Below are 63,658 nucleotides of genomic sequence, written 5' to 3'. Positions count from 1 at the left end.
CCGTCCGTGAAAGCAGCTTTTTATCTTTCAGTGTCAAAATGTTTTTAGGAACCAAAACCCTTCAGAAAGGTAGAGCAGGAGGTGACCGAGATGATGCTTCAAGCTTAGCAGTGGTAATAAAAAGGCATCGGAGGCGGACGGCTGAATTTTAATTTTAAGCCGGAATATTACGATACGTTAAGCGACGCAGGGGTGTTTCGCGGCCCGTCCGAACAAGTTGTGGCCGGGCATGAGAAGCCGAGGTGGGCTACCGGGCGCTCCCGGTCTCCAGACTCGGTGCCGCCACAAGCAACGGCTGCGCCGAGAAGGGCTCTGCTGGCCTCCGGGACACCGGGCAGACAATGCTTAAAGTTATTCTGTACCTCACGTACATAACTGGCTTGCAATTAAGGGTAAAGTGATAATTAATTTCGCGTTTCCTGGCTTGGTGGCTGGATTATTTTTTAATGAAAGTAAAACTAGTGTTTTGGGCTGTTTCTTCTTTTTTTTTTTTTTTTTTTTTTTTTTTTTTTGCTTACAGTAGCGTTGCAGTGTGGAAGTGTAGTTTGTAATTTAGAGATGTAAATGTACCTGGTCTTCATATCTGTGCTATAGTGGTTTTCTGTTGCTCTTTATTTCTGCCTAGGTATTTTTGTGTGTATATGTTTTGGTTTTGTTTTTTTTTTTTACAATAACTGCTGAAAGTGATTTGTAATGAGAGAAATACGTAATCGCTCCTCCCTGGTTAAACACAGTCTTGTGAATGGGATCTTGTATAAAATCTTCCTGAGCTGTGATTTAGTGTATGCAAAGTGGAGACTAAATATAAATATTTAGATCTGATATTTAGATAAATGTTTAGCTATATCTAAATATAAATATTTAGATATAACTGATGTGTTCTGTGATGAGACTGCTGAAAAAAATCTAAACAACGCTGATGCAAAACCCCAAATGGGAGGAAAGTAACAGTTTCATCTGTTTTACTTTTCAGTATCATACTGGGAAAAGTCTATTATGGCATCTGCACAGGGAAATAACGCTCAATACACATGACAATGTAAATTTACGTTCAGCAGTGGTATAGGAACAGAATCTGTTGTATGTATATTGAACAATGGAAGAGAAAAACGTATCAGTGTTTATAGTTTTTGTACATCTTTCTCAAAGAGATGTTATGCCCAAATTAAGAATTATATTCACATATTTTTGAAAAAATGGTGAATCTGAGTTATTCTTACCAGCGCTGATATTTGCTCTTGTATAGTGCTTGATATCTGGCAAGATATCACTCAGTTGTCAGAAACAAATTAAGACATACTTAGGGCTTACCTCATTGGTTGACATCATGCTCAAGCTTTCTTGTGACATTATTCTTCTGTTTGCCTTTCACTGCAGTCTTGATTCTTCTTTTAGTCCCACAAATAAGTTTTAAATATGTTGTTGAAAGACTTTCCCTTTCAATTTGTAAAAGGAGGTGCCATTGGTATCTGCAATTTGAAGACTCAATCTTATCTGAAAATCACTGAGCTCAAGAACTGTCATTTTAGTCTTCCAAATGGACAAGGATGTCTTCATTTCTCAGTAAAATGAGAGAGAATTTTCCACTTTTGTGTATTATCTTCTCAGAAATGGAAAATGTGTATGGAGTGCATTTTAAAATGAAAATTTAAAAGATCTAATTAAAGGCTTTGCATGTAATTTGTCTTTTGTGGGACTAGAAATTCTCTAATTTACTGTGCTTTGTTTAATCTACCTTAAGTTTTGTTGATAGCAATCAAGTTGTGCCATAAATGTGAAACTGTTTTACGCTTTGTTCTCTCAGTTATTTCAGTATAATATAAACCCCTTAAACCCTCAGTTAAGTTTATAGTTTGCCTAAACTTAAAAAGGCCCGACATGCCGTAGTAAGATAGTAGCAAAAATTTGCATGTAGAAGTTGATAATTGGTCATGTAATTATTCAGGAGCTTACTATGCACACAAAATTAAACATATTTAAAGAGGTATCATCTTGAAAGCTAATCAGCATTTTAAAAAGGACTTAATATCAGTTATTGCCTTTGTCCTTGAGGGCTGAGGGCTTGTTTTGCTTTATTTTAAATTCAGCATTTCGGTTTTATAGCTTACATTCCTCTCTTGTTTTGCCAGGGAAAAATGTGCAACTTTAAATAAGTAGAACTGAAAAAGTTGCTTTTTCGTTCAACTTTTCAGTTGATAGTGAGAGTGTAAGTGTGATAGGTGCAAAATACTACAAGTACTGCTGCCAAAATTGTATCCAAAAAAATATTTCTTGGAGGGGCAGAAGAAGCCCAGGCGGAAATAAATTTGCAAGTGTTTTCTTGCTCTCCTTTCCCAAGACTTCTCAGAGCTATATCCCATCCTCTGTGTCTCAGAGGTGTGTGGTTTCCAGCAGTGAAAACAACTCCTCCTGGATCTTGACAGACCAGCACTTGAATGTGTCACTGCTCACAGCTCCTTTAAAAAAAAAAAAAAAAAAAAAAAAAGGTCTTCAGAACTGTAATGGATTAAAATCCCATGAAAATGTAAGAAATGTCATCAGTCACCAGCTCTGCAGAAGTTAAAAGTAATATTGATAAAGTTTTGATGGAAAATTCTGCTTTGTGTGTTTAGTTTTGGGGGTTTTTTTGTTTGGTTGTGTTTTTTTTTTTAAATAATTCTTATCAGCTATTTAGTTCTTCAAGTTATTTCTTTGAGACTGAGTGACAGGATTTCTCCTGTTCTTTTCTTTCTGGAATACTTTTTGACGTTCTTATGTCAACAGAACTTTTGCCTCTGTTACAGATATGAACAATGACCATAGTTAACAAGCCAAAATCTTCAAAGTCTAAAAAGTCATCATCAAGGCGGTCTGACAAATCTAAGAAACCCCGTACTAAAAAAATGACATCACGCACTGCCAATTTGGGACGGGTACCACCTGCAGAAGATCCAAACAAAGTCTCTGTGGACAAAGGAGCTGGAGATGCCATTTATTGTAGATCATCTCAAAAATCTAAGCCTTTTGCCCAAAGAGATCTAGGTAAGTGTGTCTTTTCTCCTCCCCCTTCTTTTGACAGAAGGCGAAGATGCAGTTCTTAACTTGTTGCACTGCTATAAAATGGGACTATGACGAATAAAGGCTTCAGCAGTAGACTTCAATTTTGTGAATCCCCGAAGGCAACTGAAGGGACTAGTGTTGCAAAACTTAGTTTTATCTATTTGCAATCTATTTGTAACTTAGTTTTGATCTATTTACCATCAATTATGGGGAGCTTTTTATAATACACGGACTTACCTGGGTCTTTTCTGTTATGCAGAGAAAAGTACATTTTACTGTTGCTATTCATGGCTTCCATTATTCAAAGGTCTTTGAATGATAACACCTGCTCAGGAAGAGATCTGATATCTATAGGGTTACCTTCTGTGCTAGTTGCTTGGGGTTTTTTTCTGTCTTGATTGTTACATTTATTACCATATAATTACAAGTGTAAGTTTGTGGTTTAAGTTACAATAAAGAAAAAAAACTAACTGAATTAATAATCAGATTAAAGACGATAGATGGAAAGAAACCTGTCAAAAGTTACTAAAGTCAGAGTGGTAGTTTGTCTTGCTGTAGAAGAATTAAAACAAATTGATAAACTACTATCCAAAACAGTGTGTTCACCAGCAAATTCATTAAAACTCTGCGTCATAGGTTTTTGTGTTTTGGAGTATAGCTGGTTCTTCTGGGTACTCCTGCAGAATGCTACTTTTTAAATTTCCTTTTTAAAACAAAACCAATACATCTCTTTTTAAACATAATTTTCTTGCAGTTGTTAATGATGGAATTGCCCCGCCACAAAGGATTCTTTTTCCACCTGAGAAAATTTGTATGGATTGGCAACAAACACAAAGTGTTGGGGTTGGACTGCAGAATCTCGGCAACACATGTTTCCTTAATTCTACTCTACAATGTTTGACCTACACGCCTCCTCTTGCCAATTACATGCTTTCTCTTGAACACACTCAGTCATGTGAGTAGTTTCTAACATTATTATAAATCTGTTGGACAGCTCTGAATGTGAAACAACAACAGTGATTCTGTGAAAACGAGTCTTAGTTGTCCTATTTTATCTGTAGCAGCTGGCTTTGAACATGATCTTAAAGATCTTTTCCAACCTAAATGATTCTATGGTTCTATGATTATATCAAGGGGAGGCTCAGAATAGCATATAAAGTGTATTTGTTCATTTAATGCACCATGGTAAAACTTCAAAAAAAAAGATAATTTCTTGCTTTGTGTGAATAATGAAGTGCATTGTAAAGTAAGGCATTTGATGAATGTTTGGGTTTCCTGCTGGTGGAAAGGTGATAAAATTTAGGATGTTGGTGTCATAGATTCTTAGTCTTTGCAGCCTACATACTGTAATGCACTAATACTGCAATAAATGGTACGTTTAAAGAAGTTCACGTTCACTGTTGACCCATTAAAAGAAAAAAAACCCAAACCAAACACCCTAGAAAGCACTACGAGCTAATCTCTTACAAACTCAAATAGAAATTAGTATTAAAACTTAGATTGATTTTATTCTAAATAAAAGTTTGTATTTTTTAAACCCTTGAGTTTGTTTTAATTTTGTTTTTATACTTGAATTTATTTAAGCTTAGGAGCCTCTTTTTGTATTCATATATGTGTACATTTACAAAGGCACCTGTATGCTTTTTAGTCTGGTGTCATAGTATTTATTCCTAGAAATCTAACTGTGTTTTCTTACCATATATAAAAATGATTCAGTTAAGAATCCTGTCGAAAAAAGGAGGGCAGAAATACCAATACATACATGACTTTGATCTTTCCTTTGTCCCAGAGGATTCTTAGCTCTGTGTCATGTAGCTCACCTAACAGCAGCGTGCTGAAGATAACGCACGTTCTCTCTCCCTGCTGTATCATCAATGTCAATAGTGTTTCCTCACATTCTGCAGTCTGCGGAGTTCACGTTCCTGTCAGCCCTCAAAAAAATGATGTTGCAATAGTTACTTAGACTTCTCATCATAAAATGCACTTTGATACAGGCTTAATTGACATTTTTGTTCCATATAGTTCTGCATGATAAAATGTCACAAAACTGTTGGGATATTGACACCTTGGGAGAAGAGAATGTAGCATGGAGAGTGGACATTATACCTGTAGCTTAAAGATTATTATTTTTTTAGGGTTTTTTTGTAGCAATGTGTATTTGACTAGACTGGGATGCTTTCTTCTTTCACTCTTCAGGTCATGAAGAAGGATTCTGTATGATGTGCACAATGGAAACTCATATTAACCAGGTCCTATGTTGCTCTAATAATGCCATCAAACCTACATCTGTTATCAATGGCCTTAAAAGTAAGTAATTTCAGATAGTTTTATTTTTTTATATTTTTTAATTTTTCAAAGAATTATTTGATGCATATAAATGATTCTGATACTTTAAAGAAGAGAGATTTTAGAAATACCAAGTTTTCTTTCATTTTATATGAAATAAATATAATACCCTTCTTATTTATTAGGAATAGGAAAACATTTCCATTTTGGCAGTCAAGAGGATGCACATGAATTCTTATGCTTCACTGTTGATGCTTTGCAGAAAGCCTGCTTGAATGGAAGCACCAAGTAAGCATAAACAAATTAACTTTTAAATGTTCTCTAGCCTCTTTTACTCCTTTATTTACTACCAAAAATTAAAATCTATGTCTTTGGTTTTCATAAAAAGTAAAATTGTTTGAAGAGTTAACTCTGTGCCTTAAGTCACCTGAAGTCTGCTTATAATTAATTTCCAGATTGGACAGATCTTCTCAAGCAACAACACTTATTTATCAAATATTTGGAGGATATCTAAGATCCCGAGGTACTTTTGAAAAATCTTACTGTCCTTTGAGCTGGTCTGTGTCTTTTTATCGGTCTGTAGTAAAGGAGTTTGTAGTTTGACTAAAGTAATGTGTATTAAAAATTTAAATTTGCACAGTTAGTCTCCCTTGCGTATTGTTAAGTAATTGTATTTTGATTCCAGTAAAGTGCTTGAACTGCAAAGCGGTTTCGGATACGTATGAGCCATTCCTTGATATTACATTGGATATAAAGGTAAGATGTTTTGTGAATATGGGTTGAGATATGTAAAGACTTGTAGTACTTGCTAAAATGAAGTCATTTTACTTTAAAAACATATACTGTTAAAACGAAAGAGCTTGGTGGTAGACGGGAGTGGATTGGACTTTATTCTTCTGTGAAAGCTATGTAAATGGTCTCTGTGTTTGCATTGGATTTAAGCTGCAAAAATAATAATTATGTCTACGCAAGTGATGCTGTCATACTTCTTGATTATTCTGCTTCAATATACATCTATTATTAGACTCATGGGTTTGATTGTTCTCATTATTGATGCCAAAGCATACCACAGATGCCGTCGATGGCATTGCAAAATTTATTTATTTCGGAGTAGAATCATTTTCAAACGAGGTAAATGCTCAGCATACTCTGTTTCTGCCTCCTCCTTCACAGTGTTTGCTAGTTCGCATCAGGTCACTTAAGTATGAACTAGCAAAGTTCTACTGTAAAGTACTAGTAAGTGTTTGAAATTTTGCAATTCCAGTGACTTAGCGCTCTACTTTCTTACCCCTCCAGGCAGTTACATCTGTCACCAGAGCTCTCGAACAATTTGTGAAACCGGAACAACTGGACGGTGAAAATAGCTATAAGTGTAGCAAGTAAGATTATTGCTAATTACATCTTAATAGGAGATACGCGTTTAATGTATTGCATGACTTGGAGCATAAGTTATCTTTTGACTTCATTTAGAAATAAGGCAATGAGACACAGCTCTGTTGTTGTTTCATTTCATTTTGTTTATACAACTAATACGCTGAAATAGTTCAAAGTTTGGAAAATAACATGTTTGTTTCTCAGTGAGTAATTTTTGTGTTTCTGTTTGAATATTTGGAAATATATTAAAAGAGTTGTGGCCATTGGCTCACATTAGAATTTTATTCCTAGTACTGTCTACACTGGGGCTTGTCAGCCTTTGTAAGTGTGAAGTTGCACACTGAAATATTCATTTGGCCAGAAGTTAAAAGGCGTGTCCGATAAGTAGTGGTGAGCTGAAGCACAGAGCTATGGACAACGGTTTGGGGTGGGAGGCAACATCAGCTTCCTGAAGGTCCTAGCGTTCACTGTGAAACGAAGTGAGATTGAATCTCAGTGAATGGGGACACACCCAGTGATAATTAACATTAGCAACCTCTGCTGGCTCATCGAACAATGTCTTGCACAGTTCTTGAATTGTAAAACCTGTGGACTACTGTTGCCTGAAATGAGCCACCCTAAACCTAACCTGTGCTTAATGAAAGCATATGGAGTTGAGATGTCCTATATGCTGATCAATATGTAAAGTATTTCTGTGTATGTAAGAGCATTGAACACTTGTATAAGATATTTTAGCAAAATAAGTTGTTATTCAAATATAAAAGAAAAGCCAAGACCACGAGGCTCAGTTCTGTAACGTTTCTGTCTGATCCTTCTAAATGAAAAATGCAATACCTGCTTTTTGTTTTTGGAAAACTCTTAATTAGTGCATTTGAATGCAGATGTTGAATAAAGAGCATCTAATAGGCTATTAGAACAATTTCATCCCAGGTTCATTTTAGTCCATGGATCCTAGCAAGCAACATGTAATGTATGAAGAATTCTCATAGTTTACAGATTATGGCTGAGGAAGAGTAAGATAACTGAAATAAGCACCTCACATCTGAATTGCATGATCCTTCATTAGTGTGGGGTGTGATCAGTTTAGTCACACGTAAAACCAGAAGTTTCCATCTTTTTGTGAGTTTAAAAAGAAAGGTTTAGCGTATGTACTGTATCTTTTCCATTGCTAGTAAACTATTCTATTACTTTTAATTTTTTGTTGATTGACATTTTCCTTTTCTTTCCTGCTGTGAATTTTTCTAATAAAGATTACTGTCTCAAAACTTTGTATCTAATTATAAGTTTCATAGAATTTTATAAAACACTATTTTTTCCCTTTATTCTAGTCAGGTCTTGTTTTGTTTTGTTTTGTTCATTGGCATTCTCCATCAGTTTGGAAATCTCTGTCTTGTATTTTGACATCAGAATTTGAAAAGAGGCTATTTAACTCTTTCTATTTGTTAACTATCAATAGTATTTTTCTTGATGATGTAGACTGACATGTTTCAGTCTTTCTCTGTGCTAGTCGTTGAATTTCAGGGCTTACTCTGTAGGTCCTACCTCTGAGTGTGCAATGCAGCAAACTTACAATGAACAATTTTGTTTCCAAGGACTGCAGATGATTTCAGTGTCTTTCCGGGCAACCTCAGAACACGAAGACTTATTACTGTCCAGTGTCTTCCTCCTGCAGAATGACTGTTGCCTTTCAATGAATTTTTTATGTTGATATATGATCCATTTTGGAAATTATTTGCGGTTTCCAGTTCTGAGGACCGAGACCCTCTTGTTGCTCTTTGAATATTGGCATTCTTGCAGGAAGTTGGAAGACTGTATCCAGGACATGTTCAAAATAGCCACTATGGTGTAACAAGAAATGATACCTTGCCTTACATTCTGGTGATGTGCTCTAGTGAGAGATTCCTGGTCCTGCTTTGTGCCGAGTTATTGGGAAGCCTGACCTTTTTGGCATAACAAAGATACATGTTCAGACATTTGTTTGGCTATCAAAAGATAATGTTCTAAATACTTTATTCTTTGTTCTGTAGAGCTGTCCTCTTATATCCTGCTATCTTCTCTCTATTAACAAACCTGAAATGCAGTGTATGGATTTATGAAAAGAAAAAAACATATTATACAAGTAAATATCATTCAAATAGCATAAGCATGTGTGAGAGATGAAAACTTGTTTGACTTTTGGGAGAGAAAAGAATATGCTGTTAAAACATTTGTCTGTGCTTGTTTTTAAGGTGTAAAAAGATGGTTCCTGCGTCAAAGAGGTATACGATACATCGCTCTTCCAATGTTCTCACAATATCACTGAAAAGATTTGCAAATTTCACAGGTGGAAAGATCAACAAGGTATATTTACAACTGTAATGCAACTTTATCTCCATGGAATGGGAAATTTCCCAAAGATGAATACTCATTTAAAAGTTGTTAACGTTTGCAGACAATAACTGTAGACTAATAGCTATAGTCTAAGAAAAGTAAATACAACAACTATGGCTTCTTCTTTCTTTTTTAATAACAATAAAGTTCTTATGTGACCATAAGAATATACCTTACTCTTGAAGAGCTAATTCTGTGGAAAACAGTTCGCTGCAACTTAAATTTTTAAGTGTTGTTTATAACAACAGGTATCTTTTTAAATGAATCAAAAATATATTCATATAATCTTAGTCTGTGTTTTTAGAAGTGTTTTTCTCAGGCTATTCCATGAAGTATTTCAGGATAACTTTTGAATCTTCTTGGTCTGTGTTTAGGATGTAAAATATCCTGAATATTTGGATCTTCGAGCGTATATGTCCCAATCAATTGGAGAACCACTCATCTATGCTTTATATGCAGTTCTTGTACATAGTGGTTTCAACTGTAACGCAGGACACTATCTCTGCTTCATAAAGGTAGATATCAGCTTCATTTCTAACAGGGTAAAATCTGTACTGACAATTTAAAATATTACTGGTAACCACTATTTTTTGGGGAAAAGGTTGCATTATATATTTTGGTTGGTTTGTTTCAATATGTTTTGTTCTATAGTGTTCTATCTGTGATATCATTTGAAAAACATGCAGTTCATCTAGAGGTATCATTGTGTTTATTTGCAGGCCGGTAATGGACTTTGGTATCGAATGAATGATGCCTCAGTAGAGCTTTCTGATATCAAAACAGTTCTCAATCAGCAAGCTTATGTGCTTTTTTATATCAGGTAAAAAAAAAAAAAATGCATTCAGAATATGTTTACTTTCCTGTTATTGGTATTTTTCTTCTTTTCAAGTGTTTTTCTTTCTGTCCTAGGACAAGATTACTATTTGTATAATTCTGTTCTGTCTAACCTGAAATTACCCACATCATTTATTATCTTTCATTGCTTGACCTTAAACTGCACTTGTGTATGTTGCTATATATCTGCTCTCTGTAGCTGGCTAATTCAGAAAAGAGGAGAAATTAAGGCCATGGATGGTGTAAGGAAGTTACTGCTCTGAAAAGGATAGCCATTGTAGGAACACCATTATCTAATTTTCAGTTTGTAGTCTTGGTTAAGTCTTCCTTATATATCTTCTGTGTCGTATAAACTGTTCCTATAAAATTATAGGGTGGGGTTTAATTCAAGCACAGGCTGAAAGAAAAACTCTAAACTGAGATCACCACTCTTTTCCCAAGGCGCTATGATTTGACACTTGGAGAACGTGCTTTTTATTTACCAGCACCGTCGTATCCTCGTTCATTCCTTGGTCAGCGGGGGGCTAATAATAAGCAAGCTGGATTTATGGGACCACGACTTCCTCCTCATATGATTAAGGTAATTTGAGAGGGGCAGATAATGGCACCAAACTGATAGTGATTTTGAGTTTGGGGGGGGGGGGTGGTTGTTGTTGTTTTTTAGCATCTGAGTTTTATTTTCCCTCCCACATTGCAGCTCTCTTCACAGCCGTCATGGTACAGCCAGAGTTATTCAAACAGTGGCTAATCCCAAATTATGCAGCCATGCTATTTCATTACTTTATACTTCCAATTTAGCTTTCTAAAGCACTGAGAGCTATGCTCTTGAGACAATTTGTCTATTAATGCTTAAATAATTAAAAAAATATATATATTTTCACACCCCCCCAATCAGCGTCACTTTAGCTAAGACAGTGAGAACAAATTGTCTTGTTCCTTAGTACCAGAACAATTATTCCAGTGTTTTCAGGGAATGTTTAAAGGGGAAAAGAAATATATTTGGGAATAGCTCAATGTTAAGTTGTTTAGGTGGTTTTCAAAAGTGTTGCTTATTTGATACCAATATACAGTAAATCGAAAGCAGGAATTAAACACACTTGTTGCACTTACATTTGTATTTGAAGGGCGGTGTCTTTTCTTCTTAGCTGAGGCAAGTAGTAGAAATATTTATTAGGAGAATTTCATGTATTAAAAATTTAAATGCTGTGTGTTTGCACGTATCCATCTTGCAATGTCTTCCTTTTAAATACAGAATTCAAGTCATTTAAATGGAAATGGACCCCTGAAAGAGGATCCACATACTGTTGGTGGCGCCCTAAAAAGGCCGTCTTCAGCTCCGCCAACAGCTTGCATTCAAAACTGGTCAATTACCAGGCCTTCAAATACGGATCCATCAAAAAACCAGAAGATCACTATCAGTATTCGTAACAAATTGCCTACACATCAGACTATGTCACAACCTGACTGTCGTAGCAGTGCTGTGGAGGATGAGGATCTAAGCAAGCCTGTTCCTTCGTCCACGATTACAAATTCTTCTGCAGCAGAGTCTACCTCAAATGCATCTACAATGTCAGTTGCTACTAATATTTCCAAACAGGAAGTTCCTGATGAAATTTTTGTTGAGCCAGCAGTGAATGGAAATCCTAAACTCAGCTCTGATAATGCAGTCCCTTACGGTGCAGAATCTTCAGGAAAATCTGAGGAGTCGAAGGGCTTGTTTAAAAGGAGTTGCAACATAATATCTTCTAATGGAATTTTGATTGGAAAGGTGGTCCGTACATTGCAGAATTCCCATTCTTCCTGTCAGAATGCTGAAGAAGAAAGATCCCAGCATGAGCTGCCAAAAAATGATTCACTAAATGGTGCTATTAGTTTAGATAATGAATCTAAAGAAAATGGACTGAAACTTGATGATTCCACTTGCCAAGTCCAACCTGTTAAACCTTCTGAGATTTTCTTTTCTAAAACAAACGGATTGCTTGAAACAGTGAGTTACATTTGTTCCATCTAGAATTTCTCACCTATGATATATTTGGTATTCAGGAGCATTATAATGTTCCTAATTCATGTGAAATACAGAGGAAATAGCACAGATTTCGTCACAACTCTTTGTGCTATTATCCCTTTAGAATTTGCAGAGCTGAGCTGACATATGACAACATGTCAACTTAAGAGCACTTCAGCTGAGATAATACTTCATAAGTTTCGTAAACATGTTGGGGGGGGGGAGTGGGGTGATGTGTAAAATGGGGATAGTACATATAATTCGAAGTGATCTTGATTAACATCTAACGTAGAAATTTTACAAACAGTAGTTTTCTACTAAAGATAGTATGTTTTCTGTCTGTTAACTTCTGTGTTTTAATTGTAGATGCCTATAGCTTTGTCGCCGCTTCCTCAAGAAATAATCTTAGAATCTTTCACATACGGCCAGTTGAACAGCTTGTCAGAGGAAATAAGGTAAAATCAGTACATTCTGATTAAAACAAGAGTTCATACAAGTTTATAATTGTTTTACCTGTCTACTAATACTATTTAATAGAAAGATTTAAATCAGTACAGAGAATTTTACACTGTACATCTAGCGTTGCAAACATCAGCACTGAGCATATGTTATCCTGATATTAAATACAGATGGATTGGAAAACTTTCATTTCTTCATAGAATGTTTTCCCATTTTTTTCCATTGTCTGGAATACTTTTTCTATTCCTCTCTCCCTTTTTTTCCATCCTAGGATGTATGAATGTAAATTCCCACCATCTGCTGTCCCTTTTGGGAGAGAGAGGGAAATCCATGTGTTTACTTTTTTTCCAGCTGGAGGGAGAGCATATATAGTGGTATTGACTATTGATGTGATTCAGAGCAGCAAGTGAAGGGAGACAGATGTGTTGGGTGTGGGTTTTTTAATGCCGTACTTACAGGATCAGGAGGAGACAACCTCCTTCTCTGGGAGCTGAGGAAAGTGTAAGAATAGGTTTCTAAAGGGAATGTCTTTCAGAGTTTTCCAGTAGCCACCAATTTTTTTACTTAAGGGTATTTTACTCCTAACGTTCATCTTTTTCAAGTGAGAAACATGTTTTTATTTTGTGCAGTGTCCCTGGACCTCAGAAATCTTCTGAGAATGATGCTCTTATGGAGAATGTAGTGATGGAAGCACTGTTTGCCTATGAAGAATCCAGGAAGGTTCCTTCCAACTTTAGCTGTGAGGTTGAGAATCTTTTTACTCAGTCAGATTCTGAAACCATTTCTACCAAAGAAGAAGTTACTGAAAGTGTTATAACAAAAGCTGATAATGCACATCCCAATATCAATGGTCAGCACAAGGTCAGGAAAAAATCCTTGGACGCTGAAGATGAATTCCTTGGGCAGTGTGAGTCTGAAGATAGTAGAGACAAAGACAAACTAAGAACATCAAAAGAACCTGAACTTATTTCAAAAGAAAATCCTTTGTACATCAGAGGATCTCCTGAGAGCGAAGAGAAAGTAGGGCAAACTTCCTCTGTAAAGTCTGACATTGAATGTAGTTCTAAAAAACTTGCATCTCTAGATGTTACAGATAAATGCCAAGATACAAAGGACATTTCTAATAACTATGTAGAGGTACCACCTGTTAATGACTCTTCTATTACAAAGCTGGATAAAGTTTTGGAGAGTCAATTTTCTAGAGAAAATGAGGGACTGAGTAATAAAAAATGTGAAGAAGATAAACATAGGAAAAAATATAAGAAAAAACCATACGAGACTAAAAAAACTGACCAAGAGCACTACCGAAAGAAGAGAGAAAACTCAGACACTGAAGAGAAGGAGAAGCAAACCAGAAGCAAACCAGATGATCATTCCCACAAGAGAAGGTGCTCTCGCAGCATGGAAACAAATAGGCAAAATCGTCATAAGCAGGAGTATTGCAATGAAAGCAAATACAGATCTTCCCATAATGAAAGAAACAGTCCAAATAATGGCAAAAGCTCAGGAAAATATTCTCGTTATAGATCCCGAAGCAGAGAAAGAACAGAACAAGACAGGAATAGGTATTATCATTCCAAAGGAGAGAGAACTTGGAGCAGAGAAAGATACTATCAAGATGAACCACGGAGATGGGAAAAATGCAGATACTACAGTGATTATTATTCCTCTCATGGAACAAGAGATGGTAGAGAGAGAAAGTCCTTTCATTGTGATAAAGACTTTGACAAATCAAGTCAAGCTTACAACAACAGGTCACATAAGGATTATCATTGCAAAAGCAGATGGCCTCACAGCGCACTCTCCAGAGAGGAAGATGTACATCACTTTAGCAGCCACAGAGCAAACTTACATCATTGCTCAGTACCTCAGCGGCAATCTGAAAAATATTCTCGTGAAAGGCATGCACTTCCACCTGTGTCAGCCCATTCAAATTCTGAGGACTCTTCCCGGGAAAATGAAAAAGAAAGACTAAGAAATGACAAAACAAAATATAGCCACACAGAAGGAAGCGGAAGTGAAATAGAAAAGAAATGCCGAAAGATAGATGACCAAAGAATGAAAAAATATAAGAAGGTCAAGAAGAAAAAGAAGTCCAAAGATAAACATCGAGAGAAGGATTACAAGTAAGCAAGGATTCCAGCATAATCAGCAGTTTTTTCCTGATTCTTTTCTGGGTGTCATGTCTACCTTTTTTTAATTGTTTCTAAGCTATTTATATAGCATAATCTGGCTGGGGATCATGTCATTAGGTTGGTCAAGTGAAGATAGGAAAGATATTGCTGAATTGTGTTAAAACACTAGATCTGGACCACATAGTTAGAATCACATCTGCACGCCGTTCTTGATTAGGTTACAACAATATTATTTTTTTTTTAATTCTACATATTCCACAACTAGCCCCTGTTAATGATTTCTGTATAAACCAGGACCTATTGTCCTTCAGTCAGAGGGTTTGCTGCATCTAAATTAGGTTAGATGTGCAGAAATTATCACAAAATAGCTGACATGCTGCAAGTCATCACCTGTGGTAAAATAAATAACGTTTCATATATGCATCAAGTGCCACATCTGTTTTTCTATTTTTAACTTGCATGTTTCCTTCAGACTTTATGATTTGGATTTCTCTGTGCTCCGCTTTGACAATGACAATCGCAAACGTAAGAAAAAGAAGAAAAAGAAGAAACACATCAGGAAACTGAAAGGCTTCTTGGAATATTTAGATTCTCGTTTCCAGAAGAAAACACAGGAGAAGAAGGAAGAATCCTCTCCTCCAGCTGGCTATTTATGTGAGCAATACAGAAACCAGGGCAGTAAACAACCCTACAAGGAAGGGAAGCCTTCTGGTGCAGGTGAATGCAAGAAATACAGCTCCATCGCATCCAATGAGTATGTTAAAGGTAAGGGGCCACAGGATGTTTGCAGGATTCCTTTTTATTCACATAGACACTTTTACTTAAAACAATTTTTAAATGCTTGTGTGGCAAAATCTCTGCTTTATATCATGGCTTTTGAACAGTCTGCATTAATATAAAACCAAGTTGATCGGCTTCCCCCCCATTTTTAAATGACTGCTAGGAAAGAAAGTCTGAAATAAAACTGTGGAAGTGTTGAAGGGCAAGGAACTTTAATTTGATAGTTAAGTGGCAAACAAGTGGGAGAGATGCAAGATGCCTTATTAAATTCAGTCCAAGTAACTAGGGGAAAAAACCTTGGGCAGCTATATCTTGAAAAATATCTAGTAGGTAGACAGGAGGTTCAGTAGTCAAGATGGAAGTTGATGACATGAGACTTCCCAGCTAGTAATACTGTAGTGAAATACCATCCTTGTAAAAAAGACTGCCAGAGTAATTGATTTAAATAAAATACTATGTTCAGCTATTCCATAACATAGAAACAGTGCTGACTGCTTATTCAGAGTAACACAAGTTGGTGATAATACTGAAATATTGTTTCAGATGTAGATCTGCCTTCTCCTAAGCACAGTTGTTAACTCCAGAGGATGCTTCACAATTTAACACCTGGAGAGTATGTTAAATTCCTGCTATTGTTTTATTTACTTCTGGGTTTTTTCTGTTAGTGTAGGCTTAAAAATACAGAGAAGTGGGTTGATGAAACAGCTCTTTCCCAATTTTTAATATTAAAAAAAGCCAGTTTGGTGCTTCTTATAAAAAACAAAAAAAATAAATGCAAACTTGAGTGCCTGACTGAATTTACACTGAACTCTGCTGTTGCTTGTCATAATCCTGACTTGGGCTCTCAGTAGATAATACAGTTTAAATTAATTAGCTCTAGAATTATGCAAACAAGAAGATAGCACACTGCAACAAATTCAACATCTAAAATCAAATTTGACAACATTTCCCATGGAATTTTTCTGAACAACAGAAGTGTTTATTATAAAAAGAAAACTTTCTTAAATGCCCATTATCTGACATAAAGCCAGTCCCAGTTACTCCGATATTTTAAAAACCAACCCCCCCAACCATCTATTTTACTTTTACTGACAACTGAAGTAATCCCTGAAGAAGACAGCTCACTAGCCAAAAGCAAGTTTTATTTTAAAATTTTCTACATTTTATACTTACTTACAGTTTAAGAATTGGGTTAATAGTCAGTGACAATCCTGTTCATTAATAGACCAGTCTTGAAAATGTCATTCAGCATAGAAAACAGAAGAATTAATCTTCTTGCATTACAGCTGAATGCATTTCACCATTTCGAGAAGCTTAATCTTGGAAGAGATTTTAATTTTCCAAAATTTCACGTGGCTTCCACATGGAGGTAAATTGCCACAGTCAGTAGGTTCTTGCACTGAAAAGTTTGCTTAAGCCAAAGAGGAAGCGCATTTGTGGAAAAACAATGATTGTATTTTAGGACATAGACAACCAAAAGTTTTATTCTGAAAACGCAGTGTGGAGGGAAAGCTGATTGTTCACACATTCTTCTGAAAAATTTAATATATTTATCTCTTTAACAAGGAAAATTTAAGAAGGAGGACTGAATTGAGGTCTTTCAAATACTGTTGTTGTAAGAATAGACTTTTTAATGATACGAAGTCCAAATAATCCTTATTGCACTAAAAAGGTCTGTGTTCTAGCTGACAAATCAGGAACAAAACAGAAGAAAATGCGTCTGCTCTAATACTGTTTTGGCTTTAGTGAATTTTCTGGCCAGCAGATGGCAAACTCGTTTTTTTCTACAGCAGTCAAAAGGGTAGTAAGAAAGTAAATGTCTTGCATCTTATTACACAAGTCAGGGGCATTAAGATTACTGGGCCGTGTAGGTGAAAGAGATTATTTGTTGATAAATATGACATCAGTACCCCAATTTGATACACTGCTTGCAACACAAGTGGGATATGAGGGCTGTGAAAACCAATTTTTTTAAGTCATGAGAATCTCAGTATTTCTCAAGTAGGATTTTTTCTGAATGATGGAATCTAATCTCAAAAAAGGCCACTTTGGCAGTGTGTTCTTAGAGAGCATTAAACCTCTCAAACAAGCTAGGGACAGGTTAGGAACAACTGAGAAGGAATTGTTAGGTTGTGCCTTTTCACCAGGACTCATGTTACTTTGAATAAATTAATAAGGATGAAAATGGCTAGTGATAACTTGTGATTTTAAGAAAAATCCAGGTAGGATGGGAGGAGTAGCTTTAAAGTTAATTTCCTACATTTCTACATGTTCTCTCCAGTAAGTTTCCAAAGGCTTCTATTTTTGTGGGTAAGATTTGGTCAGCTTGACCACACTATAATTAGTAAAACAAGGATGCTGTCTAGGCAAAACTACTAAATTTAATTTACGTAAGGTCTACCATTTGCTATTAAAGCAGGTAGCTTTGTCCTAATACTCTGGACAGTTCACCAGTCTTAGCACAGAACTGAAATGCAGTCAGTGTAAATGTGAGGAAGCCACCTTGTCGAGTCAATTGGATCCAGTAGTGTCAGAGCAGATGGAGCTGTGTGCAGGTTTGAGACTTCTCTTGCAGAAATCAAACCACTGAGACATAGTTTTATGTTGATTGTCACAACAAGAAGTGACTGTTGCTTCCTTTTGTCTTTCAGGTGCGGAGCTTACTGATGGAAGCCTTCAACACTCAAACTAAACCTACCATCAAAACCAACAACTTTTTACCATCAAACCTGACATTACCAATATTGACCATCAAAACTTAAAATTTATTATCAGAACAATTACCATCAAGACAAAATTCAGTCATAAGTGGTGCTTAACATTTCTGTACAGAATTTTACCATGAAAGAACTTTTTTTTAGTTTTTAACTTGAGACTTTCTTTTTTAAAATATACTTCTAATCCAAAAGGGTGGAAACTTTTTACAACTGCTGAACATTGTAAATTACCACATAAATATCTCACTGATGTGAGATAATGCCCTGGAATAGACCATCTCAAATGCTGCTTAATTACAGACTCAGGTTGACTTTATGTTATTCATGTAATGTTACTCCAAGTTAGACATCTGGTGCAAGAGCGACCAGGAATTATAAAAATTGCAACTGACGGTCTGTATATTTAATTTAAAGACTTATTTAAAATTTCACAAGCTCTCAAATAACTAGAGTTTTGCAAGAGCTTCATCTTTTTTCTGTGATGTCTGACACTAGAAACTAATTTACTTCACATTTGAGTTATATTCAAGATCTGAAGAAAATCTTCTGGTTTTCAACATTGTGAAACAACGAATATGCAGTTCTGAATGTATCTCTCAAGACTATTTGTATACTCTTCCATATGTTTTTATTACATTTTCTTAATATACTGTCACTTGTCTTAAGTCTCAGTTGTCTGTTTTGTCTCTTTAAAGTGTCTAGTTACAGACAAATTCATACTGTGATTTTTATTTTTATTATTAAATGCTATCAAACTGTGATGCACTTATTATTCACTGGTCCTGCATCAGGAGATGAGTGGGGAACCTGTATTAAATACAGTTCATCTGAATAATCTGTCTGGTTTATACAAGCTGTGTTGTTCAGAGATGTCTAAAGTTTGATCTTTGTTTTTTTAAAGATAAAAAGCACTTGCCCCACTGTAAATATATAGCATGTAAAATTTATATAGTATATAAATACAGCAAAGTTAAAATGGATTTTTACTTGAGTTTTACTTGAGTTATTTAACATGCAATATGTCATGTGAATTGACAGCTTTCAGAGTGTGTTTGATACTCAAGAATTCAAATCTTCCTTTCATGGGTAAGTGAGAAGATGCTGTTGGTGTGACCCAGAGAAGATAAGTAACTTGGGACTTCAGCTGCCTAGACAAGAATGCAGAAGGCTTTCTCCTTTGAAGTTAAAAGCTTCCAAAACCAGCCAACAGGTTGGAAGCTCAGTAGTAGCCTTTTACTGATGTGTGACACTAAAAAAAAAAGGAGCAAAGTGTAATATTTTGGTACATGGAGAACACCATAAAGCCAAACCATAAGTGTACCCTGCATAATGTTCCTATGGCAACAGTTATGTGAAGTTACATAAAGTAACATGACAAAGAAACCACATACCTTTCCTGTATCTGGCTTTTTTTTACTCTTTTGTCCTCTGGCTCCAAGATTTGGTGTCTTGTCTTTTGTCTGATGAATAACTCCAGTATAAATGTAGAAAAGGAGTTTAAATGTTGGCTGCTGTACCTCACTTAAGGGCTCCAGATGCAACAACTGCCTGAACTAGCTAATAAGCAGTAAATGGAGGGAGGGCAGTCCGTGACAGCTTCAGCTAGAGCTAGGGAGAAGCAGGCTGTGCATCTGCAGCAGCATTGGCCGTTTCTCGTTGGGGGAGGTCTAATGAATCTCCTTGAGGAGCAGAGATCTGATTCCTGGCCCCCCACGTTACATTTGATTGCAGCTCATGGAAGGGAACTGGCAAAATACCTCCTTAATTTAGGGTGGCTCTTGAAGGAAACATGCTCTTAATGGAATAATCCTCATAGTTGTGGTATACTTTACTGAAACAATTATTTTGCAGTTGAAGGTTTTTCTCTCTGAAAATTTAAACCTGATAATTTAGATTAGTGTGCCTAAAGGTAGAGAAAAGAGGCCTTTTACTTACAAAAGCAGTTATAACACATGCTGTAAAGTTGAACCTTAACCTCTCAAAAAAGAAAAAAAAAAAAAGGCAATTGCCTCCCGTGTATTCTTGGCAAATGAGGAGCTATACAGTAGTATAGTTTCACACTTTATTTTTGAGAAAAATCTCCAGATTTAAGCAACAGGTCTTAGTGATAAATGAAGACATTAATATTGCAGTGGATTTACATAGAACATCACATTTTTAACAATGGTTGATACAGAGTATTTGTCATGCAAATCACTTGTGTACAACAAGTAATACTTATATCAATACATATCTGTACAGTATTTACATTTTATATTTAAACTCTAGCTAGAAACATTTTCCAAGAAAATATAGAAATGAAACTGGTAAGCCACAAGTCTTAATTTGTAGCATTTGGTCTACAACAGACCTAGCTTTTCCAGCAAGCATATCTACATAGATATGTAATAAATCTTAAAAATATGCATTGTTTTTATATATGAAGCATTATAAATGCTGCTCAGTTTACAAAGGTTCAGTTTTGTACCAGTTTAAAACAGTTCAAAATGTTAAGTGACATAGAGCTTACTTTTTGTCAGAATATTGTAAAATTTAAGTCAGTCCAGCTGAGCTTAAGTATTATATACAGTTCTCTCCCTAGATTGCACCGGCAATGTGGCTGATGTTAGTGGCGAAATGGTTTAGACGAGTGAAGCCACGCGCCTGGCAGAAGCAGTAGTGGCTCTTGCTGGCCCCTGTAGTTGTAAAGGGCAATGATAAAAACAAAGAGCTGATGAATTATGCAAATTTCAGTGCAACAGGAAGGGAGATGTCTGTTGTCCCCAGAGGACTTTTCCTCAGCATGGCCAAACCATAACAGATACTGCTTTAGGCCACCGAGCAGCTAGTCTTAGTAGCCACCCCTGGACTTGAAGCCCAATAAAAAAGGGAAAGGTTGAGAGATTTTTCTTCACCCTCGTGGATAGTACCTGATTTGGCCAAAATTTTCACAAGCCACTTTGTTTTACTGGCCTCGTGGCCAGTAGAAATTTTGGGCCAGTTTCACTCCCTGTTAATACTGTTACAAAGAACAATTGAAATCAAATATTATCACACACAAGAATGCTATTCCGTTAGCTTTGGTAAATTAAATAGATATATTGAGCACCACAAATAGCTTGTTTAAGATGTCGCATTTTAATGCTAAGAAATAATATATTCCTGCTATAATATCCTCAGTTACATGTTACTCTAAATAATTATTTCTGCTGGATATAAGAACTTCAAACTAAATACAGCAAATGAACTCTCAAGGCATTTCCTTCATGCTTATAGGCAGAGATCCTCACCTGCTTAAATAAATAGATTTTCTTAAGGGTGATATTTCAGAAGGTAAGAATCAACAAAGAAGTGCTTCATGGCTTATTAATGCTCTTGTAATCTCACATTTCTCCAGAAATACTTTATTTGCTGCTTTTCACCTTTACACTCATTAGTACCACTGATTCCGGCTTATCACTATTTGCATTACAAATCTACTTGTCCAAAGCTAAAACTGATGTATGTATTGCTTGAAAACAAAACTTGAAGGTGTAGAACAGAAGACTCAGAACAAGTGATGTTAGCAGCTCTATAATCATGCTGCTTTGCAAACATAAGACATACAACTTAATTCGTTTCTATAAAGAGTTTAAATGTGTTCCATTAAGCAACGATGTCCCCACACTGATACTTATTCAAGGATTCTACCTTCTGAGGTTGTTTCACTCCCTTGAAAGTACTTGGATTCATCCAAGCAGACGGCAGTTCCACACACTCTGGGTAAAATCTAAGGTGTAAAAAAAGTTTACTTTGTTCTTTTTCTCTCAGCCTTTCTTGTAAACATGCAATAAAGCAAAACATTCCTGGGCTGACACCCCATGCCAAACAAGGCAAATTATTAAGACAGGAACAATGAAACAGACTCTCCCTTACAGTTAAAAGGAGATTTGAAACCGATCAACTCAGTAAGTCTGTGGTTTTGTCAGTGCAGCACATTCCCCTCTCTCTCTGTATCCAGAGATGCTTCTGTAACTCCAACAAGCAAAACTGCTGTGACAAAGTATTGGGTCTCCAAAGCATCCATTGGCACAGTAGGCATGGCTCAGGTTCAACAAGTTTGTGAAAAACTGAGTACTAACATAAGCAGTAAGGTCCAAAAAAAACACTTCTTGCCCCCATTGTGGAATTAGGGGCTTTACCTTAAGAATGATATCTGCGCTATGAATAGAAAAGCATTGTAGTAAATCTGCCATAGCAGTTTACATGTTACTGAAAGACTATCAGTAGGAGCACAGAAAAATCTTCCATAAGTTTCAAAAATAAAGACATGTGCTTCTGGGGGAGTTTAGTTGCACTAGGTAATCGATGTGTAAGATTTTTATTTTTTTTTTAAGTAAAAATAAGGATGTCTATTCATTTTTTCAATTTCAACTGTTGAAGCACAGGTCTGGAAGATTGCCTTTAAGAACGCAATAAAAATATCAAACTTTTCTGTACATCCAAAGTTTGTTATCAAGCAAAGGAATGAATCTTGCTTGCTTAACCATCTAGGGCTGTATCTTACAGAAAGACTTCACCTTCCTGGTTTTTCCCTTTAAAAACATTAAATGCATGTGAAATTATTTGGGGGTCTTTTCACATGCAGAGCCTAAACTCATGCAAACCCTGTCATTTTACTCCTTTAGTAGCAATTTAGTGTTAATTAAACTACAACATATCTAAAACCTAAGAAGGATGTCACTATATAAAAAGCAGATTAAACCAGTCATTAACTCTTACTGCTTACTTTGAGTGTATAGGCAGACAGGAATGAGTTTTGGCCTACTGGCAAGTATCAAACCGCATCTGTACTTAGTGTCATGTCTACAGACTCAAACCTTTGCTGTTGGGACCTGCATATATTTCAGGGCATATCAACCAAACCCTTTGGCACAACTCGTTAACTATGCAGCTGCCAGTCTACCGCTGAGTTGCATTTCTGAAGAAGAGCAGCTATTTCCATAAAGGTAGGAGAGCGAATCCTAATTGAAAGCTGCATGCAGCTGTTCATTTACTGCAAAACACACAAGAGTTGAAAACAGATACGGAGATTGTGGGTTTTCTGCTTACAGAAAAATTAAGTGCTAGATCATGCTGTACTCCACTTTCGCTGCTGCATTTTAGTGAGAGATTAAAGTCTTATAATCACTCTTCCTTGTATGGGAAATGAGCTCAAATAATGGGTATAGGACATTTTACAGTTAGCCTCAAATTCCTTCCCTCCCAACCCAAGTAAACTGGAGTTTAATTATTTACAACTGGAGTTGTAAATAATGTAAGTGAAAACAAGGCTTCCATGTTTTCAGTTGAATTAAGTTCCAATATAATCATCTTCTGGGATTTGAAGCTTACTCCAAATTATATGCCAGTAACTATTTACCCTGAAAGGTTTTGCCAAGTTTTAATGTCATAGTAAAGTGTATATATAAAATTTACAGTTATTGTCTTCATTTAGTTTGTCCAATTTTTATATTATCACTCCTACTGTATGCTCATTTATAGGCTGATGCAGGTATACAAATTGCTGATCATGTTCTATTTCTTATTTGCAATTCTTCGTTTCCTTGTTGCCAGCATATCATAAAAGGGATCCCTGCTGATACTTGCTCTAGAAGAGAAAAAAAAGGAATCATCAGTTTGGTTAACAAATACCTGTTTTTGAAAACTAAAACTGTTCTGTTCTCTCTTCCCTATGATTGACTCCATGCTCTTATTAAGATAATGGATGGCTGACTTCTAAGCATCACCAATATTTCTTTAGAAAAAGATGTTCTTCAGCTGTAATTTGTTAAGAGTTCATCCCTTCATCTGTTTATTTCTTTAAGTGCAGGTATGCTTTATAAACCTTCCAAGATAAAGTCAAGCTGTGCGAGTTTAAAGCTACACTGCGAACATGCTTAAGATACACGTCACTAAAGTTAATTATGAGGTGAAGTAAGAATCTAATAAAATTAGGGCTAAAGACGATTCACACAAGGCTTTATATTTGCTTAAGAAAAAAAAAAATTGCACATTTTCCTCATTTGAGTGAGTAACACCATCTCCTTAGGATCAGACAGTAACAGGAGACTTGTATCTTGATCCATCAACCTCACGTAGCTTGCTATTACTCCTAGAGGACATTGCGACATCAGAATTCTTCAAAGAAGTTACAATACAAATTCTCTTAGTATCTTACTCCAAAAACAGCTTACATTTCATTTCTGAAAGACATTTAAGACTTTAAACTCACTTGATAGATTTAATCCACTCTTCCTTTTCTTCTGGGGTGGGAGCAGATATTCTATACACTACATGGTTGCCTTCCACCACTCTACCATCAGCTTCAGTTTTACAGGCTTTAATTACTTGACCTTTATGACTGGGGTTATAGAGCTCAAAGCAGTTCTGGAGGGTAGAAATGAAGAAATAAATTTAAAAAACAAAACAAAACTGACAAACATCATCATTTAACACTACACCTAAGTTCTATATGGTTTATTTATCTTCATTTTTAAAAAAAATTATGAAAATATCTTACTGGTTTTCTAGGGTCTTCAACTTCTCTTATGCTAAGATTTTCTAACGGAATAATTCCTCTAGGTTCTTTGTCCTAAAAAATTAGGAAAATATCGCATTATTAGCCACTTAAATATCTTGCTTACAAATAAAGCTCCTTGTAATATATACTCACTGTTGTGTACTCAAAGTAATACAGGCAATTATCAGTCAGAATAAACCATCTCCGTTTCCACGTTTTTACTCTTCCCCCTACAATCAAAATGTATTGCTGAATTAAACGTGTGTTGCTGTCAAGGCTTCAACAATGGATAAAAAAGTAATGTAGTTTTACTTGGTTTTCAAAATATGGCTTAATTACTTAATCGTAAATGGATCAGGCACAGATGAGCTGAGGTTAAAGGAAACTGTTACTGTAACTCTTGTAGTAAGATCAAACTCCTGAGACAGCATTAACTATGGTGTTGCTGACCAGCCACAAAAACTGTATGCTCTGAAGTTGCAAATGTCTCCTCTCTTACAGAGGATGAATGCAATAGTTTACCAGTCAGACCTGCTCCCTCTGTCCATGCCATCACACAGTTGTTTACTGCATCAAAAATGTTAATACTATACAGCCCTCAGAAATGCAGCCAGTGCTGCTACAGCAAAGGGAAGCCAATCACCAGCAAAACCAGTAACTGGGCTCTGGCAACAGGACCAAGCCTCTCCACAGCCTGTCTTGTACAAGGAAAGGGTCCCATCAATAAAATTAAGGGCATTTTACCACCTTCCTTTCACTTCGCTCGTGAGCATACATGTGATTAAGAACCTATTTCTACTTTCAGATTTAACATCAAGTGCATAAGATGCTTATAAACATTATTAGCAAAACAAATCCTATGCCAAAATGTACCATTTTTAGTCACTTTTCAACTTTTAGTATTTTAAATACACGTTCTCTTTACGGGTTAATATATCATTGAGTACACCTGACAGAAGAAATAGCTACTGCTCCAAAAATGCCAATTTTTCCTGCATTAATAGTTTAGACAACAGCAACCACAGATCTCCTCTTTCTTATACCTGCTAATGTCACACTGTAGGGAACACTTCCTTTTTAGAAACACACTTTATTGTCTTGGCCCCTTTCAGCTCATTTTCTCCCATCAGCTGCTTCAGAACATGTCTAGCATTCCACAAGTACATCATTTTTAAAACTCATTTCCAGGAAAGACAATTGTAGATAAAGCATTCACGTGTTATTAATATACAGGCTTAGTTCCACCATAGTTAACTGACTTCAGGATTATATCACCACCTGTGCATCATCCATTCAGCAGTGATTTAATCTCATTAACCCAACATTTCAAAACAGTTGATCTTGCTACTGAACACCCATGCATAAAAGAGTACCATTAATACACACAAGACTCCCAATTTAATCCAAGTCATATATCTAAGACATTAGCATAATTTTTTAATCTTTTTGTTCTACGTGAGATAGCTGGGGTTTTGTTTAATATAGAAATCCAAATCATATTAAATTAAAGAACAATTCTAGGAGTATCATGAAATTTCTTGATACCAGCCTATTACATGCTTGCATTGCAGACACCGTATATTGCATGTCATATCTTCCTTTTGCTTGGTTTCATGATCTATACGATAACGCAGTGCTAACACACTGCAATGTTCAACGTACTCAATAAACCTTATGTTTCCACTACACACACACACATATCTTAAGAAAAATTTAATCTGCAAGCAGGTGCGGTGAAATAAGAGAAGGCAAAATAGTGCAAGATGCAGAAGCCGTGACAGAATGAATGGTTGAGTGAACTGGAAACAGTGAGGGAAGAACTGGTGGCATTTTAGTACAACCACTGTGACAGATCCTTAAATAAAGCACTGTAGAAACATTCAAACCGGCACATAAGTCACAAGAAAGATTCTCATCACCTTGACTGAGAGCTGGTTCAAGTATCAGAAGTATTTGGGGTAGGAATGGAAAGCCGACAAACTTTACCTTGACTCACTTCCAGATCAATGAAAAAGCAGCAGCCGAGTCAAGACAACTGCCAGGGCAGTCCTTGCTATTGCCACAACATGGCGTTTTTTCATATAACCCAATGTTCATTACCGTGACTTTAAGTCATGTTCTGCTCTCTGAGGTTAACATCATTTAACATTTTTAGGGCACAAAAACGTCACCGTGTTTTTCAGGCTAACAGGTAACATCAGCTAGCATCAAATGTCATGGCTTGCCCGTTCTAGTAGAAAAACATGAGAGGATGAAACAGGTAAATGGGTTACTATCACAGAGGCAGCTTAAACTGAACAAAGGTGTTTCCCATAAACTGTGATACCATGTCAAAACACAATTAAGAAAATAATCATGTAATAACCACGTATTTAAAAGAAGGCCTGCTTATAATTTAAGGCAGAAACAACAGACTTAAAACACACACCTCCTAGAACAGTATGAAGTGCCAAGTAGTAAATGACAGTTCAGTTTGCCAAAATTTTTCCTGACAACATCCCCTCTCTTTGGAAAAGTCAGATTTCTCAAACCTGAAACCTTTTGTAATCATGCTGCAGTTTTGATGAAGCTTTTGTCATGAAACATTTCCCAGCTCCAGGATAGTATTGATGTTGAAGCCAGAAAGAAGAGCAAGTATTTCCAACAACATCCCTTCCTTTTCACTACAACAGGCAGTAGCTCACCAGGTTCCAGCACTCACGTGAGTTGTGGAAATAGACCCTAAGTCCCTGCTCCACCACACTGTGAGTTACTCTTCTCTTCCAGAAAAAAAAGCAGCAAGGCAGGATTTTTTTGGTGGGATAAGGAACTATTCTCACATGCAAGTCTCTGTCTCCCCATCCCATTACTTAGTTGTAGCTGTCAATGGCACAGAAACTCTAACAGAGCTTGAAAGGCAATCTAATCTGTACTCATCAAGTTTGCAGGGGTCACCATATAACACGCGTTTAATATGCCTTTACAATGGGCTAAAACCCAAGAAGCTGGTTGATAAGGCTTTGTGGCCTGTAAACACTGCATGCAAGATTAATGGGTAAGAACGCGTGGTAACAAAACATTCTTCTCCTTGGCCGAGATTGCTGTAGGCTCACAAAACAACAACAAAGGGTTTAGTACCATACTTCTTATCTTATTCCAGCTCCCAGCCTTTTAAAGATTAAAACTGAAAGGAATTAAGTTAGCAGAAGAGGATCAAGAAAATCAGATTATGAATCCAGAAACATTTACAGAAATGGAGAGATATAAGTGATGTACTTCTGAAAGATCTAGCTGATTAACTAAAATGCAAAACCATCTCAAACAACAAAATAAAGAGGCACGGTATCTTGCAGGTGGAAAACTAAGGAAACTACAAGAAAAGGCCACAACAAGGCAAAATGTACAGAAAGAGGAATAGAAACCCTCTTCACCTATGTAACCCAACATAGGATTATTTTTTTTCAACTCTGGGCAAAGTACAAACTAGAGAACAAGGTAAAAGAAACCTATACTAAAGGGAAAAACAACTGGCAGTGACTTAGGAAACACCAATGTCAAAATTAAAAAAGGCCTTAACACTAAAGGCAGCAATGTAGCTAAAGTTAGAAAATTCTACCCAAACTTTCAGCACATTTTTATAAAGTTTTAGAGGGGAAAGAGAGAGACGCACACATCAAGAATTTTTTTTCTTCTCCATTCACTTAGATACCACTAGGCAGAACAGACTCAGGAACTGCACAGTTATACAGATGACTGGATCAAAGTCTGGGTTTCTTAGGGAAAAAAGTTTCCTTTGACCGCAACATTAACTGCCTCAACTTAGAGGAGTATCAGTTACCACGACAGCCAGGAAGGTACCAATTTCCTGATCAATTACTGCTATTCTCTCGTCCCGGATTAGGGAAGAGAACCGACATCCTCTCACGGACAGATGCGCTGGAATACGCACCACTGGCAGGATGGGTCCGGATGTGAAGCTTTTGGAAAATCTCCAAGCTCTCAGTAACTGCCTGACTGGCAGAAAAAATGAACACGATCATGTGTCTGACTTAAATCATTTCCTCTCCAGTTTGGTGGAATAATGTCACAGTTTCCCTCTAACTAGAAGAAACTATTATGCAAACCAAGCTATTTGCCAAGAGAAGCTGTTTTAGGCAAGGAAACACCTCTCCGTGCAAAATGATTGTAACTGGGGTATTAGGACAGAGAGCACAGACAACAATTGCAAAATACCTTAAAGTGGATGGCAGAAAATTTCATGGTAGCAACACCACTAATAATTATGACGCAGAAAAATCTAAAAGCTCATAATGTCTCAAGTGGTTCTAAGCGAGGATGCATTAGCACTCAGCAGCTTTCAATTTTTTACTTGCAGCATTCATTTTCATTACACCATGCTTCAAACAATGTAGAACTGAATGATAATTTAGGTTTACCAAGATAAAGATGTCTATATAAAGGCACCAGCTGAGTCTAGATAGATAAAACCAGAATTACTGTCTGGCTGCCAGGTTTGGCACTCAGACTTACACAAAGTCACCTCTGAAAAACTCAGAGCAGCAAACTCTCCAAACACATTTTGCACCCTCCCAGCTTTCTAAAACCCAATGCCAAGCTAGAGAGCTGGGGTGGTCTTGGATTTTACAATATATGAAAGTTTCATGACATACATCTACTGCCCAGAGGACAATCAATACAGTGAGTTGGAATACTAAAATGAGGGGCACAGCAGATAAATGGGAAGTGTTAACTATAAGTAATATCAAATACAAAATACTGTCTTGATATACTCAAGGTTTGTGAGTTTTCTTAGTCATATTTATAGTTCTATATAAAACTTTCTATTCCAACTTTTAAGAATTATCACAACTGAGCACTTAAACTCTCATGCAGGAAGAGAGTCTCCTTGGCATTTCAACAATGCTGGAACTTTTAGTATCAGCATCTTCCAGAACTGAAGGAAACCCTACCCATTTCACAAGAAGTGTTTCCCAACAGAAAGGACTGTAAAAATGCAAACAATGTGGATCAAGACAGCAGTCTCAACATACAGTTTAAGCCTCCTAGCAAATAGGAAACTCAAGGGAGAGGAAAGAATGAAAGAGAGAGAGATAGAAAGAGAGAAAGGAAAAAAAAAAAAAAAAAGAAAAAAAAAGATTGCCAGGTTTATTTCTGGTCAATGCATCTAAACTAGCAAAATGTATTTGTCCGTACCAGTCTCTGCTGAAAAAAACGCAGTCTTTCACGGAAGTGCATTCACGCATTTACAGGCTGATTCACCAGAGCCTTCTGGACATGTTTCATTTCTTTATTCAAATAACCCTCATGCCATGGGAGTGTTGCGTGCAACACCCTTCCGTTTCAGACACGTTTTACTATTGGGTTTTCTGTGCACTGTCTCTCATCTACATTGTACATAATGAAAAGTTGGTTTTATTGACCTTGCTCCAGAGCCAGAGATGGATTGTGCAGAAGTACCTGGCAGCTCTCACTGATTTTCAGTCACCTTTTAACTTCAATTTCTTTGTTTCTCTATTTTTTATTAGATTTCTTATATGTCTTTTATGGACAGTTTCTTCCACGAGGGATGTTGTCACTCCTCTACCCACACTCACACTCCTGCTTGCACTCTCAGTACGTGTATAAGCGTATGAGAGTGCACTGGCAACAGAAAATGTGCAAGGCATGGGTTTATACCCAACCTATTCTCCAAAAAGCACATTTTATCTAAATCACCTTGAAAGCCTTTTCTGTTGAGATAGCTATCGCCTGATGCTACAAAGTGGAGAAAACCTGCAAAGTCAACTTTGAAATTGTGCCAGCTGAGCCAACACAGGTCAAAAAGCAAGAGCTTTGCTCTTTTATAGCTAGAAAGACAAAGAGCTCTACAGCAACTGTAGTGCAGAGGTCAAAGACAGGTATCGGAGAGCAGGTGAATGAATTCCAAATGCTTCCTTTTCGCATCTATTTCCCTCCAGCACTAGCATGACCACTAATTTCCAGGCACAATCAGAAGAGCAGGCCCACGGCTCTAACCAGGCCCTACTTTCACCATACTCAGCCCCATGTGCACCCCCCAGCACACGTCCCTTTTCACACTTTAGTCACCATTCTCCAAGTGCAAAGTTCCTTTTACTCTAACAAGCAGCTATACATTAAAGTGGCCAACTGGATCTACTGTAGTCTGTACTGGTGTTTTATATAAAGAGGTTTATTTCAGTGAAAAACAAATGTTAAATTAAAATTTGCCTCCTTTATATATGAAAAAGAATTTGTAAGCCGAAGTGAAAAAGTGAATCCCATCTACTTTTTAAAAGTCTGTAAATAAAGGCATCTTGCAGTGCCAGGAGACTGCAAATTACCGGAGGTTTCTGCAACTCCAAATTTGGTGCTCATATAAGATTCTGTTAAGTGAGTTAAATATATTATTTGCAAAGGAAAATTAGCAGGAAAAAGAACAGTTTTTATAAATGTACAGTTCAAATGTAATCAATCTTTCAATCATCTAATATAATTGATACATAAGTAACAAAATCACTCTGGAACTTCATTACAAGAGTAAGACATGTTGTTTTCTCTCAGCAGAAATTATTCTCCCCTTGTTATGTTCTTCAATGAACGAGAAAATATGCCGAATAGTCATCTTTATTTTTCTCCTTTACATGTAAACACTTTCTTCTTTTGCAGAATACTCGCATGTGAACTAGACACTGACATGCCAGTCTTTCAGAGTACCACTGATGATACTGTTAGTGACACTGAGTGAAAAAGCAAAATGCTACAATAAATTTGATTTAAAAAAAAAAAAAAAAAAGAAAAAAACCAGGAGGAAGGAGGAAGAAAATAAAAGAATGAGCAACTGAAGAAGAGGGGACTGGAAAGCAATCAGATACGTACCTCCTAATGCAGAATAAGCAGAGACAGCCAGTCACAGAACAGAAAGGTGATAGGTCATAGGCCATAAGGAAAACAAGAAGGCACATTTAAACCACTCATTAAAAAATCATAGCCAAAACCAAACCAAGAGAACTCACAAATAATATGGAAAAATAAAGACATACAAAACCAACTATTTGAAGAGAAATCCTTCTTTTGTACACAGAAAACTGAGTTGAAGTATCACTCAGTTTTCTGAAATGACCTTATGGAGGCATAGTTGTTATCTATCGGTTACAGCACGTGGTAAATACCGTATGGCGTTTCCTTTTTGTCGCTGAGGTTTTATTTCTCATGTATCAGAAATAAAACTTCAAACTCTGAAACAAGATTGCTAATTTGGATATGTAAAATAAGAAGTAACAACCTTCAGACCTAAAGGAGTTACTTATCTTGGTTCATAGATTTTTAAATACAAATTACAAAGTTAATCCTATTACCTTCACAAGAAAGCAGATAGACAGGAAAGCAGCAAACACGCTAACAAACAAACATATAGCAGCAAAACTGCCCTTAAAACTAACCTAATTTCAGCAGCCAACCTTCTCTATCTGGATTAAAAAATGTATGCGTTAGATCATTTCCATCATCCTCTGGAATTTTAAACGGCTCATTCTTAATACTTTCATATAAATTCTAGAAGAATAAAAAAAAAAGAGGAAAAAGACCTCATTAATAAATGTCTAACAGAAAATGCAACCAGGACATCTTACTGCTTCTTAGACTATTTGTATAAAAAGCATAGCAAATACTGTCCATAAAATTCTGGACCATCCCTTCTCAATCTTCGTTTACTACTTTGATTAAGTTTGATTTTAAACTACTTCATCTATAAACAAGTGTCTCTTTTTACAGATTTTAGAAGCACTCCTAGCAAAGGCATTTTTTCTTTAACTTCAGCATTCAGTATTTCAAAAGTTTCAGTTTCAGGTCCTATTTAGTACAAGTTTTGCCAAATGAATCTGGGTTTTCAGAAAATGGTTTAGACCACCACATTGTCTTAGAGAAATAAATACTTTTACTGATATCACAAGGGACAGGAGGAAGCTCCACAAGACGCATGGAAAGAAACGAGAGGTAATAACGAAACAATGATTTTTACTACTTTTCCCCCACTTTCTCTGACTTATCCAGAAATACTACTTTTTTTTCCATAAGAAGCCAATTCCACAAGAATTTTGCCATCAGGAAACTACTGAGAGATACACAAGAGTGTTTTCTCTGGAATCTCCTCTCCTCAACGAAAGACTGAATATAGACAGAACTAGCTCAAAGCAGCTGTGAATATCAGAAAATGCTTCTTTCAGCTACTGAAAAGGTTATGCATCGCAGAAAATGTTCTTACTTTTCCCTGGACAAATTTGCCTGAGAACTCTTGTACATGCTTCTAAGTTTCCTATTAAAAACACAAAGCAATGCCTTGTCTTACCCAGTCTAACTTACCCGTAGTAATTCTTCTGGAAGGTCTCCACCTTCATTAATTCCTCGATTCATAGAAATAAACCTCTCTACTGTTGGTTTATCTCTTACATTGTGGTTGTGCAGACTGGTATTTAACATAATGATCGCAAATGAAAGCACATAGCATGTATCTGAAATAAGATTTGAAAAATTATTTATCTATGTAAAATCTGTAAAAGGATATCATCCTGACTGATAAAGAAAAGGAAACAGGTAGTCAAAAATTGCTGCACATTATACACAAAAGCAAAGTCTCAAGTCTTTCTTTAAACTGTTGAAGTAAGCCTAAGAAGAAAAAATATGTAACAATTCAAATTAAAAGCCAGTATGTGAAAAACAGTACAAGAGAATCCAAAAAATTTTTAACCCTTTGAAATCATTGCTATCACCCTAAATTAACATTTCACTTGAAACACCGCAGTGTTGTTGGGCAAAACGTTCTCTGCACACAGATTTTGCCTAGATCATATTGGTAGATCCTATAGTACACTTGGCCAATCAGACTCCTGCTCAGTGCTTCCAAAGCTTTCTCCAAAGAGAAAGAACAGTCTCTTCAAAACAATATCTGAACTGCATTTAAACAGACTGAATATGACATTGACTCAATTTCTTGGCATACATAAGGTGGCTAGTACCACCGAATAACATCAAAAGGTGACAAAGTTGACCTTACCATGCCTGTGGACATAGTTATGATTATAGTAAATTCTCCCAGAATTCAAATACAAGATCCTGTGTAAGAAAAAGCAGGATGGAAACATCTCTGCTGTGTTTGCATCTTCAGCATTTTGTTTTTAATACGTATTTTCCTCTCTAGTTGTTGCAGACCTGCTTTACATCAACCTTTTCCTACCCTATTTGTTCCTCAAACTAAGTGATCAACAGCAAGCTATGCGTGTATGTAACTAAACAGACCAACAATGCCAGAATGCTAGGGCATTCTGTGCAGTATCACAAAGTTTTGTTAGCTTTTATGACTTGAGTAATTCTAAACCAAGTAATTCAATGGAAAAGTGAGGCACATTTCTAACCGAGATAAATGATCACTGAGCAGACTGCTAAAGAGAAAGGATACGGTCCTCATAACAAAAATGGATTGCATTCTAGATAACCCACCATAACCACATATAGGTGGACGTGATACAGAGATAATAAGGTGTAAAGTCCTTATAACTGACAGACGAGATGACCCAACCTATTGGTCACTTCTGCCTTTAAGCCCCTGAGAATCTTACTTTTCCAATTCCTAGCCAAAACCTTTGGTGACGTTTCTAAAGTGTGTTTTATACTTTAATTGGTTTAGATAGACATTAATGCTGAAGTTTTATAAATGGAAATGCATTCTGACCATAAACTTGCACCTCCTGAAAACAAAGTATACGATTAGGCAGTTGCATTTTCTCAGTTCTCAGAAATTTCTCATTTCATATATTATTTTACCCTGAACTTCCAAAATGGCCATTGTCTCCTCTCATCAAATGTAGAAGAACATATATGATCAAAAAAAAAAAAAATTTATGCACACACACTCAAGAACTCCTATTGTTTCCTGTGACTAACCTGTAGACTGGAAGACTCCTGGGTTACAAAGGCAATAGCGTGAAGCAAAAGCTTCCATCATACGATCAATTTTTTGAGCCTCTCCTGGGAGTCTGAAGCTCCACAGAAACTGCCTACAGAAGGGAAGAACAGTTATTAGATCCATTCCAATATTTATATATTAAGCATATATTACTAATAACCAGGAAAACAAAAGAAGAAGAAAAAACAAACCAGTGAGCAACGTCTATATAAAACGTCCTAGAAATATGTTCTCAATCTCTCAACACACAAGTCAGGAGCTATTGTAAAGCAACATGCACAGATGGCTAGCCCAATAATTCAGCCAGCAACACTGCATGCTATCAGGCAAGATAATATGGCAGTTCATATTCTGAGACCCTCTCTTTTTTCCAGACTAGTAAACAATTTTCTGTATGCATCCCATTTTTGCCATGAGAATGCTATGAGGAAACAATCAGTTCAATCCTCCCTGGGTTTCCTGGCTACTAAAAGCAATAAACACTCAGCTAGACTTACGACGTAAAGGACATGTTACATAAAATATTTCTAGTAGGGGAGAGAAGCAAGGAATACAAAACCACTTCACATCTTTACTTGAACTCATCAAAAACATTTTAAAAATAGTAAAAACAACAAGGAAAACCCCAGTGCTTAGAGAGCTGCCACCTGTCTAGTGTAAGTTCACCCTGCAAGAATCAGACCTAGACCTTAAAAAGAAAGACTCATGATATCATCTTAGTAATTTTGTAATATGTGGAGGAGATCTGTGCTCCTGTTTAGCAGCATAAACCGGAATACAGTTTTTACTTTCATAACTTACTCTTTCTACATATAGGTACACTGGAATGCATACAGGACAGAAGTCTTCACAAATTTACTTTTGGCACACTGTGGTGCTAAAAAGCTCCAATGAATTTAATAATTTGTTCTTTTCTTTCTTAGCAAAAGAATTATCTGGATTAAAACAGGATCTAACCCAGCAAAGTTACATGCTCTGCCATGCACAAGTTCTCGATACTGCCTGTACACTTGGTCCCAATATAATATCCATTTATTCCTGTCTTCATCAGTTTTCATTTTAGAACATTATATTACGGTGTTGCAGGCCATCTTTAGTTTGTCAGCTCTATATACTGTCTTTTACTCACCTCATGCAAGGTTCCAACCCAGATCACGAATTTTGTAAGCTACCAAAATACAAACATTTAATAGTAGCAGCTGCTAAGGAAGAATAAAGTCACACCTAACGTTAAATTGGCTAAAAGAGATAGGAACATGAAGCCTCCAAGACAAGCTTCAGCAGCCAGAGAAAAGGCTTCCTTAGCTCAAGCCTGAGGCAGCTCAAGTTACCATCACCATGTCACTCAACCATAGCAAAGCTGTTCTGACTCCACATCGCAAGGAACTGCACCAGAGACAAAGATCACACAGACATTTCAATTTATCTGGTGTCAGGAGGGAGTCACTTGTTGCAATGAAACTGGCAGAACTGTCTACATCAACCTAATCTGCCAGATCTATTATGGATTTCCACCAAGACGAGAAGGGACTTCACAAGGTCCCTGCATGCTAGCATCCCAGAGAAATCAAGCAAACCGTTAACGTTGCAAGGGAAAAAAAGTTTACTAAGATATTACACTTTCTTTCACATGACAAACGGGTAACTCTGAGGGAAGCAGAAGGAAATTACTTGGTTCAAAGTCTATCTCTGCAATTGAACATAATCACTAATTATGGTCAGTGGAATTCCCCCACCTCCCCGCCCAGAGGAACAAGCTGAGGTGGAAGGAAAGGAGAAAGAAGATGGCAGCAAAGAAAATTATTTACTTGTTTGGGTTAGGAGTTTGTTTTGGTTTTACCTGTCTCTGTGCTAAGATAAAAAACAAATCTTCAAATGTCCGAATATGGCAGGCACACCAAAGAGTTATGGCTATGTTTTAGTTGCTTGTATTTGTCTGAAATTATTAAAAGTTTTCATCTTCAAAGGCAGCACACGCACAAGCAATTGGAAGGGTTAAAACAGTGCTGTCTCTGCTAACTTGCACAGTAATGCGTATAATTGAGCTGAGCTGTAGATCAGCTTTCTGACAAATAAATCAACAGTGACTCATATGAACGTGCAGTTCGATAAAGGAAGCTCAGGTCAAAAAAAAGAAAGAATTTACTCACCTTAAGGCTTGTACAAGATTGAGATCAGCGAACTCATGGAGTTCAACAAAAGCCTGAAGAACTTTAATATTAAATTCATCTCTATGAAAGACAAAAATTGAACCAGACAATTACAATTCAGAAATTTACACGTTAGCTATCTCTATTTGCTTCTGAGAATAAGCAAGGAAATAAATTATCATACTGATCAAATCAAGTCATTCGAAATAGTTTATACGTTTATTTGAGAGGTATTTTAATATTTAACACTAGTATTTTGCCCATTTGTGCTGATAGGTTAGCAAGAGCCAGTATACTCGAACTGATTTTAGCACTGCTTATTTAAATTACTCTAAAATGGCCTGACCTTCTTTGCTTCACATTTATTATTACTGCACCTGCCTTGCTATGGGACGATACCTGATAAATTTATCCAGTAAAAAATCTTCTGCAGAAATTGTTTCATGAACTCTTAAAACAATGGTTAATGTAAGATTAATTTCTTCAGTCATATAACACATGAAAAACAAACTACTCCCTTTTTTTCCTCCAAGAACAGAAAATATTAAAGCATTATATAAATTTATGTACAAAGATGAGAAACAAAAATGCTTCAACTGATTGTACCTAAGAAAAAGAACATCTTTTTAAGAGAGCTACCTAGTACATACTATATTCTTACCCCATTCTCAAAAATTGTTACAATGAAAGTTTACTAAAATCAGGTTAGGTTTTGAACGGGCTTCCTCTCACCTATCTTTTACATTGCTACATAAATAATGAGCCAAATTATGCTTTGTTTGATACAAAGGTGTTTAAATGCAAAAGTAACATTTAAACATTCATGAACACAAAACTATTTGGATGCAGACAGAATTTAGCTTACACCACCACGGAGTTCATATGCCAGAAGTGTAAATGTTTATAATCCTCAGGGTGTGCTTTAAATACATCACCAAGACAGAATGTTGCATATCTGCCTCCACCCAAAAATAGAAAGGTGTGCACCCACCAAGAACTATCTGTTGCATTACTGACTAAATGCACAGTCAGTCTAACCTGTAACACTCACAAGTAAATACCTAAAACAAACTATTCATTCATTAGGATCTCCCCATGTTGTCTACAGAAAAACATATTAGCTCTGTCAAGAAAAATAAAGCAATTCTCATCAAATTTAGTAACGGACAATTCAACTGCATGACTACTTCTCAGTGCAGTGAAGTGGCACTAATACAATAAAAGAGAGTACTCAGTAGAGGTACTTCATTGCTCTAAGCCAAATACTGATTTTGCTTATATGTACGTAAAGCTGCAGTAATTCAGAACAAATACTAGCTTTATACTCTAACTTTTACTCTTCTACGTTTTAATGTAGACTGGATTAATAGTGATACTTGTGCTGGGTACACAAGTCAAATATCATGAAAGGTCTAGGAGGCCGCTTAAAAAAAAGTGAAGACTTACCCACATATAAAGAAATTTTAGATCTTTTATAGGATGCAATTCATCCCTTATTTATTGTACATTTTTAGGTATTATCTCATTCCATTTTACCATTCACTTTTTTCAGTTTGCTCAGTGCTGTAACACTATAAAAGTCAAGAATTTAAAATATATCTCTTTATGGCAGAATGTTATACAAATATTTCATTCTGTTTACTATCCTGGTCTTGTCTTCAGCTATATTTAGCTAGAATGCAGAAGTAATTCATGATGGGCCTCCAAGAGGGAGTGGCAAAGCAAAAGAGAGTGTCCTCAGACTCCAAATGCTTTGATAAAAGATAGTACATAACTCAACAAAAACTCACCTATAATATGCACTGCCATTTGCATAGCATAAATCACCTAATAACCTGTTTCTGAGGTAGTCACAAAAGCAAAACTAGCAGCTTAAGACCACCTCAATTGTCACATTTTATTTTATCCCAAGGTATTTCTTTTACCCCAGGAACTAAAGGCCTAATACATTCTTTTCAGAGGAATATGAATAAAAATTATTAGGATTCTAGCAAATTAATGTTGCAGATCAAAGGAGCATGATGAACCAATTCCCCATTCCAGACCTGACTGCCTTGAAATTTCGACACACATTCCTGAAAATCAGACTGTCATCTCTTCACCTGCACTCCCCCTTACTAATTCATATAAGTGAAGGAAAAAAATAGACAGAAATACCATTTGCTTTCCCATTACCATATTAATATTACACCCTTCACAGAAATGAAGAAAAATGCAAAAAAACAATTAAATTAGACTGACTGGATACACCAAATAAAAGTTCCTTTTAAAGCAAAAACTAATTTAAATTCCTTTTTGACTGCAACTGCTCCTTAAAATGGATAGGCTGCCTCTGCCTTGTGGCAAAATAGGAGCAGTATGTTCATTTTTTTCACTTTTCCTAAGATTTTATTATCCAGCTGATAGATTAATACAAAATTTCCTGATCAAATTTGCTATTCAGTATGACTACTGTATTTGTCTGTATTTAAGTCTCAAAAAATTCAGAAGATGTAATTGAATTGCATATTTATCTGCATACATACTCAATATTAAGAAAGGTTGCCCTGTATTTTCAGATTAGACCACAGTGCTGTCCAGCAGCATCCCTGCCAGGGATGCAAAAGAATGAGCAGTAATTTTTTTTATTTTAAATGTGAACCCATAAATAGTCACACGAATGTTATTGATGACTCCAGTGGGCCTGGACATATTGGTATGAGTACAGAGGTTCTGGGAATAGGGCTAGAAAAACTGGAAGTATTTCCGAGGACAGTATCAAGGTAGAGTGCAGCTCTCAAAAATGAACACAGACTGCTTCATATAAGCTTTGCTACAGTTTTGCAACTATGGACATTAACATGTAAGTGATTTTTTAGTACTGATTGCCCAAATATTCCAGAGAAACAACATAATGCTGTTGTATAAAAATTGTTGAAACGTCTGCATATACTATAAAGAAACTTCATAGCAAAATTCTATTTTCAAAATACACACATTACAGTGAAAACTTCCATTAAACCTACCAAAGTCAGAAGGAAATTGCTGAGCACAAACTAAGCCACTGATGCTGTAAACAGATTACGGGTGCCTCAAAAGGGATCTGCCAGAACATATCACTACAGGAGTATATCCTAAATGAGTCAGTTTTTAAACCTCCATAATTGGCATCTGAACTGGAACATGTGCAAGCATGTAGATACATGTACTCCAGCCCACTCTTCAGTTCTGTCTCTTTCTGCTGCCTTTTTCAAAATCAATTCCTGGGTTGCACAGCAATGGAAGTAATTTGCATCTTGATTGTGTTTTGCAATAGTATGCATAAATATGCACATTGCATGTTTATTGTACTAGGATTGATAAAGATATGGTGCAGCTGCCCTTTGAGACGCCTACTTACTAATGGGAAGTCTGTGTGCAGGGAAGACAACAACACTAAAACCTGCTCATAACTATTGTCCCAGGAACTTTAATAAGTAAGTTCTTTACTATCCAATTATTAGTGATTGTAAATCACTTGTCTAGGCAGAGTATCAAGAGTTACCGGAACTGTTGCAACACAACTCTCAGACATTCCAAAAGCTTATAGTATTAAATTCTGCGCTATAGCCAAATTTAAGGGTATTTTCTCAAAATAAGAAGTTACAATAAATTAAATATCATTCCACAATATAGCAATTTAAAAAGAAAAACAACCTAACAGAAAGAAAAAAAACTATCACAATACCATAGCAGTTTTACTTCCCACTGTAGCTTTTACACATCTCGTACTAGAGTAGATCTCTCATGCAGCCTGTGAAGGGGAAGGTAACTACCAAAACTCTTAAGTATGCTTTGTAAACTCAAGAACAAAGTTTCCATATTTTTATTTTACCTTTCACCGAGGTAATCTCCAATTACCGTTTTATTTAATCCTTCTCCTTTATAAAGGAACTGTGCAATGTCTTCTGCAGTGTTCTGCAGGAGGTCATTTTCTATCAGAAACTGTATTCCCTAGGAAGAGCAATTCCAGAAGAAAAGGAGTGTTATGTTTTCTTCCACAAGCATTTAAGTAAATACCACTCAAAACATTTGGTATTAATACGCTGACACAGACATATACATAGCACATTAAGAATTACATTAGCCTATAGATTTTTTTTTAAATGAAATGGTAAACAAATGTTTTTTAGTTAGATAAGCAATATTTAGTACAGGTTTAAAGACTGAAATGAGAATACATCTTTAAGGCTAGAAGTATTAGGTGGCAGTTTGAATCCCTCACCAATAGAAATATCAAATTTTAATTGACTAATTACTCCATGTTGCTCCTTGGAGTCAATGTGTGAGTTGGCCTGTTCACAATATTGCATAAATATCTGCAGAGACATAATCTGTAAAATCATATAATGAAGAGGTATGTAGGAATAACTTAATTGCCACCATGTCACAAAACAAAGCATCTGTTAAAATCTACAAACTGCAAACCAATACATCAAGCCACTACTTGCAGTAGAAGTCGCAGCTGAAGATACTGAAACCGGTTTAAAAGAGTTTATGCTGACACTGGAATTATCGGTGACTTCTGGTTGTGCTGAAACTAAACTACTCACAAAGGACTTGAACTAGACTATTCACGAAGGACTGTTCATGAACCAGTCAAGCTTCTACCACAGAGCTTCTATCAAAGCCAGGAGGAGAGTCTTACCCTGTCCCTCAGTGGGTACTTGATCAAGCCCCTGGACTCCTATGCCTCCATAAATTACTGGCCCTATAACTGGCACTCACTACGGATGCCCAGAGAACTTTCTGCAAAGTGGTAAAGAAAGGAGACTAAGAGTTATATAAAGATTACTTAAACGATGGAAGGGATGTTATTCTAACGCTCAGCAGGTCATGAAGAGATAGTGCTCTTTTTTTCCCCACCACACATCCCAAAGATGTTGCTATTCATAGCACTGTTAATGGCATGCCAGTGAAAAGTAGAAATGGCAACTGTAAGTAACCTTAATCTCTTGGATACCAAACACACACAGAAGAGCTTAATAAATTAGTCCGAATCTTTTCTACTAGGATACTTCATAATTTCAGAAATATTAGAGAATTTTCAATTTCTGCAAATGGAATATATTTCTTTTTTATTTCACTACAACTGGGAAAACTTTCTTCTTTTCTTTTTGATATAGCACAGGAGGCTCTGCAGTAACATTCAAAAAAGTAATTATCCTTCTGTTTGGTCAATTCTGGTTTTTTATAATGAAATTATTACTTGCTTGACAAAAAAAGTCAATTTTCTGACCTAACTTTACAAAGAAAATGAACTGTGATGTTACAAGGCTTGAAGCTTTTTTTAAAAAAAAAGTCTCAAATGCAATTCTCTCAAAACAATTTTATCATCATCTGAAAACTTGATTTCAATGCAGGCTGGTATTCTGACTCTGACAACTTAATATTTTGGTAAGTCATTTCAGAACAGACATGACTTCCTTGCAAAGAACATATCCATTTTATCTTGAAGCAGAAATAGCTGAGCTTTCCTCAAAAATGATCCCTTCAGAGCTTATTTGATAACTATATTTGTACAAAAAATTCATTTGACTATGAAACATAATGTTTTTTTCCCATCCCAAGCTATTCAAAAAAGCTCTCAGCTCTGTCAACCAACAGAGAACCATCCTTATAACAAACATCAGAAATAGCAGTTGCAAATTCCCTTGTTCAACACCTGGACCGTATTATTCACACTTAGTGTAAACAGACTGACAAGAATAGTTTTAAAAAAGTTGTACAAGTTACTGAAAAAGATAATGGACATGATTAGAAGCACGGAAAACAAATTTCTGTGCACAGAAGCAGATATTTTAACATACTACAAAAATCAATTAAATATTCCTTTTTCTGGATTTTTTTTTTCCTGGTTTTTTTTTTATTCTTAAGATATTAAAGAACCAGAAGTCAAATAGACAGGAAAAGGAGTTTGTCTGGGACAACAACTCCAGCGTCTGGAATAAATGGTAAAATAGGTCAGCCAAATCCCCATCAACTCCTACACTATCTTTTGTCTTGATGCAAATTTTTTCTCTGTAGACTGACAGGAGACAGAAGACAGCTGTACTAGTTTGACCTCCCCACACAAAATTCATGGCTGCAGAAACAGTCAATATTCATTACAAATATTGCATAGACTTTTTTCAAGTCAGTGCAATGAAATCTGCTTTGAAATTTTGCAGTTATTTAAACCCTGCCTTTGTCATAGAAAATTCATTTTCTGGGCCCAACGCAGGCAGTACTGACTTCTAGTGCTGTGAATTTCAAGCACAGCTTTATGTCCTCCACACAGGGATTCTTGAAGTGTTTTTACAAACTTTACCATGACAGCTCTTCCCACACGAGCTAACCAGATCCAAACAGCAAGGTACGCGATACCACATCATGTAACTGCGTCAAACACAACTTTTTTGAATGAGGATTTTCTGGGCAGGGGCAGGGAGAACTGCTCTCTTACATACTAGAACATGTGAAGATCTTCAAATAAAAATGGTAAAAGAAAATCACCTCGCTGTGTTCCTGCTAATACGAAAACATTAGATCCATGAAGTTTTAAAGAAGAAAACCTGGGGGATTCAGCACGTGTATTATTACCCCAGTTCTTTCACATTCCTAACTCCAGAGTCCACCTTCCCTCCCATTTATGAAATAAAAACATCCTTTTTGCAATGACCTCAAGTTAATTCTCTCAGCATTAGAAGGATGCATATTCTAGCTGCCTGCAATTTAAAGTAGCAGCTGCAAACAACAAAAAGATCTAGCTTTAGAGCAGTCAGCTACTGCAGGCCACCACTGATTCATAGACATTATTAAGAAATTACTACTGTAAGTCTGTTTACCACATTTAAATTATGTTACAGTAGCAATGCAGCCACAGCATCTATTTATAGAAATAATTTCACCCAGCAAGAACAGTAACAAAAAATAGTTAACATTGGAATGAAAGCATGTGACATCATCCTGTGACTTTGCCACAAACTCCTAGGACATGAAAGAGCTGGAGGACACCAGTAAACTATCAGGACATTTGGGGGTATTCTGCCCTCAACAAAAGCTGTCACCAAAACAGAAAATAAAAATAAAAGACACGGTCAGTAGCTTAAAAAGGGTTCTATATCTCAAAGTACTTGAGCACTTCCGGTAAATTGAAAACAGCCTGAAGAATAGTAGCCATCACCATACTTGGAACATTACATAAAAGCCACCAAAATGTAACTGAATTCAATACAATTGGAAAGAAAACATGTCAAGAACTAACACAGAAAAACAAATGCTAAACAATTTCCAAAAAGACCTTAAAGAAGGCTCTTCACAAATTGAAAATGGAATCTCAATTACAAACAACAGAAGGCAGTAAAAGAAAGCAAGGAAGACGTAAAATGAAAAGTAAATGCTAAAGGTCAAATATGTCAAAGCAGCTCTTTTCAATATATCAGGGGAGGTCTGTAAGAGAATGTACAGGATCCTGAATTTTCCACAAAATTAACAATTATTTAAGAAAACTAGAGGCACTCCAGAGAAACAAAGTACTTTACTTTTTGGTTAAATGCATGGTAGACTTCTTGGAATTGGTAACCAGGTTTCCACTTGAAGGTGTTTGCCGAATTCATGTAGGTACACATATACATATGTATACAAACGTACAGATGTTCATACATGCCTTTTTCACAAACGGAGTTTAGATGTGCAAATATAAAAGTCTATATGAGCACAAATTAAAAAAATATGTTAAAGGTATTTTGGAAGAAACAAAAATAGGAGGGCATAAAAAATACATATGGCCTCACTAATAACCAAACACCTAAATATTTTTGGAATTATATTTGACATATCAACATAGAACATCTCTATCAGGTTCAGATAATCTTTCTGCAAGTCAGCTCAATCAATACCTGGCATATTTGTTTGTTGATAAATAACCTCCATTATCAAAAAAGGTTTGCTTAAGTGAAAAAAGCACACGACTGGCAAATGACTAGATGACTGCTTCTAATTGAACCTTCTGTTCAGTGTGTTATAGGATATAGAAATAAGGCCTGTGAACTTGTATTATCAGAAATGTTTTCTTAAGAAAACATGACTGTACTTGTCATAGATGATATTACAAGCAGGAACTTGATTCCTGACAAGTGGAAAAAAACCATTCTTTACCTTCTTAGGGTCCATGTTGAATTTCTTCCTTCCCATGGCTATTTGCTTATTTCTTTGTGTAGTTTTGCTACACATGGAGAAAAAGAAGAAACAACAAGCAGTTATCAGTTGCTCTTTTACAAAAACAACTACTTCTGGATGAGCTTCTTTTAATTTGTATTTTGGATACTTTGCATTTTCTATTACCAAAACGAGACACTCACTTTTTATAAGGGGTGAAATTATGTTACTATTTTCAATTCCTTCAAGTGTTTGCAGTTTCAGATAACTATATCATCATCAATTGGACAGTCTAAAATACTACATTCTATCCAACATATTCTCTATCCAAATGAATGACACACCTGAACAGGATAAAGTCAGGCTTTAGAGACTTTATAACAGACTGAATAAAGGTGATCCAATGTTTGTTTAGCATGATAAAGCTATTTGTATTTGCTATTCCTGGAAGACCTGTTCCAAGCTCTTACTGAATCATGTCCATACATTAGCATTACTTACCTTTCTTCTACACTAGTCAGATTATCAATTTCTGTCATAACCTCAGCAATTTCAAATTTCAATCTCTGCCAAAAGAAAGAAAGACAGTATGTTAATGTACAGTAAAACACTTTTTGAAATCATTTATCCTATATTAATACTATCAATTAAATTTTATTTTCTAGTATTTGCTAAGTCACCTGAAGAAAAGCGATGAATCTTATGGCTTCCTTAGATATTTAGCTTAAAGATTTTACCACAACTGAATGACTGTTAAAACACATGGATCTGAACTCCCAGTGTGTGCTCCTGTCAGAGCATCAAGACTAAATTGCCATTACCAATTTCAGTATAAGATTTCTTTACCCAGATTTCTCACTCACTACTATCCTGTACGCAAATCTGCTGTTTAATGAGTTCTTGATTACACAAATCAAATGTGTACATATGCACATCTTACATTACATAAATAGAGAAGTTACCATTTCTAAAAGCACAAATCCTATTCATTATTAGTACAAAGCTTAAGCCATTTATATGCTTTTAAAACCATTACCTGGAATTCACACCGAGGTAGGCAGTTTACTGTAACTTAAATCTACCGAAGCAGTCTTCTAAGGATCTTTACAGATAAACCAATTACCTCAATATCATCAATCAGTTCTTTTTTCCTGCGACGAATATTTAACAGCTCTTCTCTTTCTTCTATGGAGAGGTCATCAGGCACTGGAATAGAGCAAAATGTACAGTCTTTTAGCATTTGCAAACATACCTTATCAGAGAAAACAGAATAACCTGATTAAGAACAGTAAGTTCACATGAAACATCAGGGCATTTTTTTTTTCACCTGGGATCATTTTCGGTGGGGGGGGAACCCAACCAAAACACACTAAAAAACCCACGCAAACCTAATTTATTCTAATCCTACTTTATAAAATCATAAGTAAGATAATTGAATGAATGACTACAGACAGAATCTATCTTTCAAAAGCAAGCTAGACAATCAAAGGAAACTTGTTATCATATAACACGTGGTAGGATTCGGCTCTACAGCTTAATCGCCAAATTCAAGTCTGATAATCATTCCAACTATTTCAGTAACAGACCAAAATTCTTCATGTAAATTAATTATGATACAAAAGACATGCCTGTCTTTCAGGGAAAAAAGTCAAAGAATAGCCAAAGCTATATACAAGATGTGTATCCTGGTGCCAATTCCAGACAACATCATAATTTTAGCAGTACTCCTTCTTTTGGTTGCTTTGTAGAACAGAGATGCAGGTAAGTACAATACTACTAACAACCTTAAAGCAAATACTTTCCATCAGGAGGATACACAATTAAATACACAGAATCAGTTATTTAACAGAGTGTATCAGAAACTTATGTTTTTGTATTACATCATTTAAGTGAGTCCGAAGTATTTAAGTCAATTCTAGGTCTCTCCTTGGCTATGCTAAAACAAATATTACCCTGATGACAAAAATTAGTTGCTACTGAGGATGGAAATGTGTTTCTGTATGCAGCTATGGCTGTCACTCACTCCAGCAGCAGCCCCTTGCGCTGTAGTCTCTGCCTGACAACCAGCAAACATGAAAAGTTATTCACGCAGAACCTCTGTTTTTCTTGAGCAATTAGATTTTCACTAGAAAGAAACTCCTCTGGACAGAGATTACTCTCACTCACTTGTACAGCATTAGACATCAACCACAAATACTCACATGCTTTGCAATGAACCTATAATAACAGTTTTAGTGCTACCCACTTTCTTGGAAATAGTTCCTTAATTATATAACAGCTTTTCCTTCTAGCTCAGTAAAATAGAACAAAAACAATTATTAAGATATTTAAATAGTTCTGTCCCAACAGCAACACACAACAAATGCAGTCATTTGGGATGGTCAAAGCTGTTTCTTTACATCATATACACATGTAGCAGACTGTAGCAACAGGATCACAGGCAAAGGTTCAGCTTGACAGGGGATTTCTAAAGACACATTTGAAACATAGCCTCTGTTCAAATCTTAATAATGACATATATTGATTATTTTCAACATCCAGTGGTTAAGCTCCTTTCCTTTGAGGATTCAAATTATAATATAAAATCCAAATGGCAACAGACCTTGTTATACATGAAGTAATTATGGCAAATTATCTCATTTAACTACTCCAGATACAAACATGATTAAATTACTTCCAGTTTAGGAAATGACAGTCTTCTGTTGAAAGAATACCAGACTTCAGTATGTTTACCTGCTTCTTCTTTTCATCTCATCAGAAACCCACGCACTCCTAAAAATTCCTTGCATGCAAATACTGATAAGATTCTTTTCACATCAAATCTTATAAATACACATGCCTACCTCACGTCTTTGTCTTACATGTATACTCTAAGATCTTAAACCATCAAAACTCAAGAGATTTTATGACTATACGCACACTATGTACATACACATTCCACAAATTTTCCGATTAGTTAACTGAGGACTGACAATAAAAAGAAAAATAACTGAAGACTATTACCCAATGTTGATTACTAAAAAGGCAAATTGTGTATAATCAATTACTCTCTTAGCAAGGAAATACGCTCAAGCATCCTTAAAGCATTTTGCAGTATTACCCGCATAGATGAAATAAGATTACTAATACTGGTACTGCAAAATTTTAAGACTTTTTTTTTTTTTTTTTTTTTTTTAAACTTTTTGCCACAGCAGATACTTTGGTAACTCTCACCTTTGTCAGCAACTGGAAATACTAATCAGAACCCAAATAGAAAATAATCTTTAAGCATTAAATATTCAGAATTCGTAGATAATGCCTGATTTTACTTCAAGCTGAGTTACAAAATCTCTGGATTAGCTGCTATCACAAACTCTTCCCAAAGTAGAACATCAGTGAGTGGTACTGCAGTTTCTTCTCCCTTACACTACTGAGCAGTGAAACCTCCTTGGGACAGGTCTGGAATACCTAGAACAAGCAAAATTGCTATTTGCAATCAACAAAAATTGTGACAGTTTTCTATGCTCAAGTAACCCATCAAAGAAAAGAAATCAAACACCTCAATTCTTTTCCTACAGCACCCAAAGACTGTGGGTTTTTTCTTTCCTCTGGTCACAGCCGCTGCAGAGACAACTCTCACAGTATAATTAATGATGCCATTAGACAAAAAGGAAATAAATTAAATGGAGTCAGACTGCCTTTTGCATTATGAAATAACCTCAAGTATCTATCTGCCAGATGCAAGACAAGAAAAGTCTGCTAGAAAAGCAGAGTCTGCACTTGAAGAGCACTTAGAAGACAGCGTTTAGAGAAAACTGCTCATTAATGCAACATCCTTAAATAATGGTACTAATATCAGAGCCAAAAGATTCTAGGATATTTTGACAAGAATAAAAGAACCAGGATACAACTGAGTGAGGGTTACAGTACTGCTCAGCTTCCAGAAACTATTGATATAGTCAATATTTTACTTGCACTCACACTACCAGCACAGAGGAGGGATGATTGATTTGTCACGATGACTCCTAAGTGCACTGTCCTATCGTCACCATAAATTGGCACGTGTGCAAGATATTCAAGACGTTCGCCTTATTCTTATCTTTCTATTGGTTGTGCATCACCACTGCCTCCCTTCTCCAGTGCTGCTGTTCATGCTGATAAGAAATGTATCAACAGGAAAATGAACTCCCCAAAAGTAAGGATCTACTCTGTGTTTTTCACATCAATTGTTCCTTGCTTTTCATTGATTCCTAATGATTCAAACACACATAGAAATCATTTAAAACCATACATCCTACTTCTAAATAGATAAAATGTTTCCTCAGTGATAGACTCAAACGGCAATCAGTCCTTATAACTTGAGCATGAGGTGCCTTACACAACCTGCAATGCAGGGACCACAGTGAGAGTCTGAAAATAATTTTCTTTGGAAAGTAAACCTGTAGAGCTGTGGCGCCCAGGTGTTCTTAGAAAATGGATGAAGCACTTTTAATATTTCCAGTTTGAAAAGAAAAATATCCATTTTATTTATTCAAAAAGATTGAAAACACAACTGAGATGTTTGGCGTCAAGGCTGATGTTAGACGCATGGCAAGCAAATGGGATATCAAAAAGGGATGACAAATAACAACACTGCATTAAAACATCTTTACAGTCGTAAGCAAATATTGCAGATACATGACAAGTGACGATCTGCCCTGGCAAGACCTCTTCCATAAGCCACCTTTTTGACTTCCGCAGTTAGAATATTTCTGCTTTTTTTAACTTTGCGTACACATAATCCTCCACACAGAAGAGCTCATAAAGTGCATATAACATATTTGTTCTGTAAGACAAATTTTCTAGCTGTCTTCTCTGAGTCATTTCCAAGTTTTTTGTCTTTCACCAATCTAAACACAAAGTAGACAGGATGGGAGGAGTTAGCATGAACATTTAAATACTAAAAAAGAACAAAAGCATTTCAGTATAGCGAACAAACTGCAGCTGCAACATGCTTTCATGCTATCTTCTAATCGCTAAATAAAGACAGTCTTGTAATGCAAGTCATTTGTGTGAAAACCTTTTACTTTACAGCAAAAGCATTTGCTTTTTCTAAAACTTCAGAGTTTCAGCTACTACTAAATAGAAAGTCAATATACCTACTGATATTTTATTTAATAGGAACAAAGTTGTTGAAAGTACAAATTATATTCTTGGCCAAATAGTAAGACTCAAAAACACAACACCACGTATGTTGCTACTGCTACTCCTACTACTACCAATAGAAAGAAAGAAAAAAAAGAAGGTAAAAAATTTAATATATTTCAACTTCGGCTTTCTCTGTTCAATTACTGTAACTTATCTAAATGTACTTAAATGAATTTCCTGTAAAAAAACACTTATTGGAATACACATTTTTAATACAGGTTTATTTACTCTAAATGTGTTAGACAAAAACCAAACAAACACCAAACTGTAGCTTGCCACAGAAATCAGTGTATTGTCCTGCAGTTCGGATGTTACTTTGTTAAATAATTTTCCACTATTGACAATGCAAGTACAGTATCCAAACAAGAGCACCAGCCCACAACTCTGACATTTACGAAGACATAAGAAGCATTTTTGAGCCAGCAGGCATCAAAAAAAGGAAAGTCTTTTCCAGATTGAGAAAGAATTGCAACAGATCAACTTGCAAAGAAAGGCCCACAGGTTAGTGAAAATTAGGAGCAAATCCCGTAACAGGAGACAGAAATCTAGTACTTTCCAAGTCCACAGCCCTGATACCTTCATCTTTTTCAGTAGCTAAAAATAAATCTTTTCCAGCTCTCCAATGGTATTTTATGAGCCAAAACTCCTATGTTTAAATTTTTTTTTTATTTATTAGCCTTTCGATCAGCAGTCACCAGTCAAGGTGTAAAGCAATCTCACTCCACCAACTTAACTGACTTCAGAGTTCAGTCTCTCAAGAGGACACAATAAAATAATTCACAGCCAGCAGAAAGCAAACATCTAACAGTACCTAACAATAGATAAAACACTAATTCTGTAACCCCACTTACGAGCCAACACAATTCCCTGACTCTCATTGCTCAACTAACTTTTTGGTTTCATAAAGGTAAACATTTTCCTTCTTCCGTGTCAGCCCCAAATTGGTGGTCTTAAGTATTTCCATTCCAATCAAAGAACAATTACATGGCACTTAATTTTGCTGCAACTGAAACATCTTGCAAGAGTAAGGATATTTACACAGTACAAGGTTTAAAACTAAACAAACCTATCCTTGCCCGTACACAGAATGGGTAGACATGTTTCTTCTGGCCTTTAAAATAATACACATTCATCTCTGAGAAGAAATCTAATTGTCTCAGGACATTTGACTCAACGGATATTCTCAGGCTATTCTCTCTTCCTTTCCCCCTACACGCTCCCTTTTTTTAAAACTTAATTATAGGAACATTTTCCAGCTTTCAGATGAGATGTATAAACAAAGCTGTGACCACTTGTGGCTATTAAAAATTCCATAGAAGTTTTTGTAGGAGGACATCCTCCTGAACAGATTTATTTCACAGTGCAAAACCAAACAATATCTGCATTAAATTCAACCAGTAAAACTAGCTGGATTTGGTTGCTTCCTTCTTTTAACTACCTTACTGCATTAATCTTTGCTATTTAGTCACCGTTGAACATGTTCTAGTACAGGAGCGATCACACTTCCATGAAGAAGGAAAATAAACCTGTACACAATATCCTTTCACATACAAAAAATTACCAGTCGGCTGTATGAGGAATTTAGAACCAAGTCCATGGCTTGCAGAGTTATTTTGAGAGTTTTCAGTCATCAGGGACACTGTGGCCAGAAAGTGCATCAGTGGCCAAACCCAGAAGAGAACCTCAAACTCACATCCATTGTTCCCATCGTTTAGCTGCTGGAAATTACACCATTACAAGACGTTCCTGAAAATGTTTTTCACTCCAGGATAAGAAGATACTTTATAGGCAAGTTATACTTAAGATATTGTCCTTTTGGGCTTCTAGTAATATGTGGGGAAAAAAAAAACCTAACAATATTAGTCCTATTACCACATAAAAATATGTTTTCAGGAATTTAGAGGAGTTTCCCTCTGACATGACCCACCACATCTTTAAGATTTTTGTTTGTTTTTTGTTTTGTTTTTTTTTTAACTTCCACTGCAAGGTAGGTTTAATTCTACCAGTGATTCATGGTTTTTTTGAAAGAACAAACAAAAGCATAAAAAATTGGAAATGTGAAAAACATTTCCAATTCTATACAGAAAAGAGACAGCAGGGTAATTGCACTGCCAATTAAGAAATCATCTCTTGTAAAAAATAAACAATATTTGTTATAATCTATAAGAATTACTTCAACGAAGGCAAGATTGCATTTTTGTCCTGGTCAGAAAGAGCCATGTATAATTTAGTTAGTGTTAACACCCCTAGTCAAGTAGAAAGTAGGCAGTTCCAAAATTGTGCAAAATCCGGGTCCAAAGAACACTGATTGGGGGCAGGGAGGGAAATCCAATCCACACATTTTACGTGCCTCCCAAAAAACATTAGGTTTCAGCTGTCACACGCAGAAGAGCGCTGCCTCGCCATGGTACTTGCAAATATGCTTCTGTCTGTAAAGTACAGACCACAGTAAATGCATCTCTTGAACCTGACAGAACAGGACTTTGCAGCAAATAACTGCAGCATACGTATCTCTACAAACTCTGCATGTAGGTAACATAAGCAACAACAGCTGTGAAGTGGAAGAAAAGAGTATGAAGGCTTTTCATAGCTCTCACATGAGTTGCTAACCCTTGCTGCTAGCTATTAGCTGCACACAGATATTTGCCATTTGAAAGCAGTGTGTGTTTAAGAAGTTCAATGGGTATTTCTTTTTTACTGTCCATGCTCTGTTATTTTTATGAACAGGCAGTACTGAAGGCCACAATTATATCTACCTCCTTTACATCTTATATTCAATAATGCATCCTATTTCATCATTTTGATGTATTTCCATTGTGAAACCAAATGTTTTGCAACAACAAAGTGAAAGAACCACCTTCAAGCAAAGAAAGGAGCATCGCTTGCGGGGAAAGAAGAAAAATCACACAGGGACCAGCTCGGAGCAAGATTTCACAGGTAGCGAATTGGTACCTCCTCCCGTATGTTCCTGCATTGCTTTGCCACTTGCTGCTCCTGGACATACGGTACTGCCTGGATCCTATTTTTTCTGGGTTTGTTTTTTTCCCAGTTTAGCAGGCCAAATCGTTTCACTGAGGAACAACAGAATTGCCCAAGCCAATGCAACAGGCGCAGCAGAAACCCCTGACAGCAGGGAGGTACAGGGGATAGCAATCCCCCTGATGTCAGCCAGCCCTAAAACCCGCTTAGCTCAGCCCTGAAACCCCACCCTTACAGGCTGTCTTCTCTAAATCCTAAAAGTAGTTCAACCTGATATTAAAAATAGATAAGTGTGGATTTCCTTTTAGAAGCATTTTTCTTTTGAAGTTGCTCTACTCTTGCTTCAAGATCAGAAGATGCTTCTAGGCCAACTTTTCTTTCTAAAATACGTAAATACAAATTACTGCATATTAAAAGAAAGCCGAGTTTAACTTAACATTCTGAGTCTCTTACCCAAATACACTAGTACTCACATTAATAATATAAAGTGCTAAAATATGCACGGCCATGCATATTTAAGAAGTGCAGAAAAATTTTATGCTAGCTAATGTGGAAATTATAAAGGGAGATGTTGGCCACACCGTAATGGTATGTGTTTCAGAGAGGGTTAAGAACTGATTAGCACAGATAAGGGAAATACTATCCAAGATAACAGATGTCTTCATTAGCATCAGTTACCAATTACTGTTCAAGAAATCTGGTGAATCACCATTCTGATTAGTGTTATAGCTATACACTGTCATTTATACTATCATCTTAACATTACAGTCCTCTTTCAACAGGGAAAACATTAACATTGAAGTAATGTGGGCCAAATGTAACACTTCGCAGTGCCAAGCACCATAAATAAAAATATAAAATGTAATGTAAGTAAAAAAACAGAATCAAATTACACCACTTCTCACAGCATTCTCCTGGAGAAACTGGCTGCGCATGGCTTAGATAGGTGTACTGTTTGATGGGTACAAAAAATCGTCAGATGGCCGGGCCCAAGAGCAGTGGTGAACAGAGTTAAATCCAGCTGCGGCCGGTCACCAGTGGTGTTCTCCAGGGCTCGGTATCGGAGCCAGTTGTGTTTAACATCTTCATCAATGATCTAGATGAGGGGATCAACTGCATCCTCAGTCAGTTTGCAGATGACACCAAGTTGGGCAGGGGTGGTGATCTGCTGGAGTGCAGGGAGGCTCTGCAGAGGGGTCTGGACAGGTTGGATTGACGGGCAGAGGCCAAGTGTATGAGGTTCAACAAGGCCAAGTGCCAGGTCCTGCACTTGGGTCACAACAACCCCATGCAACGCTACGGGCTTGGGGACGAGTGGCTGGAAAGCTGCCCAGCAGAAAAGGACCTGGGGGTGTTGGTCGACAGCCGGTTGAATGTGAGCCAGCAGTGTGCCCAGGTGGCCAAGAAGGCCAACAGCATCCTGGCCTGTATCAGAAATAGCATGGCCAATAGGACTAGGGCAGTGATGGTCCCCCTGTACTCGGGCACTGGTGAGGCCACACCTCAACTCCTGTGTCCAGTTCTGGGCCCCGCACTTCGAGAAAGACCTTGAGGTGCTGGAGCATGTCCAGAGAAGGGCAACGAAGGTGGTGAAGGGTCTGGAGCACAAGTCTGATGGGGAGCGGCTGAGGGAGCTGGGGGTGTTTAGCCTGGGGTAAAGGAGGCTGAAGGGAGACCATATCACCCTCTACAACGACCGGAAAGGTTGTAGGGAGGTGGGGGTTGGTCTCTGGTCCCAAGTAACAAACAAGAGGAAATGGCCTCAAGTTGCACCAGGGGAGGTTTAGATTGGATATCAGGAAGAATTTCTTCACCAAAAGGGTTGTCAAACATTGGAACCGGCTGGGCCGCGCAGTGGTGGAGTCACCATCCCTGGAGGTATTTAAAAGATGTGTAGATGTGGTGCTTAGGGACACAGTTTAGTGATGGACTTGGCAGTGCCGCATTAATGGTTGACCTTGATAATCTTAAAGGTCTTTTCCAACCTAAATGATTCTGATTCTAAAAATGCACAGTCCTGCACTGTCTTGCTGTTTAGCGACAGTGATGCATTTATATTGCCTTAATATTTTCTTACTTGGCTTTCAGCTTTTTCAGCTTTTAACAAAATGACTGCATCTGATTTCTTCACCCCTCTCCATTATTTGCTGTGGGGAAATCAGAACCAGCTTTGTGTAGCAACACCACCGGTATAAATAATAGGTATTACCCTTCCAAAAATAAGAGGCCTCAAGCCTTTTCTTTACACTGCATCAGATTAACGAAGCACTGTCAAACAGAATCAAATTATTCCCCCCCTCCCCACCTCAATATGTATGCTGCAAGGCAGCCCTCATAGATAAATAATTTTGGGAGAACTCAGTAATAATTTTCTCTCTATAGAGCGCTCATATGTGCAAAACTGGAGAAACAAATAGGTAGGTTACACAGTGCTACAGCTGAAATAAAATTTTCTCCGATGTTTGCATTTGAAAGCCTTTGTTTATAGTATATAACATTACATAAACATAAAGCATTAACAAAATTTAGTCTTTCTAGAATAACAGTCTGCAGATTCTGAATTTCCTTTGTTCACTTGCATAGCAAGATCCAGGTCACAAGAAATTTTAGCACCTCAGAGAGAGAATGATCCAGCAATAACACCAGGAGAGACCATGGGTAACAGTTGATAGCACATAATGTATCCACTTGCAATGCAGAACAGCCACCACTTTTTAAGTGGGAGTCTTGGAAGGAAATCAGGGTTCCCTCTCAGCATTATTTAGGAAGGGAACAGATCACCATGCCAAGTATGCACAGCATAGCTAAGTGACACATTCAAGATATCAAGTATTTAATTGAAACCCTTCATTCATTACAGTGCAAAGAAAGGGCAGCAAAAGAGCAGTGGATTTTGCTTGCCTGTAGCAGGAAGAGAAAATTCTGAAATTAAAAAACATAGATGCAATAGCTTTCCAAGAGTAAGATCTTTTAAGCCATAGAATAGAAGCAGCATGTACCTTTTAACTTGAGGTATTTATGATTTTGCCTGATAAAACTGCAATGTATTACTACACAGAATTATACAAACAATGGGATGGAAAGGGACTGGATGGTCCCATGACTAACTTCTACGACAGTGCTGTTCACTTCTGACTGAGCCAAGCACACAGGTAATGCTGACAGTAATTAAAAACCACTTTTAAACAACTGCAAGATGACAAAACTTCAGGTAAGCAAGCTCTGATGTCAACTAAGTCTTCAGCAGACTGACATTATGCTACATAATATTAAGACGCTATCTAGTTCAAATCTAGATCAGAAAATTGGCAAAGAATATCCACCTTTATGAGTTATACTACATTCCCTTTTCATGTAAAATGGGAAACGGTTAGCACTGGACTACCTGCAGTCCATCAACCATCACTAAAGTTGCTCTCTTCTAAGGGAACAAAAGTGGTCCTGTACGTACTCTTCAGCTGACCAGCGTGGGAAAGTGGTCAGCTCTTATTGCTGACAGAAAACAGGTCGAACAAGTCAAAGCCCATACAGGCTGGGAAGCCGGATTGCTTGAACTACTGCTGCCACTGACCAGCATTTGGCTCTGTGTTCATTTCAGAGGTTTTGGGATGATTCCTAGCAACTCCATGGAGTGTGAAACAAAGTTTAAACTACTGACAGGAGAGCAAATCCCCTTCTGTCAACTCCTTTTCCTTGTCAACCAGGACAGGACCCTCTCTCTCTCCCAGCAATCCCAAGGAGTATGTGTAGATGAAAAGGAAAGCAGGGATACTCCATCTCCCGCTGGCACCCAACTCCCAGCAGTCCCTGTGAACAACTGGACTAACCACAGATACCCTGCTGCCAATCTAGACTGCTTTCAGCTCCAGAATCCAAGGATGGGACAACTCTTCTGAAAGCAGAGATCACTTCATCATCTCTTGGATGAGTAAGAGGCAAACAAGAACATACTGATTCCTTCAGCTTTTGAAATGTTACGAGAAGGAAAAAAAAAAAATTGTAGCAATGTGTTTCAGCTTTGCCCTTACAAAACGGTTGTGTTTCCCACAGCACCCCCCAGTTACTGGGAAGAGGAAATGGTCGGCTGGCAAGCACGTACATTTTTTCCTAGGATAGACCCTGGAAAAAAGACTTGAAAAGCAAACACACCAGAGTACTAGCAGACATTCCTGTCAGATCCATTTTGAGTAGCAGCATGGAAAATTGACAGGAATGTCACCAAGCAGCTGCAGGGGGGTCCCGGAGCCCAGCCCCTGCAGCCGCCTGCCAGCAAACCCTCGAATCCTGCTCGAGATTCAGGCACAGCTCATCAGATCTACCGTGTTCCCAGCAAAACAGTTGGGGCTCAGACAGTCTTTCTGTCATAGATTTCCATTAACATCTACTCTTGGCAGTAAAGGAGGTGCTCACTGTACTTCACTCATTAGTGAAGAGCATTAGCCAGTTACTGAGGATTGATGTCTGTTTCTAAAGCACACAAATCCAATTTTCAGAAAAAGCAAGGCAAAGTTCATCTTTCCCCTTCCCCCATCCCTGCCTTACACAGCTCTGGAGTTAGATTTCAGAAGCAGTATTTATTGCAGAAGCTTTCTATTTATTAATTTTCCAAGATCAGTTGCACACTGATGGAGGTGGAGCAACTGCCAGATTTGAAAGGAATCTCCAAAAGGCAGCTACAGAGTGCCATACAGGACTGCTCATCTATCAAATAACTGCTTGAGTAGTGCTTAGCTTGCCCCAAAACAAGACAAATTCCATGATGCACAACGTTGTGCAGAATGTGATGCCTGACGTTGCGTAAGCCTTCAACCTTCCTGCTGTCTCCTCTAAAAAAGTAACCCTGATACCTGCTATGGAAACCATTTAGCTGCAGTACTTGGAGAGAAATGCACTATAGGTAATAAAATTTTTGCTTCTTGGCCATCTTAGGCTTGAATTGCTTCAGCTTCTTTCTATTACATCAACAGGCCCACTGGCCATGTGCCCTGTAGCCTGAGAGGGCACTAAGAAAGCTCAGGAATTTATTCATAGATTTGTTAGTGAAGGAATAGTAAGGCTTAGTTTAAGACTGTAAAGCATTTTCAGATTCCTCAGGAAAGAGTATATTTAGCATTTGTGAATTGTTGGTTGTCATCACACCATGAAACAATTAGCTTGACAGGTCACTAATCCATATATAAAAGAGCTTTTTATCTGGTTCACTTATTAAAAGTTTGCTGGATGGATTCATTTACCATAAGGTCAAACCTCTGGTCTCCCATTCTTTGCTTGGAAAAGACCATCAGCAGTTCATACCAAATCTAGCTCACCATACTTCCAAAATAGAGCACATTCAGCATATGCTTGAATCCTTGTAGGTGCAGACATAAGGTCTATGTTACATAAAGAAAGATTTTTCATACTCCAAGCAGACTTTCCGGCATTCTGATCAAAAACGCATTTGAATAAATACATTCTTCCTATTTAAACTTTCCCTAACAGTTCCAGCCAGATCTGCTAAAATATTACACTGCCCTTTCTAAGCTGTTTTTTCTGCCTGAAGCTGGCAAAATCACTGCATTCCTTCCAAAGATCAGTGAAAAATAATCTGAACACATAATCTTTCGTACTTTATTTTCAAACAATTTACTCATTTTTTCTCAGCTAAGTACTTAACAAGGAAAAAAAAATCATTTCCCTGCAACTTCAAAGATCTGAGCAATTCAGTTTTCTTACTCTCAATTACTCTCAATATCTCTGACTTACAACACATAAAACTCAGCATTTTCCTTGAAAATGAATAGATATTTTAAAACTTTAAGCAACTAACTGGCATTCAACCCTCAACCTCTTTTTAAATCCACCAGCTCCTGCTGCTCCTATTAATAAACATTCTTTCTCAGATTTCTACTTCATCCTGCCATGCTCAAATAGGAAACATTTTTGTGAACCTGGAAACAACTGAGTGGGACCAAATCCTTTAGTTCTGCCACCCCTCAACATGACATAAAAGGTAACAATAAAAGATACTACTTCCTAAATGAGTAAAACCTACAGCAAATCTTTTTTTTTTTTTTACCTGCAGACACCAGCTTCACAGGCAATGTGGTTATATGTAGCCTCTGCTAAGCACATTTCCAAAGAGTTAGTCTCTTCTCAGAGCAGTGCTCTACCTGGCACAAGCTTTCACTATACAAAGACAAACTTTGTATAAGGCTGAAAAAATCTGACTCATATTAACATACTTGTAATCATCCTAAATTTGCCTCAGGGCAACCAGAAATACCAAGATGTAACTTCTGTTAAGTAGTCTGTAGCAATAGTGTCTGCAACTCTGCCGACACAGCTCATGCAGTAAGTAGTAAGAAAACTTGTTAATGCAGTTTAGAGATTCTTCCTTATTTCACAAACACTGACAACACAGCAATGAGTACCAAATACCTGGTGAATAGCATTCACAGATAAACTCTTTATTGTTTTAAGTATTTCTTGACCACTGAAAAAAGCCATTGGCAATAAAAGTGGTGGCACTATTAAGCACAGATTTTTGTCACCAATGATCACCTAATCCTGACAGCTTACATCTAGACAGGCAGCAGTCTACAGTCCACTTCAAAATTATACAAAAACTAGTTCTAAAAGATTCTTCAGTTACAGTATCTGTCCTACCATCTCTTCAATGTCTTAATAAATTGGGCCTTAAAACTTTGTTGAAGTATTTTAAGCTCAACCAGAACACCCGCGTGCCATATCCAACTGAAGCTGCAGATGTTTAAGCCAGTATCTCTAAATGTCCAGAAGCTAGCTCTGAAAGATTACATTTTGATCCCTTAAAGAAAAAAGGTCAACAAAAATCACTGCTATACAAGTTTTTAATCAGGCTATTAGATTCCACTAGATGTGACTGCAAGTGTTTTATTATGAAAGTTTACAACCATTAATACAAATGGAAGCATCTAATTTTTCTTCTTCCTCAATTCTTCCACAGTTGTACATTAAAAAAAAGTCTTATCATACGCCAAAGAATCTCAAAGCATAATTAATTACAAACTAACTACCAATGGAGGTCTTGTCATCCTGCATTATCCTAGCTAAGAACTTATGAAAATAAAATCTTATCATAAATTTTCCATTTTAAATGCCAGATTGGTCACTAATGAAATTTAAAAATATTTTCTACTAATTTAATGATGATGTACGTGCTTTCACTAAATACTGCAGCATGCAACTTTGCATGGCACATATAATGTATGCATACTAAACAGATGACATAGTTTCCCTAAGAATTAGCTGCAATGGAAAATGACAACTTATACAGACCCACGGAATATAATCACAACATTGTTCATTAATGCCTGCCACCACTGTTAACTCTATTCCAGAAAGTCTCAAGAGGAAGCTAGACATAGTAGCAGGAGCTGATGAATTTCCAGCTGCAAGGGGGTGGGAGGGAAAGGAAGCAGACTGATTAGTTCAATAGATTTATTGTATGCACATATTCTATGTTAAAACCCTGTATCTACTATAACATAAATTTTTTTGAGTCATTTGACTGTTCACAATTCAAATACAGGAAAATGCTATCGGGCTAACATATGTTTTTCCCTTTCTTCAAAATGTAAAACGAGGTAGTGAAAAGCCAAAACGTTGCTAGAATTGTGATACTATTATTTCTCAAATGTGAGAAGTACCTTTTGATGTTCTCCCATCACACTAGAAATTCATGTCCTAAATCCCTGTGAGTTCCAGAGAAAGGTACAATGCAGTAACAGTTGAAATGCCGTGTTCTCTCTCTCAAAGATGTAAGACATTATCATACTACTTTCTTCAATTTAACAGATTTTATTCTCAAGCCACGAATACTTTCTGAATTTTCCTTATAACATATCATGAATACAACCAAAGCATCTTAAAACCAATCTATAATGCAAGTTTCTTATTCTACTGCTGTATTTTAATGGTCTTTGACATTGGCACAGTGTACATACAACCAATTTTGCAGAACATGCTGTTAAGCTGACCTGCACTTCAAGAAAACAATTAAACTGCAAGAGATTCCTTCAGGCTCTTCACAATTCAAATAAAGATCATAACCCTCAAAAATTGAGAGGAAAGAACTTGGACTATCATTGTTGCAAAATAAGGATAAAGTGAAGTAGTACTGCTTATTCAATCATTGCAATGTCAAAATGAAAAAAAAAAAAAAAAGAGGGAAAGCAAATTATTTGCCTTGCATTCATTTATAATACTGTACTAAAAAAGAAGACAAAATACAAGAGTGTTTGGGATGAGAAACAATTTGACCAAAGTCCAAACACAGGTACACAATATACATCACCCAATACAGTAATAGGGTAAAATAAGTGTCATCATCTGCTTAATTAAGAAGAAGAAACAGATGTCAACTTAAAAAAACCAAAACAAACCCCAAACAAAAACAAATTTGGTTGCAGGTTTACAAAACACATTGACAGTGAATAAATTCAGTCACCATACAAATAGTATCAACTGTTATTGTCACTCATCCATAGACTGCAGCAGTCCTGCCACCGAAACAAAATCCTCATTCTTACAACTGGTATCGGTGACCACATTCAAGAACTCCAAAAATGATTACAATTTACATTGCTATATGGACATCATAGATATTTTTGCATTGCAACTGATTTGTGTTAGGAGTGTTTTGCCTTCAAAGCACAATGTTTTGTCCACATTTCACTTCCACTTTTAAGTCACAGATCAGCTCCTACTAGCTCAGGAAGGAAAATAAATTGTTGTCGCTGTTATGTTCTAGCACTGTGGGGCAAAATGCCAGGCTGTCAGGCAGCCAACAGACCAGCCACAAATCTTTCTCTTTTTTTCTTTTTTTCTTTTCCCTCCTATAAAAGAATTAATATCAACAACCAATTAAGGCGCATGGAAAGGAATGCACTAATACTGTCCAGGATTATGCTCGAGACAGTAGTTAGGTTTTAAAATTCCTTTCACTGTCACTAGTAATGGAAATAACTTAGAGTATTTCAAGCTAGATCTTCCAGTCAATTAGGACTTATAATTTGCATGCTATTGTTACTAAACTTATTAAATTAGACTAGCATAACTAGAAACTGATTGAGAAACTACATTTAAAATTAAGCACTCGGAGTAATAGTAAAAGAATTCTGAAATTCAGGTAGCCATTTGATGGACTCCATCGGCAAGTTAGGTTTGGAATGAAGATTTGGAAGGGAAGCAGACACCTAAAGGACAGTGCATTTCTATACTGGCATCCCTAGTCTCAAATAACTAAGAAACAGAAGCCAGAATGACTGGCTACAATTCTAAAGAAACTTGAGAAATATGACCTTTTTAACAAGGGGAAAAAAAAAAAATCAAACTCTTTTGAAAGAAAAAAGGATTAATTATTTCGATGATCATAAAGTATTCTCGCCATTTCATATGCCTGTTGTATTGCTCACTTAATCCAAGGCAACGTCTACAGAGTTGGAAGCACCAAATATACCAAAGGTAAACCAAACTCTACAGAAAAATATTAGGCTTGTCTCCTCTTTACATACTTAGGCTCTGTAAAACAAAGACTAGCAAAACACAGCATAAGTGAAATTAGTAAAATCAAAACCATTTGATATACTCCATGTTGTAGCATTATATATTGTATCAGTACTTTAAAGAGAGTAAAGAATTTTAACTAAAATTTTGTACTATGAATGAGAAATTGGTATCTTCTTCCATAAGTAATCTAAAGAATGGCCACATCCCAAGAACAACCAGCTAACTTCATTTCTGTTTAAAAAATAAACCAAGAATGCTTAGATGACTTAAAGTCTACAGCAAAATCTGAAGGCGTTTAAGTACTTCAGGATGGGATTTATGGCAGAGTTCTGAAATGGATACTCCTAGTTCCTGTTGCTTTTACTGGAATATTTTTATAGAGAGTCACTTTTTTCCCACCCTACCCTTTTCCTTTACTGAATTTCCACACAATAACTTAGATTTGACCATCACCGGACATCTGAACAACAATAAAAAAAGTTACAGCTGGATCCTGTATTAGTCCCAGCTGCACAGCATCTTTGGCTGCCTTCAGAAAACAAGAGAGCCAATAGGAAAACAGTAGGAGAACTTCTTTTAGCAGCTTACCTTTGAATAAATTGTTTTTCCATATGCTACTACAACAAACTATTTTACCATTCAATGCAAACTGAAGTTATTCTTCCTATTCTTCACTCCTTTTCTAAAAAAATTAAAATTGAAAAATAATTCCTTCTTCAAAAACCTTTACTACAAAATGCCAGAAAATAATCATCTCCATATGGTCTTTCAAGTCTAACATACCACAATGGATATATCTGCCAAGTCCACCCACCCACAGGCTCCATAAACTTCAGACTATTATTTGTATTTAATTTGGATTACCAATTTCGCCCAACCTTTCCCCTTCATAACACGTTACTTTTTCAGGCTTACAACACAGGTAGAAGATACGAAAGGAAGATAAGTTTCCAGCAAAATAAGAACAGTAACTTAATATGTACTCTCTTTGCTTTGGATATCACTGAATTCACAGTAGAAGGACTTAAACTAGTCTTGCTTTTACAAAATATCACCTAATCTTTTAAAACATTCATGTGATACTATGTCATTTATTGGTACAAGACCAAGACTAAACATTGCAGTCTTTCCAACTTAGATTGCACAAAATGAGAGTGAAGAGAGTTACATATATTTTGATTTTTAAAAAAAATCACGG

At 36.6% G+C, this 63,658-nt stretch overlaps 2 protein-coding genes across 3 annotated transcripts; one reads left to right on the top strand and one right to left on the bottom strand.

Annotated features, from left to right (window-relative positions):
* The first annotated feature begins 2,792 nt into the window (after nt 1-2,792).
* On the top strand, nt 2,793-17,982 carry USP42 (ubiquitin specific peptidase 42). The gene is made up of 16 exons (XM_009708670.1): nt 2,793-3,021; nt 3,794-3,994; nt 5,236-5,346; nt 5,511-5,613; nt 5,781-5,848; nt 6,011-6,081; nt 6,622-6,704; nt 8,928-9,039; nt 9,444-9,584; nt 9,789-9,889; nt 10,345-10,483; nt 11,156-11,890; nt 12,275-12,363; nt 12,997-14,493; nt 14,975-15,267; nt 17,934-17,982. Exons 1-16 carry the CDS (start codon nt 2,793-2,795, stop codon nt 17,972-17,974), a joined length of 4,014 nt encoding a protein of 1,337 aa, XP_009706972.1. The 3' UTR covers nt 17,975-17,982.
* A 5,552-nt stretch (nt 17,983-23,534) lies between these two features.
* Nucleotides 23,535-46,024, bottom strand: CYTH3 (cytohesin 3). Of its 2 annotated transcripts, XM_009708668.1 has the most exons (13): nt 45,908-46,024; nt 45,286-45,350; nt 44,785-44,851; nt 40,481-40,599; nt 36,628-36,708; nt 34,456-34,568; nt 32,878-33,026; nt 31,959-32,070; nt 31,396-31,398; nt 24,673-24,749; nt 24,520-24,591; nt 24,232-24,386; nt 23,535-23,607 (listed from the first exon to the last, which is right to left on the bottom strand). In XM_009708668.1, exons 1-13 carry the CDS (start codon nt 46,022-46,024, stop codon nt 23,535-23,537), a joined length of 1,203 nt encoding a protein of 400 aa, XP_009706970.1. The 2 variants fall into 2 exon arrangements, with proteins under 2 accessions (XP_009706970.1, XP_009706971.1); XM_009708669.1 differs by lacking the exon at nt 31,396-31,398.
* Between the last annotated feature and the right edge of the window lie 17,634 nt (nt 46,025-63,658).

The sequence above is a fragment of the Cariama cristata genome, unplaced genomic scaffold (genome assembly GCF_000690535.1).
Source record: "Cariama cristata isolate BGI_N322 unplaced genomic scaffold, ASM69053v1 scaffold27809, whole genome shotgun sequence".
NCBI lineage: Eukaryota > Metazoa > Chordata > Aves > Cariamiformes > Cariamidae > Cariama > Cariama cristata.
Note: the sequence above shows the minus strand (reverse complement) of the source record. Positions and strands in the feature narration are given on the sequence as shown.

Excerpts from the sequence above, each read along its gene's own strand:
- CYTH3 (XM_009708668.1), bottom strand. The coding sequence starts at position 46,024 with ATGCTAAAAGACTGTACATTTTGCTCTATTCCAGTGCCTGATGACCTC. Across the intron at positions 40,600-44,784 it reads TCAACATGGACCCTAAGAAG|GGAATACAGTTTCTGATAGA; the intron begins GTAAAGAATGGT and ends TGCTCTTCCTAG. Across the intron at positions 34,569-36,627 it reads AATCTTGTACAAGCCTTAAG|GCAGTTTCTGTGGAGCTTCA; the intron begins GTGAGTAAATTC and ends TCCCTTCTGTAG.
- USP42 (XM_009708670.1), top strand. The coding sequence starts at position 2,793 with ATGACCATAGTTAACAAGCCAAAATCTTCAAAGTCTAAAAAGTCATCA. Across the intron at positions 11,891-12,274 it reads CAAACGGATTGCTTGAAACA|ATGCCTATAGCTTTGTCGCC; the intron begins GTGAGTTACATT and ends TTTTAATTGTAG. Across the intron at positions 15,268-17,933 it reads ATCCAATGAGTATGTTAAAG|GTGCGGAGCTTACTGATGGA; the intron begins GTAAGGGGCCAC and ends TTTGTCTTTCAG.